The sequence below is a fragment of the Adiantum capillus-veneris genome, chromosome 17, assembly GCF_014529385.1.
Source record: "Adiantum capillus-veneris isolate H3 chromosome 17, ASM1452938v2, whole genome shotgun sequence".
In the NCBI taxonomy this organism is placed as follows: Eukaryota; Viridiplantae; Streptophyta; class Polypodiopsida; order Polypodiales; family Pteridaceae; genus Adiantum; species Adiantum capillus-veneris.
Window position 1 is genome coordinate 32346717 of NC_140947.1, and position 72089 is coordinate 32418805.

At 42.4% G+C, this 72089-nt stretch overlaps 1 protein-coding gene and 1 pseudogene across 1 annotated transcript; one reads left to right on the forward strand and one right to left on the reverse strand.

The window, feature by feature from the left end:
• The first annotated feature begins 37888 nt into the window (after window positions 1–37888).
• On the forward strand, window positions 37889–39414 carry LOC147437022 (uncharacterized; annotated as a pseudogene).
• Window positions 39415–46590: 7176 nt separating this feature from the next.
• On the reverse strand, window positions 46591–52774 carry FUG1 (Translation initiation factor 2, small GTP-binding protein). Its single transcript, XM_086486442.1, has 12 exons — window positions 51020–52774; window positions 50905–50937; window positions 50685–50798; window positions 50460–50609; window positions 49343–49441; window positions 49203–49265; window positions 48965–49120; window positions 48819–48884; window positions 48492–48728; window positions 47934–48209; window positions 47532–47720; window positions 46591–47440 (listed from the first exon to the last, which is right to left on the reverse strand). The coding sequence occupies exons 1-12, from the start codon at window positions 52583–52585 to the stop codon at window positions 47219–47221; spliced, it is 3171 nt and encodes a 1056-aa protein (XP_086342568.1). The 5' UTR covers window positions 52586–52774; the 3' UTR covers window positions 46591–47218.
• Window positions 52775–72089: the final 19315 nt, after the last annotated feature.

Here is a 72089-nt window from a genome sequence, read left to right on the forward strand (position 1 = left end):
ATATGCCTAGAGCTTGCTCAACAGGGTCGAGCCTTCGACTCTCATAGCCTATGGCGTGCCCTTCTTGGAGCAAAACAGCCCCAAGGCAATCACCACAAGCATCACATTGGACCTCAAATGGTTTTGAGAGATCCGGTAGTGTAAGCACAGGTTGAGAGATAAGCTTTTCTTTAAGCTTTTCGAAAGCATTGTTCTCCTTAGCAGACCATGTATACCTAACGCTTTTCTTTGTTAGGTCATGTAATGGTCCCGCAATTTGTGAGAACTTTTCTATGAAGCGTCTATAGTATGCACACATACCTATAAAGCTTCTTAGTTCATGAAGATTCCTTGGTTTAGGCCATCCTTTTATTACCTCTAACTTGGATGGATCCATTTGGATGCCATCTTGAGAGATAATGTGACCTAAATACTGAATCTCTTGCAAGAAAAATTCACTTTTCTTTCGATTAACATAAAGTTTATTCTCTCTTAAAACTTGAAATATTACCTGGAGGTGTTGCTTGTGTTCCTCCAATGAATTAGAGTAGATGATAATATCATCAAAGAACACTCCAGTGAAGGTTCGATGAGGCCTGAACAGCTTCTCCATCAAGCGGTTGAATGTGGCTGGTGCATTGGTCAAGCCAAAAGGCATGACAATGTATTCGTAAAGACCAAATGTAGTACGAAATGCGGTCTTTACAATGTCTTGATCAACTATCCTTATTTGATGATAGCCACTTTTTAGGTCAACCCTACTGAAGTAGGTCGATCCTTGTAGCTTATCAAATAGGTCTTCTACCCGTGGAACGGGAAACCTATTCTTGATAGTGATCCTATTTAGTGCTCTATAGTCGACACACATACGATATGTGCCGTCTTTCTTTTGCACTAATAGCACAGGTGAGCAAAATGGAGATGAGCTTGGCCGAACCATACCCTTCTCAACTAACGCATGCACTTGCCGCATAATCTCCTCTTGTTGAGCTTGAGAAACTCTATAAGGAGGTTTATTAGGCGGTGAACTTCCTGGAAGAAGTTCAATTGCATGGTCATCATTACCTCGTTTAGGAGGTAGTTCACAAGGGATGTCGTCAATAAAAACATCTTGAAACCCCTTGAGAAAATTGGATAACTCTAATTCCTTTTGGTTGCTTTTATTTTCTTTTGCTAAAGCATTAGGTTCATTTTGAGAATCTTTAACAAAAATCATGTACACGGAAATAGAGCTCTTTATTGACTTGTTGAAAGCTGGTGTATGTACAATGGGGATGGTGTTACCCATCTCCTTAGCATCTATATACATGTCTTTTTTCCTGAACTTAAAGGAGATTCTCCTTTCAGGAAATTTAACATCGGCAGCCAGGCGGTCAAACCATGGTGCCCCTAGGATTACATCCTCATGCTCGAGAGGAGAGATAAAGAAGTCCTCTTTGTCCACATAGCCTTGGACATGAAGCCTCAATTTCCCGATTAAGGGAGTGACTGAAGCTTCTTGGCCCTTGAAGGCACTGTCTGCGGGTAGGATATCTCCCATCTCGTAGGATTGTATGCCTAGCTTGGTGGCTAACTCCATAGATATGAAATTGTGAGTAGAACCAGGGTCAAAGAGAATAAAAGCATCATGTTCTCTTACCTTTCCCCAAGCATGGCATAGAGGAGATCCTTTGTGGTGAGTTTGGTGAATCTCCTCCTATTGGATTTCAACCAAAGAAGCTCTAGGAGGATCTTGGCGGTTGTTCTTTTGGGGACAAGCGCGGTACGCATGCCCTTGTTCGCCGCACTTGAAACACCGGTTATCCTTACGATAACGCTCAAGCTCTTCAGGAGAGAGTTTATTCTTTCCTTTGTAAACTCCCTTCTCTTTAGCTTTGTTGGAATTGCCCTTAGGAGACTTTTGGACATTGTCCTTCCCCTTAGGCTCATTGGAACCCTTGTTTTCTGGGGGCTTATTATTTCTTTTACCCCCCGTTTGGAAATTGATTCGAGAGGCCACCATAGTATGGTGTATTACCGCCGATATGGTACGTGGCCTTTGGGAGTTGACATACTCCGCCATTTCTTCGGTTAAGCCTGCACAAAATTGTTGCTTTTGCTCTCCAAAATCCAACTTTTTGAAGACAGTGGCTTTGAGTTGTAGGTCCCAAAACTTGTCTACATATTTGTGGATGGATTCATTGGGAGAGAGCTTTAAGCTTCGCCATTCGGTGAGTACTTTGTCTTTGGCATCGGTGGCCAAAAACTGCTTCATAATGGAAGCTCTTAAAGCCTTGCATGTTCGTGGAGCTTCACCGTTGGCTCGTAGGCTAGACCACCATTGTCTGGCGGACTTTTGAAAGTGCATAGCTACATGGCGTAGCTTAGAGGACTCCGTGAAGCCCTCATCTCCAAACGCCGCATCGAATTGCTGGATAAAGGCCAAGACTTTGTCCGTAGCACCGAAGGTGCCATCATAGGTAAGGAAAGAGATGCTCTTCCCTCCCTCTTTGAATTTCTTCAGCTTGGACGACCTCTTCCATGCGGCATAGGATTTCCTATGGCCTCTTCTTTTTGATGGTTCAAAAGTTGCACCATCACTTTCTTCAGAAGGTGAAGAATTTGAAGAAGGTGGAGAAGAGGGTGACCTCTTTCTCGCCTTTTTCTTGTCTTGATCTTTGTCGTATTCACCATAGCTTTCATAAGAGGAAGAGGATGAAGAAGATGGAGAAGAGGGTGTCCTCCTTCTTGCCTTTTTCTTCTCTTGCTTTTTATCATCCCTCTTTGAATTGTGGTGAGGAGAAGAATACGATGGTCTTCTCTGCTTTGGTGGTGATGGAGAGCGTTTAGCCCGCCGTCTTCGTGGAGCCATCTCCGCCGAGGTGGCGGGAGACTCGCTTCTTTCTCGTTCCTTCGGTGGAGGCTCTTGAGTTCTCCTTTGGGAAGGAGATGCATAATCAAGAAGTAAATTCTTGAGCCCTTCATATGGATTCTCTTCTTCTTCCCGAATCGGAGAGAGACCTCTTTTGGTAGTCTCACAAGGAGGCTTCCTAGGTGTTCTCTCGTCATGGTGATGAGCTTGGAGAATCCCGTGAGCACGGAGCTGCCGTTGCACTTCACTTTGGAGAGATGGATTGCCCATGGCTTGTTGAAGCCTAGAAACAAGATAGTTAACAAGCATTGAAGCATCATTAGTAGCTTGCTCATGAGCAAAATCAAAGTTATCAACATTAATTTCACTCTCTTTACTATTGTCAGCCATTCTAACAATTTTTAGGTGTAAACTTTTTAGGTATACTTTGGCACTTCAAGCCCTAGTTGCTACTCCTCTTTACCCCTTTAGAAATAGCACTCAAGCTACTGTACCCGTGGCTCGAATACCATTAATTGCAAGGAATAGAAGAGAGGGTCTTTCGACACCAAAACAACATCGGCTCCATTCAAACTTCTAATAGCTCAATAGTGGTTACGCCGTAGGCAAGCCCCGTAGGACTCCACTATTAAGACCATAGCTCTCGACGGTGATGCCCCGTTAACTGCACAAAGGCAGGCGCACTGCAAGGCTGAAAAATCCCTATTCTACTTACTCACAGGCAATTAATAATACCAACCATTTGTAGCTAGCTTGAGGACCTCGCTTCTTGAGCAAGAAAAGAGAAACCTTGAGCTCTGATACCAATGTAACATTTAATGGCCTAAGGACTTATGTGTAGCGGAAATTAGCATGAACATAGTGGGCATTTCATTAGAATAGATTCCTAATGAGAATTACATGAGTGCTTGGGTGGAGAGAGCAACAAAAAAACATAACACCTAGTTAGATAGCATCGACAATACTTTCAAAAGAGAGAGAAATTTAAGCTATTGACAACAGTTGAGGACCGGATTTGCATGGAGCCGGTCCCCCCTCCAAAAGGCTTTGTATTATGGTTTCTCCCATCAAGAGAGACATTGTACAATACAATTCTTTGTGTTCCTTCAAGACTAGCTAGTGCAATGAAGATGGAAGCTTCATACACCAAGCAAAACACTTAATCAAACACAACTTGAATTATCCCCGTTCTCAGACCCAAGACCTCACACACCTTCGAAGATGGTGAGAGCTAGCAGGGTATGAGAGTAGATTGAGAGGAAAAAGGAGTATCTTACGAGAAAGATGTACATCTCCTCACATAATCACTCATATTAGCATAGCTTATCCTAGTAATTAGCTTGGTAGAGGAGGTGAGCATGCATTGAAGCTTGGCTCTTGGTTGGATTTGCATCCACATGCCAAGAGAGTGTTGATGTAGGCTTCTATCTCACAAGCTTGGAGTAGGTGATGAGCTCTCCATTAAAGCTTGGGAGGAGATAGAGTATTCTTCCTTCACACATGGTCAAGTCTGAGTGTGTGTGTGTCAATGCCAAGCAAAAATCAGCCCCCTCTCTCTCTTGGGCGAGCCCTAGCTGCTAATTAGGTCTGGCTTTTGCCTCATTGGACCTCCCCAGGTCAAGCCAATAGGTATTAAGCAGCATAAGTGATAGCCTTCTGACATGTGTCCCCCTTTCCCCTTTTGTGAGAGCTTTAGGTAATTAAATAATTAAACTAAACTCTCATTGGACCCCTTTGTCTCCTGGCCAATAGAAATCAGGCAAGCCATGGGGCTTCTGAATGCTCATTGGACCCTTTGGGAGACTGCCCAATAGTCTTCTAGGAGACTTAATTCTCATTGGTTTCTTTTATTAAATGTTTTTAAATTAATTAAACTACATTTACTCTAGCTTAATTCTCATTGTTCCACTTCAAGGGTCTTCCAATAGGAATTGGGCACACCTTGTGGACATCTGGCCTAGGGAGCTGACATGTGTCCCTCATTCCCTTTGTGTAAAGGGAGCCTGTGTGTGTGTGTGTGTGTGTGGCTTTCTCTCTCATCCCATACCTTTGGGGCTCGCCCCCTCCCATGTAGGGATGTGCAAAGACTTTTAGGGCACACACAAAGCATCCAATTTTCCCTAGGGTTGACCTTTGGACACAACGTTTGAATTTTGGAACCTTAGCATTTTGGAAGTCTTAATGGCATGAACCTTAGGGTCTTTTTAGCCCATTGTTGCACATGGCTCTTTTGCAGATGGCCCTCCCCTTTGGATCCCTATTTTCCCTCCTTTGGATCCCTACTGTGCCCGGTTTGCTAGCTTAACCAATATTCTAGCTTTTTCTCCCTTGGCACTTCCCCACATTAAATGATCAGTTTAATATGAGAAAATCATTTAGGAGAATTAGATATTGATTATTATGACATTAGTCATACGACAAGTGGGAGCAAAAGTCTCTTCATAATCTATGCCTTTTTTCTGTCATAACCCTTTGCAACAAGTCCAGCCTTATGGCGATGGATCTCACCATCCGGCTTGCGTTTCAAATTGTAAACCCACTTCGTACCAATGAACTTTTTTCCAGGATTACATAAAGTCCATGTGTCGTTTTCTATAAGTGCATCATATTTTGATTGCATGGCAGCGATGCAATTTTCTGAATTCTGTGCTTCATCAAAAGACAGAGGCTCCTCAACATCATGTAAGCTAGACACAGCCAAAACATAACAATTTGATGCATAAGATGCATGGCGAGAGCCTGAACGAGTACGACTAGACAAAGGTGCATCCAATTTACTGTCACGCAAAGTGTGTACCAACCATTTTGGAATACCTCTAGCCTGCTCATTTTCAGCCCTTTCCTCATCAAGTACATCATGCACATCTGCATCAATAATAGGCTAATCTATATCATTTTCAGAAACCCCCTATAGGCTGTACATTTTCCTCATTGGAACTTACATTTTTATTTCCACCACTGAAAAGAGGCAACAAAGTGTCATAAATGTCTTGTGAGCTTACATTACTGTCTCTAGTACATGACAGCAAGGGCTGAAAGATGTGAGCTTACATTACTGTCTCTAGTACATGACAGCAAGGGTTGAACAGAATCTTCCACAAATACTACATCCTGGGAAACCAGAATACGTTTTGTTTGCGGATGATACAACCTGTAACCTTTGCTTTCAGCCCTATAACCAACAAAAATAGATTTGACACCATTATCATTTAATTTTATGCACTGTGTTTGTGGCACCAAAGCATATGCCAAACAACCAAAAACATGCATGTGCTCAATAGAAGGCTTTCTATCATGCCATGCTTCATATGGAGTAATAGACAACAAAGCTTTCGTAGGACACCTGTTTAGTACATAAGTGGCACACATGATGGCCTCAAGCCAAAAAGAATGCGGCAAAGCTTGACTTTTGACCATATATCGTGCCATTTCCGTAAGTGACGTGTTTTTCCTCTCAGCAACACCATTTTGCTGAGGTGTATAAGGCAATGTACATTGGTGTTTTATCCCACGACTAGCCAGAAATGCATTAAATTCATGAGACATATACTCCCCCGCTCGATCGGAATGGAGGGTGCCCATACTACATTTCGAGACATTTTCAACCATAGCCAGAAATTGTTTGAAGCACATCAAAACTTCGTACTTCGCTTTAAGCGGAAATACCCATGCATGCCTGGAGTAATCATCAATGAAAGTCACGAAGTACAGGTAATTGCCCAAGGACAGAGTTTGCATGGGCCCACAAACATCACTATGCACAAGCTGCAACCTGCATGTGGCCCGAACTGAACCATTCTTTGGAAACTTAGAACGTTGCATCTTACCCAAAATACAGCCTTCACAAACATGTTTGACAGGTGCTTCAAGAGGCGGCAAAGAAGCAACCATATGAGATTTCTGCAAACGCAGAAAACTGGCAAAATTCATATGACCAAAACGTGCATGCCAAAGTTTTGCATCTGAAATAGCCCTTGAATCTGCAACAGAATTTGCAAAATTTTGTCCACACTTGTCATACAAAGTGAGCTTATACAGCCCACGGCACAAAAGGCCAGATGCAACAATTTCATCTCCAAAACTGAGATCATAAACTGTACATCTGTCATCCACAAATTTGACTACAAGTCCAAGTCTAGCAAGTGCGGATACAGACAAGAGATTCTTCTTGACCCAGGTACATAAAGTGCATCAACAAGTGTGAAGGAACTGCCATTTTCAGCAGTAAGCACAAGTGACTGAATTCCCATGAGGGACAAACTCGAGAGAGGTGAACAATTCACGATGTGAGGTAATGTGCTTTGTAGCACCACTGTCAAAATACCACACATGTGAATCTGCAACAACTGACAAGCATGCATCATGGACAACAAGATTGTAAGTGCACTCTGCGCTAAAAGCCCATTCTGCATCAACATCAGCATTACATTCCCCTTTTACAGAAGACTCAACAATGGCTACATTTGTAGTTGAACCGGCATTTGCAGTGGAACCACCCTCTTTCTTCTTAGCCTCTTTGGCCTTCAACTTAGGACACGACTTGATCAAGTGATCATTAGCTTTACAATAATGGGCTCGAGTCCTGTTTTTTCTGGAAAGTGACTCTTGCAACAACAATGTGCATAATGCATCAAACTTGACAACTTTTGGATTTCCTTGGGTCATAAGTCTCCAAGTACTAGCAAAAGTCTGGTAAGAATCTGGTAAGGCATCAAGAACAGTCTACACAAGGGAACTCTTTGAAATGACTTCACCTGTAGAAATAAGTTGCTCATTAATATCCTTGACACTAGCAAGGAAAGTGTCCATATCATCTTCCTCATGCATAATCTTTGACTCCAGCTCTTTACGCAGCAAAGCAATTTTAGCCTCATTGCGACTTGCATAATGAACAACCAAAATATCCCAAGCTTGTTTTGCAGATTTTGCTGAACGGATGTGAGGAACAATAGTGGGATTCACAAACAATGCAATCAATGCATGATCTTGCGCATCCTTTACATCCCAACGAGGTTGTTCTGCTGTAGGCAAAACAACTCTAATTGCAGCAAGACCTGCAACATCCTCAACATCTCCTGCATCCTCAGAACTAGGACGTACATCAATGCCATGCACAATATTCCAGACGCCCTTTGACATAAGACATGTTGCATCATGTAAGCCCACATATGAGAATTTTCCCCATCCAACCCGTCCTCAACAGCAAACATCTTGAACACATCTGTGTTGTTGTCAGCCATGGTAAATGCTGCATGTGATGTGAAAACTACACAAAAATAGGAGAAATGGAGCGGGAACAACACGTGTTATATAGCACAAACTGTAGAAGATTGTAAGGCACATGTTATGTAGAAAACAACACTGACAAAGATTCTGCACAAAATGACAAAATAGCCTATGCAGTGCTACCTATAGTTAAAATGGAGGCCAAAATGAGCCCAAATCATTTGATCAGACTGAGCTATTTGAGCTCTCGCAAAATATTTGTCGACCTAGGAATGCTTGCCAAACCTCACTGTAATCGAAGAAAGTGAGCAAGCGTGTGCTGGAGCAGCTGGCGACTAGGCCCGGGAGGACGTAACCTACTTTGATACCAATTGTTTTAATTAGGGTTGCAGAGAAATGCACACAGCTTGGAGAAGATGAAGGAAGCTCAAGGCACACAATAGAGAGTGTGTTACTTAGTGTGCAATGGAAAGATAGATAGCCCTAGAGTGATGGGCGTATATACAATGCTTGGGGGAAAAATATGCGCAGACTAAGCTCTACGAGGTTTCCCAAAATTTTTTTCGACCTGTGAACACTCTCCAAAGCTCATTTAAATCAGAGAAAATGAGCAGTCATGTGCTAGAGCTGCTCACGAATAAGCTTGGGAGGATGCAACCTGCTCTGTGATACCAATTGTTGGAATTAGGGTTGCAAGGAAATGCGCACAGCTTGGAGAAGACGAAGGAAGCTCAAGGCACACAACTGAGAGTGTATTACTTAGTGTGCAATGGAAAGATCGATATCCCTAGAGTGATGGGCGAATATACAATGCACATGGGAAAAACCCTCCTAAACAGGGTGAAAATGCCCCGGTGGTCCTAGTGTGTTCGCACACATCTCTACCACATGTATATGGTAACAAACGGTTACAAAAAAGGGTTTTTATGGTTGATGTAAGATCTTATGCGGCTATGTATTGATGGAAATATGTAAAGCCTATTGTTGAGGGTCATGGTAAGGTTTTATTTAGCCGGGGGATTCTCAAAATATGGTGATCCTTTCAATGATATAGGTTTTGGAGCGAGCCCTTGATATCCCCATATTTTTGGCATTGACATAAGGTATATGTTTATGTGATTAGTACAGTATTGCTGTGCATCTGCTGACCTGCCATTGTTGGCATTGTTGTCATCTTTATGCGCATGCATTTGACAGTTTTCAATTGGTCAGAGACACTCTCCTAGAGTTGGAGACACTAATAGTAATAGTTTTTTGAGATTCTATCTTGCTAGTTAGCCACTTGGATCAATGTTTCAGTCTTTGCACACAGTTTGGGTTCAGAAGTCAGTTTTGCAAGGGGAGACTTTGCAAAAAAAAAAAATGTTTTCTATCATCTTGTTTAGTGCAGCGGATCTACCACTTTTGTTCCTTGTCAAGTGATGGTTTCATCATCGGAGAATTCTTTGCTCAACATTGAGTAGTTAGATGGCACTAACTTCCCATTTTGAAAGGAACAAATTTACAATGTCTTAGTACAGAAGAAGCAGATCTGGCCCGATAAAGATGAAGGGGATAAAGCCTGAGGATATGGATGAGTATGATTGGCAAGAGTTGAATGAGCTTGCCAGGTCCATCCATGCTGAATTTGTCAAAGAATATGTACTTCAATGTAAACATGGAAAAGACTAGCTATGAGCTGTAGAAGAGGTTATGTGACATGTACGAGAGGCAAAGTGTAGCGTCACAGGTTTATTGGTTGAAAAAGTTAGTTGATTTGAAGATGGATGAGGACACACCCATGTGCAACCATCTCAATGAGTTCAACATAATTTTCAGCGAGCTTTCTGTACAGGGAGTCAATTTTGACGATTCGGTCAAAGCAATGTTCTTACTAGTTACGTTGCCAAAAAGTTGGGATACTTTTTGCACATCCATAAGTAACTCAACACCTCCTGATGGTTTAGCATGTGCCGATGTTGAGGAAAGTTTCCTTACTGAAGAGGTTAGCAGGAAGAATCTAGATGCTTCTCCTGGTAGTAGCAATGCTCTCATTGTTTGTGGTCGATCACAAGAAAAAGAGCAAGCAGAATCATGAAGGAAAATCTCATTATTGCACATTTGGTGATAGCTCGTGGAAGATCACCAAAGGTTCTTTAGTGGTAGCACATGGTTCAAAGTCTGGGACTTTGTACATGCTACATGCATCCAATGTTAAAACCATGTAATTTGTGTAATCGAGCAGCCAAGAGTTTCTTTGTGGCATCTTCGGTTAGGACATATGTCTCAAAAGGGAATGAAAATCTTGTCTCTTTTTTGTTATGTTCCTGGCTTCAATTTCTCAGAATTTTCAGTTTGTGAGCATTGTCTTTATGGTAAACAAACACACAAAAGGGGAAGCACTCAAAAAAGTGAGCCGTTAGAGTTAGTGCATAGTGATGTGTGTGGTCCTATGCCTAACGTATCCATGGGAGTTTCATTGTACTTTGTTACATTCATCGATGACTTCTCAAGGAAAGTGTGGGTGTATCCTCTCAGGAAGAAGGATGAAGTTCTTTCAAAATTTTAGAATTTTGTGGCATTAGTGGAGAATCAGTTTGGCAAGAAAGTCAAGTGCTTAAGGTCAGACAATGGTGGTGAGTATGTCACTAAAGCCTTTCAAAAATTCTGTGATTCCAAAGGCATCAAAAGAGAGTTGATTGGTCCATATAATATTCCAAAAAATGGTGTTGTTGAGAGGATGAAACATACCATACAAGAGAAGTAGTGTAGCATGTTGTCTAATGCAATTGAAGTGCCTAATGTTAGACAACAAGGCCAAAATCCTCTTGTAGTACAAGATGATGTTGAGGGACAACATCCTCAACCAGTTATTAGAAGGTCTGCAAGAGTTTCAAGGCCTCCTGATCGATTTACTCCCTCATTGGACTACATTATGTTGACAGATTGTGGAGAGCCTTCCTGCTATAAGGAAGCCATGTCAATGGATGACAAGGCAAAGTGGGAGAAATCTATGCAATAAAAATGGACTCGCAACATAAGGATCAAACTTGGAAGATGGTAGTTGCCTTAAGGTAAAAAGGAATTACCATGCAAATGCGTGTATAAGCAAAAAGTTACACCTCATGATAATAAATCCAAGTACAAGGCACGACTTGTTGCTAAAGGATTTAAGCTATAGTAGGGTATTGACTTTGATGAGATCTTTTCTCCAGTTGTCAAGATGACTACTCTACGGTGTGTACTTGCTTTGGTTGCTAAAGAAGACATGGAACTTGACCAAATGGATGTCAAGACGACATTCTTGCATGATGATCTTCAAGAAGGAGTGTATATGCAGCAACTAGAAGGTTTTGTTGAGAAGGGCAATGAAGAGTTGGTGTACTATGGTCTAAATAGTCATCAAGGGAGTGGTATCATAAATTCTACTTGTTCATGCTATCTCAAGGCTACAAAGGTAGCATTATGGACCACTGCCTCTACAATAAGCAAGCTAAAGATGGTAGTTTGCTAATTTTGGTCCTTTATGTGGATGATATGTTAATTGCCAGGAAATGCAAGGATGAGATTTCAGCCTTGAAGTTAGAGTTTGTTACCATATACATGTGGTAGTGATGTGCGTGAACACACTAGGACCGCCGGGGCATTTTTTGTTGGAATTATGGTTGCAGAGAAACACACACAGCTTGGAGAATACGAAGGAATCTCAAGGCACACAATAGAGAGTATGTTACTTAGTGTGCTATGGAAAGATAGATAGCCCTAGAGTGATGGGCGTATGTACAATGCACGGGGGAAAAAACCTCCTAAAGAGGGAAAAAATGCCTCGGCGGTCCTAGTGTGTTCACACACATCACTACCACATGTATATGGTAACAAATCCCCCCTGGAGTGATGCGGTGAACAAGAGCTGGCACATGAGTAAAGGGAAGTGCCATGCCCTGAGGACAAGATCAGGCCACAAAGGGGAGTAAGCCCAAAGCTTTGCGGAAAGCTTCAAACTTCTCACGAGACAATGCCTTTGTGAAAAGATCTGCAAAGTTGTCCTGTGTTGGCACATAAGCCAAGCTGATCTCTCCTGCTGAGAGCCTCTCCCTGACATAGTGGTAATGCACCTCAATGTGCTTTGTGCGAGCATGAAAAACTGGGTTCCTCGCAACTGCCAATGTGCTCTGACTATCAGTGTAGATAGTCTTGGCAGTGTCCTGTCCAACACCCAAATCAGCGATAAGGCATCGGAGCCATACACACTCAACTGTAGCTGTGAAGACTGCCCTGTACTCAGCCTCACAACTCAAAGTGGCCACAGTAGATTGGTTCTTGCTCAACCATGATATACATGAACAGCCAAGCATGAAACAAAAACCCCTTGTGGACACTCGCGTGTCAAAACAACCAGCCCAATCTGAGTCCGAAAAAGCATGTAAGTCTGGCGGCAATGATCCCCCCTTGGGATAAAACAAGCCAAGATGTAAAGTGCCACTAAGGTCGCGGAAAATCCTCTTGACAGCCTGCCAATGCTTAGATCCTGGGCTATGCATAAATCTGCTGACGTGTGAGACTGCAAACTGAATATCCGGCCTCGTGTTGCATACATAAATGAGGCAGCCAATAGCAGTTTGGTAAAGAGTGACATCAGCAGGATCACCAACATCATGTAGACTCAACTTCAAATTGTTTCCATGGGAGTGGCAATAGGTTTGCAATCCTCAAGTCCAAACTTACATAGCAATGTCTCTATGTAACTTTTCTGACACAAGGCAATACCACCATCACACTACTTAAACTGTATACCCAAATAATGATGCAACAGCCCCAAACCTTTCATCTTGAATGTATCATTCAAATCAGACTTAAATTCAGCAATATGTCTCTCATTTGGTCCAGTGATCAGCAAATCATCAACATAAAGAACCACAATGAGAAGTACATCACCCTCACGCTTTACATACAATGTGCTTTCTGTTGGAATGTTACGAAAGCCTTGTTTGACCAAATGAGTGTCAGCTTTCTCATACCAAGCATGAGGAGATTGCTTCAATCCATACAAAGCCTTCTTACATCTGCACACTTTGTCCTCTTGTCCTTTTATGACAAAACAGCGAGGCTGCGTTACATAAACTTCCTCATATATGTCACCGTTCAAGAAAGCAGTAACAATGTCTGATTGATGTACATCCTACCCAAAATGAGCTGCCAATGCACATAGAAAACGCACAGTAGTCATACGACAAGTGGGAGAAAAAGTCTCTTCATAATCTATGCCTTTTTGCTGTGCATAACCCTTTGCAACAAGTCGAGCCTTATGGCGATCAATCTCACCATCCGGCTTGCGCTTCAACTTGTAAACCCACTTCATACCAATGGCCTTTTTGCCAGGAGGCAAATCACATAAAGTCCATGTGTCATTCTCTATAAGTGCATCATATTCTGATTGCATGGTAGCCATCCAATTTTCTGAATTCTGTGCTTCATCAAAAGATAGAGGCTCCTCAACATCATGTAAACAAGACACGGCCAAAGCATAACAATCTCATGCATAAGATGCATGGCGAGAGCCTGAACGAGTACGACTAGACAAAGGTACATGCATTTTATTTTCACGCATAGCTCTAGCCTGCTCATTTTCAGCCCTGTTTATGTACATAAGTGGCACACATAATGGCCTCAAGCCAAAAAGAATGCGGCAAAGCTTGACTTTTGACCATACATCGTGCCATTTCCGTCAGTGACCTGCTTTCCCTCTCACCAACACCATTTTGCTGAGGTGTATAAGGCACTGTACATTGGTGTTTTATCCCACGACTAGCCAGAAATGCATTAAATTCATGAGACATATACTCCCCCCCTCGATCGGAACGGAGGGTGCCCATAGTACATTTCGAGACATTTTCAGCCATAGCCAGAAATTGTTTGAAGCACATAAAAACTTCGGACTTCGCTTTAAGCGGAAATACCCATGCATGCCTGGAGTAATCATCAATGAATGTCATGAAGTACAGGTAATTGCCCAAGGATGGAGTTTTCATGGGCCCACAAACATCACTATGCACAAGCTGCAACCTGCATGTGGCCCGAACTGAACCATCCTTTGGAAATTTAGAATGTTGGATCTTACCCAAAATACAACCTTCACAAACATGTTTGACAGGTGCTTCAAGAGGCGGCAAAGAAGCAACCATACGAGATTTCTGCAAACGCAGCAAACTGGCAAAATTCAGATGACCAAAACGTGCATGCCAATGTTTTGCATCTGAAATAGCCCTTGAATTTGCAACAGAATTTGCAAAATTTTGTCCACACTTGTCATACAAAATGAGCTTATACAGCCCACGGCACAAAAGGCGAGATGCAACAATTTCATCACCAAAACTGAGATCATGAACTGTACATCTGTCATCCACAAATTTGACTACAAGTCCAAGTCTAGCAAGTGCGGATACAGACAAGAGATTCTTCTTGATCCCAGGTACATAAAGTGCATCAACAAGTGTGAAGGAACTGCCATTAGCAGCAGTGAGCACAATCTTTCCAACTCCTTGAACTGGTAAGAGGCGTTGTTGGCACAAGTGACTGAATTCCCATGAGGGACTGACTCGAGAGAGGTAAACAATTCACGATGTGAGGTAAGGTGCTTTGTAGCACCACTGTCAAAATACCACACATGTGAGGTAAGGTGCTTTGTAGCACCACTGTCAAAATACCACACATGTGAATCTGTAGCAACTGACAAGCATGCATCATGGACAATAGGATTGTAAGTGCACTCTGTGCTAAAAGCCCATTTTGCATCAACATCAGCATTACAGTCTCCTTTCACAGAAGACTCAACAATGGCTGCATTAGTAGTGGAACCAGCATTTGCAGTGGAACCACCCTCTTTCTTCTTAGCCTCTTTGGCCTTCAACTTAGGACACGACTTGATCAAGTGATCATTGGCTTTATAATAATGGCAACGCATCTTCTTTTTGCCCTTATCACCAGAATTTCCAAACAAAGTGTTGCCAGCAGAAGCATTAGGAACATAATTTTTGCCACTCGCAGCAGAACCATAAGAAGTGGCTGCATTACTGTTACCACCCTTTCTTTGAGAAGCAATAAAAGCCTGTTCAACTGCACGCTGCCTAGTCATGTTTTTTCTAGAAAGTGACTCTTGCAACAACAATGTGCATAATGCATCAAACTTGACAACTTCAGGATTTCCTTGGGTCATAAGTCTCCAAGTACTAGCAAAAGTCTAATAGGAATTTGGTATGGCATCAAGAACAGTCTGTAGAAGGGAACTGTCTGAAATGACTTCACCTGCAGAAATAAGCTGCTCATTGATATCCTTGACACTAGCAAGGAAAGTGTCCATATCATCTTCCTCATGCATAATCTTCGACTCCAGCTCTTTACGCAACAAAGAAATTTTAGCCTCATTGCGGCTTGCATAAAGACCTGCTAGAATATCCCAAGCCTATTTTGCAGATTTTGCTGAACAGATGTGAGGAACAATGGTGCACTTCACAGACAACGCAATCAATGCATGAGCCTACGCATCCTTAACATCCCAACGAGCTTGTTCTGCCGTAGGCAAAACAACTGTAACAGTTGCAATCCTTGCAACAAGACCTGCAACATCCTCAACATCGCCTACATCCTCAGAACCAGGACGTACATCAATGCCCTGCAGAATGTTCCGGACACCCATTGACACAAGAACATGTTGCATCATATAAGAGCACATAGGGTAGTTGTCCCCATCGAACCTGTCCTCAGCAGCAAACATCTTGAACACATCTGTGTTGTTGTTGTCAGCCATGGTAAATGTTGCACCTGATGTGAAAATTGCCCGAAAATAGGAGAAACGGAGCGGGAACAACCTGTGCTATATAGCACAAACCATAGAAGACTATAAGGCACCTGTTATGTAGAAAACGGTACTGACAGAAATTCTGCACAAAATGACAAAATAGCCTGTGCAGTACTGCCTGTAGTGGAGACGGAGGCCGAAATGAGCCCAAATCAAAATTCTGAGCAGACTGAGCTTTTCGAGCTCACCCAAAATTTTTGTCGACCTGCGAACGGCCGCCAAAGCTCATTGAAATCGAAGAAAGTGAGCAGGCGTGTGTTGGAGCAACTGGCGACTAAGCCCGGGAGGACGTGACCTGCTTTGATACCAATTGTTGGAATTAGGGTTGCAGAGAAACACACACAACTTGGAGAAGACGAAGGAAGCTCAAGGCACACAATAGAGAGTATGTTACTTAGTGTGCTATGGAAAGATAGATAGCCCTAGAGTGATGGGCGTATGTACAATGCATGGGGGGAAAAACCTCCTAAAGAGGGAAAAATGCCCCGACGGTCCTAGTGTGTTCACACACATCTGTATATGGTAACATTTTTTCCCTCTTTAGGAGGTTTTTCCCCCCGTGCATTGTATATACGGCCATCACTCTAGGGCTATCTATCTTTCCATTGCACACTAGGTAATACACTCTCCATTGTGTGCCTTGAGCTTCCTTCATCTTCTCCAAGCTGTGTGTGTTTCTCTCCAACCCTAATTCCAACAATTGGTATCAGAGCAGGTTGCATCCTCTCGGGCTTAGTCGCGAGCTCTGGCTCCAGTACACGCCAGCTCACTTTCTCCAATTTCAGTGAGCTTTGGCGAGCGTTCGCAGGTCGACAAATATTTCGGGTCGGCTCGAAGAGCTCGGTCTGCTGAGATTTTCTATTTGGGCTCATTTCGGCCTCCGTTTCCACTACAGGCAGTACTGCACAGGCTATTTCGTCATTTTGTGCAGAATTTTTGTCATTGCCATTTTCTGCATAACAGGTGTCTTATAGTCTTCTATGGTTTGTGCTATATAGCACGTGTTGTTCCCGCTCCGTTTCTCTTATTTTCGGGCAGTTTTCACATCAGGTGCAACATTTACCATGGCTGACAACAACAACACATCTTGTGTTCAAGATGTTTGCTGCTGGATAGGTTGGATGGGGACAACTACCCTATGTGGGATTATATGATGCAACATGTTCTTGTGTCAAAGGGCGTCTGGAACATTGTGCAGGGCATTGATGTACGTCCTGGTTCTGAGGACGTAGGCGATGTTGAGGATGTTGCAGGTCTTGCTGCAAGGATTGCTGCTGTTAGAGTTGTTTTGCCTATGGCAGAACAAGCTCGTTGGGATGTAAAGGATGCGCAGTCTCATGCATTGATTGCGTTGCATGTGAAGCGTACCATTGTTCCTCACATCCGTTCAACAAAATCTGCAAAACAGGCTTGGGATATTCTAGCAGGTCTTTATGCAAGCCGCAATGAGGCTAAAATTGCTTTGCTGCGTAAAGATTATGCATGAGAAAGATGATATGGACACTTTCCTTGCTAGTGTCAAGGATATCAATGAGAAACTTATTTCTGCAGGTGAAGTCATTTCAGACAGTTCCCTTGTGCAGACTGTTCTTGATGCCTTACCAGATTCCTACCAGACTTTTTCTAGTACTTGGAGACTGATTGTTGTGCACGTGTACGGAGTGTGTGCAAGAGAGGGGAAGGAGAGAATGGGGAAGGGAGTGAAGCACAGTACACAGCAGGTTTGGGGTTAGTGGAGAGGAAGGTGAGAGAGTGGTCAAATCTCTCCCTTTCTCTCCCTATATTCATTTAGGTGAAAGTGTAAATAGGGGTGGTTTCCCACGGCCACCTGGCGTACACCCCAACAACCTCCCACTTGACGGTCATGGTGGCCAATAGTGGCATTAGTATAGTTAGTCTATACAAAATTGATGAAGCATTGCCGAGGCTTCATCCTACACCCATAAGTTCTATACAATGTGTAAATCGCTCCGAGGCTAGGCTCTTTGTGAGAGCATCTGCGGGGTTGTCGTCAGTGTGAACCTTGACAAGCTCGATACGCTTGCCAGCCAATGCATCTCGTATGACATGGTATCTGACCTCTATGTGTTTCAACTTTGAGTGAAACACTGGATTCTTTGCCAAAGCAATGGCACTCTGACTATCACAATGTAGTACTGGAACCTCGTGAATGCCCAAATCTCCCACTAGACGAGCCAACCATATGGCTTCCTTGCTGGCGTTAGACGTAGCAACATATTCTGCCTCAATGGTAGATGAAGACGTGCAATCTTGGAGACACGATCTCCAAGAGATAGCTGCTCCAGCAAACATGAACACATAGCCAGATGTGGATCTTCTACAATCCACGCAACCCGCATAATCCGCATCCGTGTAACCTACAATAGATGCATCACTGTTTCTGAAGCGTAAACACTTGCTAGCTGTACCTTTCAAATATCTGAGGATTTTCTTCACTGCTTCCCAATGCTTCTTGCCACGGTTTTCCATGTACCTACTAACCACTCCCACTACATGTGCAATGTCTGGTCTTGTGGCTACCATAGCATACATCAAACTGCCAATTGCTGAAGAATATGGTACTTTTGCCATTTCCTCTTTCTCAGCCACTGTCTTGGGAGAGTCTTCTTCGCTAAGTTTGGAGTATGCTTGCATTGGGGTACTCAATGACTTCCCCCCCTACATACTAAAACGTTGCAAGACTTTGTGAATGTACTTTTCTTGAGATAATTCAAGAATTCCACGTTTCCTGTTTCTCTTGATGTGCATACCAAGAAAGTGATTGGCATCTCCCAAATCCTCCATGGAAAATTGAGTGCTTAGCATCTTTTTCAACTGATTGATTTCATCAATTGATTTGCCTGCGATAAGCATATCATCTACATACAAGATCAAGATGATTAAAGAACCATCGTTCAACCTTTTTGTGTATAAGCAGTGATCCTCTTGACTTCTAATGTAACCCTGAGACTGCATGAATTTGTCGATTTCTTGATACCATTGCCTTGAACCTTGCTTGAGGCCATAGAGTGCCTTTTTCAGTCTACAAACCAATTCTGTCCTCGTTGGATTTTGGGTTTCACATACTAATCCCTCTGGTTGTTTCATGTAGACATCTTCATCTAGATCCCCATGAAGAAATGTTGTATTCACATCCATTTGGACAAGTTTTATGTCCTGGATAGCAACCAACCCAAGCACGGTGCGAAGTGTAGTCATCTTGACTACTGGAGAGAAAATCTCATCAAAATCCACACCTCTTGGTTGCTTGAAACCCTTGGCAACTAGACGAGCCTTGTATTTAGGCTCGGGATCTTCCGCTGTATACTTCTTCTTGTATACCCACTTGCAAGGTAAAGCATTTTTGCCTTTTGGTAATTCAACCAAATCCCATGTCTCATTAGCCACAATCGAATTGTATTCTGATTGCATAGCCTGCTCCCACTTAACACTATCCTCCATTTGTATAGCTTCTTTGTAGCAGGTTGGCTCTCCACTGTCAGTGACCAAAATGTGGTGTATACCCGGCTCAAACCGCTCAGGCGCACGTGATACTCTCTCAGAGCGTCCAGTGCCTGATTGCTGGACTCCACTCTCTCCGGAGCAATAGTAGTATCTTGCACTTGAGGAGTGGGTGCAACACTACTGAACCGAGTTGGTTCGGAGGCTACATCCTCAAAACGAACACGTCTGTACTCAACATCTTTGATGGGCTTCTTGTGCATTTTTGATTCATTGAAAATCACATGTGAGCTACGAATGACTTTGTTTGATTCTGGGTGCCAGAGACGATATCCCATCTCTCCGTTTGCACCATAGCCAAGAAAGATGCATTTGTGTGATCTGGGATCTAACTTCCGACGAAGTTCTTTGGGCACATGTGCATATGTCTCGCATCGAAATACACGTAGATGCTCATATCTTGGCCTTTTGCCAGTCCATAATTCCTTTGGAATTTTGAAATTCAAAGGAGAACTAGGTGACCTGTTGATGATGTGTGTTAAGTATGGAGCCTGATTTACCCTTGTCATTTTCTGTGGTAAAAGCGCACATTTGTAAGGCCCCCATTATGAGGAGAAGCCATCGTGCGTGAAGGAAAATCACTCACCGGAAACCAAAATTTTCACGGACAAGAATCAGGGGCAACTTTAGAGGACAGCCCTTTTGGCCTATAAAAGGAGGCCATTTCTATACACATTTCATAGTGTGAAGTTAATGCAACAAGGTGAGTGTGAGGTGGTGAGAGTGAAGCAAGGCCGGAGCTCTATCAAGGGTTTAATCCCTTTGTAAACTACTTCTTCTTTTGAAGTTCTAAAGCCATTGAGTGGCTGCTTTCCTGTGGACGTAGCCCACATTGGGTGAACCACGTATATCGTGTGTACTCTCTCTCTCTCTCTTTCCCGTGGACGTAGCCCACATTGGGTGAACCACGTATATCGTGTGTACTCTCTCTCTCTCTCTTTCCCGTGGACGTAGCCCACATTGGGTGAACCACGTATAACATGTGTACTCTCTCTCTCTCTCTACTCTATAATCTCTTGTGTGTGAAATCTATCTCTCTCCATTAAGTAATCTACTCAAAAATCTATTTAGCTACGTCTTATTTCCTAACAACTGGTATCAGAGCAAGGTTTGCTCGTAGCTAAATTATCTCAAGGAAAGAATTCCTTCAATTGAGTGGGAGTTATGGCGGAGGAAGGGAAGCTCAAGATTGAGAAGTTCAACGGCAAAAACTACTAACATTGGAAGATGCAGATTGAAGACTATCTCTACCAGAAGGACCTCTATTTTCCACTAGGCGGTCTTGTGAAGAAGCCCGCAACAATGGCAGATGAAGCATGGATTGTCCTTGATCGAAAGGCACTGGGAACAATTCGATTAAGCTTGGCGTCAACGGTGGCCTTCAATGTTTCGGAGATGAAGACCACGGAGGACTTGATGAAGTCACTTGACAACTTCTACGAGAAACCATCGGCATCCAATAAGGTATTTCTTATGAAGCGCTTGTTCAATCTAAAGATGGTAGAGAATGGTTCAGTTGCAGAACACCTAAATGACTTTAACACAAACATAAGTCAACTTTGATCAGTGAAAATCAATTTCGATGACGAAGTGCGAGCTCTCCTTATACTATCATCTCTACCGAATAGTTGGGACAGCCTTGTGATGGCTGTAAGTAATTCTATCTCTGGCACAAATACTTTAAGTTTGATGATATTGTGGGTGTTCTCCTAAGCGAGGAAATGAGAAGGAGAAGCACAGGAGAATCATCAAGTGCTGCACTATCAGTGGAAACAAGAGGAAGGCCTAAGGAGAGGTTCAAAAACCAAAAGGGTCGTGATCGCTCAAGGCGGAGCAAGTCACGCACAAAGTCAGTTCTTGAATGTTGGAACTGCGGCAAGAATGGCCACGTCAAGAAGGATTGCTGGTCCAAGAAGAAGAAGGAGACAGAGTCTCAAGACAACAAGCCAACATCGGAGGCCAATGTGGCAGGTAAAGTAGAGCAAGATGCTCTAATTCTCTCATTAGACAATGTGTCTAATTCCTGGATAGTAGATTCCGGGGCTTCATTCCATGCGACACCACACAAGCAACATTTCCAAGACTACACCACAGGTAATTTTGGGTATGTATACTTGGGAGATGATGAAGCTTGTGAGATTGTCGGCAAAGGTACAGTTTCTGTCAAAACTGCTAACGGAAATGAATGGAAGCTTAAAGATGTTAGGCATGTTCCTTCTCTTCGCAAAAATTTGATCTCTACAGGACAATTGGACGATGAAGGTCACAACATTGCATTCGGAAACAAACGGTGGAAGATCTCAAAGGGATCTTTGGTGGTTGCCAAGGGAGAAAAAGTCGGTACACTTTACTTGTGTACTGTTAGCACGCAACCTTCAGCTTGTGCAGCAACTACAGAAGTTGACAGTGCGGTGTGGCACTACCGACTTGGGCATATGAGTGCCAAAGGAATGCAAATCCTTCAAACAAAGAAGCTTCTACCAGGTTTGAAAGAAGTGGACTTAGAGTTCTGTGAAGATTGTGTTTATGGTAAACAAAAGAGGGTAAAATTTCAAAAATCAGGAAATGAAAGAAAAAATAAAAAACTTGAGTTGGTTCATTCTGATGTTTGGGGTCCTGCAAGTACACCATCACTTGGTGGCTCATTGTACTATGTAACATTCATAGACGATGCGACTAGAAAAACATGGGTTTATGTCATGAAGAATAAATCCGATGTATTTTCCATATTTCAAAGGTGGAAAGCCTTTGTGGAGAATGAAACAGGTACCAAGGTTAAATGCCTCAGATCCGACAATGGAGGCGAATATTGCAGCCAAGCTTTTGAAAGCTTTTGTGCTAGCAATGGAATTCGGAGGAAAAGGACAACCCCAAGGACACCTCAACAAAATGGGATTTCGGAAAGGATGAACATGACAATCATGGAACGAGCACGCAGTATGCAGCTACATGCAGGCGTAGCACTTGAGCTTTGGGCGGAAGCTGTAAGTACGTCTGTGTACTTAGTCAATCGGTCACCCTCAACGGCATTGGATGGGGGAGTTCTAGAAGAGGCATGGACAGGTAAACCGGTGAATTATGCATTTCTCAAAGTGTTTGGGTGTGAGGCTTTCATGCACATAGATAGAAGCCTAAGATCAAAGCTAGATGCAAAGTCCAAAAAGTGTTTCTTCATTGGCTATGGAGAAGGAGACTTTGGGTATCGCCTATGGAATCGTGAAGATGGTAAAATCTTAAGGAGTAGGGATGTAATTTTTAACGAACAAAATATGTACAAAGATTATTTGGAAAGAAAACAAACAAAAGAAACAAGTGATGAGTACATGGAGCTTGAGGACGGTGAAGACTCAAGGACTGCTCACTGGAAACCAAAATTTTCACAGACAAGAATAAGGGGAAACTTTAGAGGCCTCGGCGGAGGCCCCCGACACTTTTTTTTTCCGCCGGAATATTCCTTTTCGTCGGAAAATCATGGCCGTACGGCGGCCGGAAAGTGGTCAGAAAACAACCGGTCGGTTGGCCGGTGGCCGGTAGTCAATGGCCGATGGCCGGTGGTCGTAAGTCAATGGCCGGTGGCCGAATTCAAAAGCGGACTTGTCTTTTCAAGGGCGGCCACACATGGGCGGATTGGAGGGTCCGATTTGTACTTATTCGCACAAGGGCGGCTACACATGGTTGTCTCTCATAAGAGAGGGCAGCCCTTTTGGCCTATAAAAGAAGGTGAGTGTGAGGTGGTGAGAGTGAGGTGGTGAGAGTGAAGCAAGGCGGGAGCTCTATCAAGGGTTTAATCCCTTTGTAAACTACTTCTTCTTTTGAAGTGCTAAAGCCATTGAGTGGCTACTTTCCCATGGACGTAGCCCACATTGGGTGAACCACGTATATCGTGTGTACTCTCTCTCTCTCTCTACTCTATAATCTCTTGTGTGTGAAATCTATCTCTCTCCATTAAGTAATCTACTCAAAAATCTATTTAGCTACGTCTTATTTCCTAACAATGTGCACTGCTGTAAGAACATCTTCCCCCCAAAACTCTGGAGTAAGCTTCGCCATAGACATCATAGAGACAACTCGCTCTTGAAACGTACGTTTCAGTCTTTCAGCTATCCCATTTTGTGTAGGTGTGTATGGAGCAGTAAACTGCCGTCGAATGCCTTTTCTATTGCAAAAATCCTTGAAATCTGTGGAGACGTATTCTCAACCATTGTTCGTGCGAAAAGTTTTGAGCTTTGTTCCTGATTGGTTCTCAACCATGGAAAAGAATTTTTGGAATGTCAAAAAAACTTCTTCCTTATGCTTAAGGAGGTACACCCACACCTTTCTGGTAGAATCATCTATGAACGTGAGAAAGTAGTTCGCCCCCCCTAGAGTTTTATGTGGCATTGGACCACACAAATCACTGTGCACTAAGTCTAGAGGGTCGCCTAGTTTTTTATTCAATGGCAAAGATGTCAACCTAGTCTGTTTGCCATATAGACAATGCTCACACATTGGAAAGTCCATGTAATCTAACACAGGTACGTAGCCAAAACGCTGAAGTGTTTTCATTTCCTTTTGGCTAATATGCCCTAGCCGACTATGCCACAACTCAGGAGATGGTAGCTCGGCAACATAGATAGAGTGTTCGTCGACACTCAAAACAAACAAAGAGTACAGGGATCCATTTTTATTACCTTTCATCATGATAAGGTTGTTCTTGCGGATCAGCCAAGAACGATTACCAAAAATTGTAGTGTAGCCAAGATCATCCAATTGCCCTATCGAAAGCAAGCTTTTCGTAAGCTTGGGCACATGTCTGACATTCTGCAACACAAAAGTAGTGCCATTATGCATTTGAAGTTTCACATCACCAATGCCAATAATATCAAGCTCATAGGAATCACCAAGCTTGACTATTCCATGCATGGATGCATAAGAGGAAAACCACTCTCTATGCGGTGTGACATGAAAACTTGCACCAAAATCAAGGATCCAATTCTGTGCATAACATTCATCCTGTGCAACCAAAGCATCTGGAGTGAGATCTGAAGTGAAAATGAGAACATCTGAGGCATCTGCGGTCACCTCGGCATGAATCTCTGTGGGCATAATGAGCATCACTGGAGGAGGAGCATCCTCTACTGCAATGGTAGGTATGGGAGACTCAACAATATGGAGCTCCTCAATTTTTACTGTACTTTTGCTTTTTCCAGAATTATCCTTTTGCATGTTTTTTTGATCTCTTAGGAAACTGCGACAATCCTTTTTGTAATGACCCTTCTTGTGGCAATAGTAACACTCGACATTTTTGGCATTGCGGTCTCTACTTTGGTTCCTGTGTCTGCTAGGACTACGAGAATTTTGCTCTCTACTTTTGCTTTTGTTTTGTTCCTGTCACGGCCTCTTGCCTTTGTTGAACTGCCAGCCATATATGCATCTCCATGACTAGCATTATCGAGAGATTTACGACGAATCTCTTCAATGAGAGCAACGCATCTGTGACAACATTGAACTCTAACTTGCCATTCGGAGCTGAATTGCTAATGGCTGTGCAAAAGATATCCCATGAACTGGGTAGAGAGCATAACAAGAAGATAGATTTGAGTTCATCGTCAAACTCCTTAAAGCCCTTAGATGTCAGCTGACTAAACAAGGAATTGAACTCATTTAAGTGACTAGAAACTGTGCTACCTTCTTTCATGTTGAGCTTCATAAGCTTTTTCATGAGAGAAACCTTGTTGGATGCACTTTTGCTCTCCCATGCTGAACATAAGCTATCCCAAAGTTCCTTGGTTGTTTTCTTCCCTATGATAGTGAAGAAGACTGATTCGGCTAGATGTAGACGTATCATAGCCATGGCTTTTGCATCCAAAAGCTCCCATTGAGCTTGTGTATAATCATCATCCTTTGCGTGCTCTTTCAACGGTTCTGAGAGGCCTTTGTTTATCAAAACATCTTTCATGCGCTCTTTCCACATGGTGAAGTTGGTGCCATCGAACTTTCGAATGAAATACTCCTCCTTTTCTGAAGAAGAAGCCATCGCTGATAAGAGGGTTTGAGAGGTGCCAAACTATGGCGAGACGCTGTAGAAATTTGGGCAGAGGAACCTTTGTATCGGGAATAAAATCTCAACCGAAATAGACTCAAAAGTGTTAACTATGGAAGTCACAACTCGCGGAAAGTAAATCCGGCAGAGTCTCCTTTGTATGAGGAGTCAAAACTCAACTCAAAATGCATATAATTGTGCCAACTGCACTAACTGGGCATCTGCTGCTAAAGTCTTTTTTGGTCTGTCAACTCTCCGGTGTAGGGTTCTTCACATCTATAATAGAGATCTTGCTCCCCATTATTATATTTGTATAGCCCCACATAGATGTTATCAGTGTTGATCCTTGTAGTTTCATTCTCTCTTCTTAACCTCGCATCAGGGAAGTTCATTATTGGTGCTTTCTCCTCAAGTTCTTCATCTACTTTGGCTTTGGTGCCCATCAATCCCCACTTGTCCACAATGTTAGGGTTTAGGACTACCAAGTACATGGTACCCTCGTCATCTAGATATCTATCTCCGCTATAGCTCACAGGTACTAAGTCCTTGAACTCACTAGGTCCATCTTCTATCTTCACACAATAGCGGTCCATTCCATCCTTGTAGATCTTGGCACCTTGCTCATTGTCGTACTGATATTTTATGAACAATAGCTTCATTGTGGCGGAAGGTCTTGATGATCCTGCTGCCATATTTTTTCTGTTGTTCAGGTTCAGGTGTTCCAAGTGTTCGGTGAAAATCTTGTAAGATCTCTCCGAAGAAGTATCAGAGACACTTCCTTCAAAGATCAGCTGTAATGGTTGCACCCAACTTTGGTTTACACTTCCCTCGGTTGATATGACACTTGATGGTTCCCCTTGTTTTGGTTGGTTATTCTGGAGGTTCCTGCCCGATCTCAAATTCATCAATTCCCCTAAAGGACTTTAACTTTTCCGTCTCGGCAATTTGTTTTCCCCAAGTTTTTGTGGTCAGAATTAATCCAAACTGATTGATACTTGGTCAATTGTTTAATCTTGTCAGTTGGACAACTTCTGTTTCAACAAGTGAGAATTTTGTTGCAGTTATGCTGAAAAAGACATTATACGCGTATGATGTCTTTTTTCACAGATTTAGACTATTTTGGTTATGCTCACTCTCAGTAGGCCCCTTATGCTCTTTCCACTCACAAAATTCAGTTTGAACTCTGTTTGAGCAAGTTATGGCTAATTTAGGCTTTTCTTGGCAATTTTCCGCTTTTGACTTGTTTTTTGGGTCAATTGTGATCCAAATGGGATGAAACTTGAAATATAACCTCTAGACAGCTATTACAATGGATCTGTGTTAGCAAAGTATCAAAATATGTCCAAAATTAGGTCAAAGACATCATACGCATATGATGTCTTTTTCATCAATTTGGGTCAAAACTTGATATTTATGCTTCCTACAGTGCTTGTAACAATCTTGTCAGGTCAGATATCAAAAATAAGCAGTGGATGTGCCAAAAGACATTATACGCGTATGATGTCTTTTGTCCAAAATTTTGACTATTTTTGGTTTTAAGCCTTCTCCAATGTTTATAATTGAGTTTCAAGTATTTTTGTCAGGTTTGAATGTAAAAACAAGATCTGAATCCAAAATTTCCTATTCTTTGCGTTTCTTGGACTCCGACTTGTCTTTTCGGGTTTCTTTGAGTGTTAATGCTCTTGTTTTAAGTTGAAATTAGGGTATAACCCCCCTTTTGAACACTCTGGTAAAGTCAAAATTTCTGTTTTGGTCTCTGTTTGGTCATTTAGACATCATACGCGTATGATGTCTAAAGTTGCAGATTTCCAATTTTTTGGCACAGAATCCTTCCTAAAGCTTTCTCAAGTGCTCAGCAACTCCCAGATACACAGAAAATTTCTCTGACTTTTGTTTATTGCAAGTTTCACTACTAACTTGACGGTTTAGTGATCTAACATGCAATCAACCATATCAAGCAAATACTCCAATGATTATAAGCTCTAGATCAGGATCAAATGAAGTCCTACCTAAGCTATTTCTAATCATAAAATGGGTTTGGTAATTGTGACTTTAAAGATATCCACTGTCACTCACGGACTAGCAAATTCTTCTTCTATCAACAACTACTCAACACCAACAAAACAACAAACAAATCTAAGCTAAACTAAAAATACTGTCAACACGGAAGACCCAGGAATACCCCACTTCCTAGTATCTCTCGAGATCTTCGGAGTCCACCACTCCTAGATTTTTTCTAACTAAAGTATACAAAGTAGTTTATACGACTCACCTCGTAGGATTAGTCTAAGGTCACCTACTTAGGGCTCTCGTCCCCGGCAACGACGCCAAATGTTAAGGCGGTTACGCCGCTAGCGGAAGCTAAATAGCGAGAACTCAACCAACAACAGAATTTGTCAGACGAGGACGAAGCTTGACCCGCAGGCGCATGGAAACAACTAGGTGGGTGTCAAATCACCTACTCGACCTTCTAATGACAATCACTACTAAGGAAATCAAATCTAAGTTCTAAAATACGCAAGTGACTGAAATCCGTACTACGAACGAATGCTATACGAAACAGGATCTAGAATCATTGAATCGATCTCAAACTCAAGGGGAAGTCTATGCACTAGGTAAGAACAACACCCTAAAGACTTGAACTGCAAAATCAACCTATAATCACTCCGTGCGGTAAACGCGTATGAAGACATGCCGAAAAATACAGGTGACCGAAACTTGACCCCGATGGTACTAATGCGTAGCTCTACTCGTTGTGGTTCTATAGATATGCTGCATGCTCTATTCCGACACACGAGTTGGAAGAGAACTCACACCGAAGCTCGTAGGAACTTACCACACATAGAAGCCTATAGCGCGCACTCTTGGTATCAGTGCGTAGCTCTCGCCGTTGCTAACACAATGGCGGTGTCGCTTCTCCAATGGCGGCTCCGTAGCTCCTGTAGCAAGTAGATAAGACTCTCTCTCTCTCTCTCACTCTCTCTCAGACACAGTCACGGTGCTCAAAAACTCCCTTTGATTAATAATCTGAATCCCCCTTAGGTTACAAAAACTTTGGCTTATATACCTCAGCCTTGGAGTTGAGAACATCTCTAACTAATTACATCAGCAAGTGAAATTACTTCGGGATTACAAGCTGGAAACTCAATTGAGTCCCGTTATTTAATGAATGGCTCAATTCAAAATCAATGTCGGAAAGACATTTATTACAATCAATGGTTACAAAAATGATGAGTGTGAGCAAAAATGTGGGTGTGATCCTCTGCTGGCTCGCTCAACAGAGAGAGATTAGAGAGAGAGAGAGTACAATATACATGGTTCATCCAATGTGGACTACATCCACGGGAAAGCAGCCACTCATTGGCTTTAGTACTTTAAACAAGAAGTAGGTTACAAAGGGATTATACCCTTAATAGAGCTCCCGCTTTGCTTCACTCTCACCACCTCACACTCACCTTGTTGCATCAACTTCACACTCTGAAATGTGTGTAGAAATGGCCTCCTTTTATAGGCCAAAAGTGCTACCCTCTCTCATGAGAGGCAGCCGTGTGTAGCCACCCTGGAGAAGACAAGCGTGCCTTTGAAATCGGCCATTGGCCATTGAAATTAGCCACCGGCCACCAGCCATTGACTACCGACCACCGGCTAAACGATCGGCCGTTTTTTTACCACTTTTCGGCCGCCATCCGGCCATAATGTTCCAGCGAAGGCCGTGAAAATTTTGGTTTCCGGCGAGTAATTTTTCTCACACACGATGGCTTCTCCTCATAATGGGGGCCTTACAAATGTGCCTTTTTAATACAAAAAATTACAAGGGGTAAATCAGGCTCCATACTTAGCGAGAGAGAGAGAGAGAGAGAGAGAGAGAGAGAGAGAGAGAGAGGGAGAGATCTTAGCTTCAATATGAGGGCCCACAGAATCTCTGAGAGCTTGAATAAGATGGCTCAAGAGAGCTATGGAAAAATTGGCATAAGGGCAAGCTACGAGCTTGGGCTCAAGGGAGAGATATCTTAGGAGTTATGGATATGAAATCTTCTTAATGATGGCAAGACGAGAGCAGATATGGTGGTTTTGGCTATCCCATTGATAACCCCCCCCCAAAGAGTTTTTTTAAAAATATCACCTTGGTTTTATATCCTTCCCTTGCATGGTAACTTTCCTTTCTAAATATGGTCAACCACTAGCGTTGCCGCTAGTGGGACCCACCGTGATGAAATGGCAATCGAAATTTGGGACAACACATAATTTGATGCCAACGATGCCAAAATGGGGCGCCTTGCCAATATCGTCATTTCTCCCTTTAGCGTCAAAGTCAACCGCGTGCCGAGTCACCCTGGGGGAGCTTAAAATGGCCTCCTCTCTCCTTTCGTTTGCTAACTGCATGCTAGGGCACCATTTTTTTCTTGTTTAATTCACATTGTTTCCTCTTTACATGACCCTAGTGGGCGGCCATTGAATTTTTTGCGCGGCCTTGAGTTACATATCGACTGGAGCATTTCTTAGCTCAACGTCTTAAATTGCCTTACCACTGGCATGTTGGGAATACCTTGCAATCAAATTTGATTCCTCTAGCATTTTAATACTTTTCAAATTTCAACCGTTAGGCAGGAACTGATAACCGCATCTTTCTCCGAGCCCCTTCCCTCATTTGGCATAAGTGATTGCATTGAAGAAAGATCTCTCCTTCATGTCCGGTTGAAGGATACAAAGTCTTCCCATGCTTATCCTTACTCAATGCATTCCAAGTGACAACATTCCCAAGAGATATCTCGCCAAGAACTTTATGTGATTTGGTAAAAGCATCACATATGGCATACATATCAAATAAAGCATTGCTAAGAAGAGTCTCTACTTCAACAAATGCACCGCATTTGTCATACTGATAGTCAAGGCAATTCCAAGAGTAGCTTGTTTTTCCCAAATATCAACTTAAACAATGCCAAGCACAACCTTAACTACTTCAACACAAATTTCCCCTACTCATGGATGTTTGTGCATAAAAATTTGATCTAGCCATAAGTTGAGCACGGAATGCCCGATTTGAGCCCTGTAAAGCATATGTCGTAGCCGTGCCAAGCACTAGCAACCAAATCTCTATTACGCCTAATTCAACTTTCCCAACACACATCCCGAGAACAACAGAAATAGCCCCTAGAAAATACCAAACTGCCCATAACTTTTCCATTTGGACTCTAATCAGTGAGCCTTAAAGACAAGCTTGTAGACCATTCCAAATACTACCATTTTGGCCTATAAAACCGCATTTTAAAAGAATCACTATAGCTTGACCTACAGTCACCAAACTTTGTTTCGTGGCCCCAAAATCCACGGCTAGCATACATTTCAATCAACCTAATGTCATAAGAAAATATGACATAGATCATAAGGTTGTTAAAAGTTTAAAAATGCATGCAGATCCTTGTCTTTCATCTCATGCCTGCAAAGAGGCACAACAGTGCAGTGGCCAACCAGGTTGCAAATCCAGATAGAATCTATCGTGGTGGCAACATGGCAGATGTAGATTGGGAGTGGGCAATGCAAGAAAAGAGTGAGCAAGATACAATGGGCTCATCCCACAGTCAACAGCCCAAAGCTCGTGCCAGGCAAACTCCCACGCACTATGGTTCGGGAGGCAAAGCGGCTTGGAAAGATAAATATGTAAGTTATTTTTAATTGTGCAAGTTTGGATAAGAAGGTGTTTTATCTTATTTATTTTTTTGGTTATTGTTAGGAAAATATCACTCTGAGCCATCCTACTAGAGAGATGGTAAAGCATCAAGAGAGACACATCGTTTGATACTTGGTGATGGTTGTTGGAAAACCGTCATATCTCTTGCGAACAATTCAACTCAGCATTCAAACATTGCAAGTGGTAAGTCATGTAGATATTAAAAGTTAATTTGGGTTATTGATTTATCTAAATTTTTTTTGGTTGGTGTAGTGTCAAAGCGATCCAACGTATGTAGCTCACGACGAGGATGAGGAGGACAACAAAGAGGATTAGAATAGATATATATTCTTATGTACTCCTCTTCTTCAAGTGAGGATGTGGCACAAAAAACCTCATATTTTGTATATAAAACTTATTTGAAAATTTGGCTTTATTTGTAATATTTCTATAGTATTCTTCTTTTTTGCCTCAATTTATAAAGTAAGGTATGAGTTGTAATTTTAAAGTTTACTATTATATTTTATACATTATTCAAAATGCAATTGATATTTCATATGTTTTATGAAGGTCAAAAGTAAAGTGCTCATTCGGGCCACCTAATTTTGGGTGGCCAAAATGAACATCTTTATTTTTGAAAAGCTGTATAGCGGTATATATATAGTAGCAAAATATTATCGTAGCTATTATTGTGTATATTACCGATAAACCATTATTGCATACATTCCCGCCTCTATCACCGCACACGCAAAACTTTATCTTTCAAATTTCTTTTGTTAAATAGCGAAAATGCTGGCGGTTTTGGAGTTAGATCTTTAGTGTAAGAAGCCATGAACTCAAAAATCCAATTCTTAGCAATGGTGCAAACTACAAAGCGGCGAGTTGAAGGGGAAGTTGAAGCGTGAAAAGTAGTGCTCTCCTAGCAATTCCGCAGTGACGCAAATTTTCCCCCACCCTAGTGCGTATCCAACAAGCTCCTCTGTGTGCACTTTAGTGCAGGCCGCATTCAATCCTCCTCCGTGCAGGCGAGCATTCCCACAGTCTCTTCATCGCGACTCAGCTTTGTAGGCGCAATTTTCCATGACCTGACCGAGAGAGAAAGAGAAAGAGAGCGAGAGCATGCATGCACCATGCCAAGCCTTCCACACCCTGTTACCCTTCTCCCCTTTGAGCTCTTATACCAGTGTGAGAGACTAGGGACTAGCACATACACATCTCCACCCAACCATGCCTAATATAGGCCCTTGGCGTGCTAAATATAGGCCCCTTGTATCACATGTGTGTCCTAGCCCTTGGCCCCGGTCCACTTACCCTAGGATGACACAAAAGGAAAATCCACTAGCCTTTGCCTTGTAAGCCAACCCAATTTTTCTTTATCAAAAACCCATATGTTCTAGGTGTTTCCATAAACCAAATTACAAAAGATAATCAGTATCATCACCAACCACATGGGGTTTTCCAAAGCAGATGAGGGATTATTTTTAAAAGACAAACTACGTCAATCAAAGGTGTCAAGAAATCCAAAGCTAGGCACACCATGTCAGATCTCATAACCTATTTTGAGCAAAGGCCAAAGTATCAAGCTAGGTTCCAAGTATTGCCCTAATTCAAAGTAGAAATTGAAAAATAGCTCCAAATAAGTAGAATAGTCAAAAAGGGAATTTTTCCAGCCTTTCCCTTGTAAGCCAAGCCCCTTTTCATTTATCAAAAACCCATATTTTCTTGGTGCTATCATAGACCAGATTACAATAGATAACTAGAATCACCACCAGCACCAAGGGGATTATTTTTTACAAAGCAAACTAGTTCAAGCAAAGGTGTCAAGAAAACCAAAAGCTAGGAAGAAATGTGAGAGCTTATAGCTATGTTCTACTAGAGCAAGAATCCAACATAATAAGGAATTCTAAGAGCCAGTATCTACAAAGGTCGTCAAAGCACTACATAGTCACTATACCTATACCTTCATAAATAATGAATTTTAAGAGCCAGTATCTACAAAGGTCATCAGAGTAGTACATAATCACTATACCTTCATACTTTCTCAAGTATCCAGATTCCAAAACCAGACAAACAAGTATTAGCAAGCCATCAAAATCAGATGCTTAGCATTCATAAAGTAATACAAACTATTCCAAACTAGGAGGCAGCACCATAGGTCAGTCTTAGAGTCAACACCTATGCTAGAGGGGTAGAATCATTAAAAGAAAAAACCACGTCAATTGTAAACCCATAATTGCATACACATCAAAGTTCAAACAGATTCACCAAGTTAAATTGCAAAAAAACCACCTGCTTTGCTTGCCCTACCAAAACCAAAGCAAGAAGAACCAAGCAAGAAGTAAGAATTTCATTTCAAAGGTAGTCATTACAACAGTTTTTCAATGTTGCATCTTCTATAATTTCCAAGTGGATGAGAAGAGAGTTCAGTAAGACCTTCCACCCATTGTGAGGTAACCAGCGAGAAATTACCCAGCACCCCCGATAATAAAGCATTGTTTTATCTATTTTTTAACAACATACCATAGCCATAGAGAATTGCAAGAGTAAAAATAAATCACTACATGAGTATCTGAAGTAAACGTCTGGAGAGGAAGCCCCTTCCATAAATTCCATGAGTATTCCATGTATCTTCAAATTTCAGTGAGCCAATCACATCCATACCATGCTCTCTCTCTCTCTCTCTCTCTCTCTCTCTCTCTCTCTCTCTCTCTCTCAAAGCATGCTGATTACATTCTTGCAAACATACTATATGCGGATGCATGCTAATTATGTATATCCAAAAGAACCTAAGAGAGGCATTTTATTGGAGCATTAAACATGAGGTATGTACATAATGTTTATACCAGCTCTACACAAGGGGTGCTAAGTATCCAGGGGAACAAGAAGTTAGGATAGGCTAAATCATTAGCAGAAAGTAGTCCAAAAGGGAAGTTAGTACAAAAAGCACAAAACAATAGCCAAAACCCAAATTTCTGACTAACATGTGTTATTTTTGTCCAAAATTGCATTGAACCTCACCATCAGACTTAGGACAATCTCTAAAAGCAGGTATATGTGTCTCATCCCTTGATCCAAAAATGATAGATCGGGATCCATGTTCCTCCTCAAAAGTAGAATTTGCCTATATAACCATGACCCTATGATCTTTCCAAGTTTGGAACTCAAAACCTCAACCAAAAGCCAAATCTTGGCTTAAGACTCTTAAAATTACTAAATCTTGCTTAAAGTCCAAAAGCTAGTGGTCCAAATAGCAAAAAAATGTACTCGCATGACCTCCAAAAGTGGGTCTTGCCAAAAATGATGGATAACGATCCATGTACCCCAACTCAGAATTGCTTGCGAGGCTCTACACTTGTAAATAGAGACAGTTTATGTCTAAGTGTAAAGTTTGGCCAAGTTGGGATGAATATTGCATTGTTTAATTTTGTATTATGGCCAAGAAGGCCTCCCCAATCTCAAAAAAATGAAAACTATTTCAAAACATTTCAAATGCATAATTGAAGGGTGGGTTTAGCAAATGAAGAGTCCAATGGAAATGGAAAGTCAAAAGATTTTTCTTGTCCAAATAAAGAGGTGGGCAAACGTCACCTTTCTTCTAGCTTTATATTCTTTAGATTTTTCTTGTCCACATAAAGAGGTGGGCAAACGTCACCTTTGTATTCTTTAGATTTTCTTTGTAGTTAGGTCTCCCCAATCTTAGAAAAATAAAAATTCTCTCAATACATATTAAGTGCATAAGTGAAGGGTGAGTTTAGGAAATAAAAAGATAGATGAAAGTGGAAATTCAACAGACATATGAAGGTGGAAAGTCAAAAGACGTATGAAGATAGAAAGTCAAAGGCTTTCTGTGTCCATATAAGTAAGTGTTTCTCTTCTCCTTTATTTTTCCTTTAGTGTTTTCTTCTCTTCAAAGTGTCCTCTCTCTGTCTCTCTCTCTCTCTATCTCTCTCTCTCTCTCAATGTTGCATCCGTCTTTTATAGCAAACAAAGTTGTAGATCTACATGCTTTGTCATTGCTCGTGGCTACGGACTGTAAACTAACACATGACTCTTGTTGTTGTTGAGGGAATCTTTGAATTAGGAATACCTTTTATTTTTTTTGAAGTAATTAGTAATACCTTTTAATTTTTATGGGTATAAGGGGTGAATTTATTTGTTTTGGAGCCATTAGGATTAGGAAATGCATATAAAACCAAGTTATGGTCATCAAAGAAAAAAGCGGATTTAAGTCATCTCCTTTTAGTGGTTTTTTTTCTTTAGATTTTATGGGTATGGCGGTGAATTTATTTGTTTTGGAGCCATTAGGAAATGCATATAAAACCAAGTTATGATCATCAAAGAAAAAAGTGAATTTAAGTCATCTGCTTTCCGATAAATTTTGACAAGCTTCTAATCACTTGAAAATCTTAAATTTTATGGTATGCATTGTGAAAGAATGAAAGCTCAAAGGGAGTGGGAAGGCTCCAGAGATACTCAAGAAAATCAACTACCTTAATATAGACCAGACAACAATGTCTGATCAGTGATTCATAATCCTTGGTCAGGGACCATGGAAGTACATGTACCAATTGTGGACCAAACATCAACGGGGAGGCTTCAAGCATAATTTTTTATTTTTTTTGAGCCCTAGATAGTAATACATTGTAAATCCCTAGAGATGAAAAATGTACTTCATCCCCAAAAGAGCTACCCACAATAGATTGAATCCATTGGGCTACATTCTGAGCTGACGGGATACGACTGAGAAAAAAGATTATGATGTCCTTTTGGAGGACTTTTTAAGTGGGTACACAATAGATGGAAGCTTTATTTCAAAATTAAAGGTAGGGGGACTATTTGATCATATCTTCTTGCTTTCCACAAAATCATCATACAATAATAAAAAACGAACTAAAATTTCAAAGACTCTTGATGTAAAATGTGCATCTCGTCTACAGAAATATGTTGCCTTTTGTTCCCATCAAGAACCGTGTCACACCAATTGTAACCAAGCTGATGTGCTCCCATTAGAAGGAATCACTTTGTCTCTCTCCCCCCCCCCCCCCCTCTCTCTCTCTCTCTCTCTCTCTCTCTCACACACACACACACACACACATGTCACTTTCATGTGTGGCTTAATGTTCTGAGAATGGATACTTATTGATATTTAGCACTACATGGATGGTAAAAATTAGTTAAAAAGGCTTTACATAGGACATGGATAACAACTAATAGGTTCGTTGACACCTATAATACATGTTCAAAGCTAACAAATCTTTTGTCTTGTTTATATGGATGCACGTGAGGATTCTATTTTTACTTAGGATCTTTTTGGCTTTGTTGTCTTTCACTGTCGAGTCGAGCCTGACCTCTTTCACTTCTAAATAAGTTGTTTTTCACTATCTTATATACAAAACACTAAAATGATACCTCATTCTCACTATGATGTACAAAAATGAATCAAAGATTGAGTTGTTTTTGTGTTAATTATTGTCCTTTGTTTAAAGCCATCTATCTTTTGAGTTGTTATGTTCTTTTGTGTATAAGTCTAAAAACAGTAACAAACACACACACACACACACTTTTGTGATTATAACATTGATGGTGAGTACTCTACCTAGCCACACTTAAATATTTGCTAGATTAGGCACTATTTTTGGTTTTTACACTTGTACATTGAGCCTAAAACCTTGAAAATCCTCCATACTGTGTAAGCACCCTCTTGAGATAAAGATGCATTTAAACTTTCTCGTTTTAACTAGTGGAAAGACAATGTCTCCCTCTAACAAACTCATAAGTCCTTGCATCATTTGAGTCTTTATTGTGCCTAAATTCTGGGACTTTATCTAAGTTGCCTAGCTCCTCCAGACTGGATAGTTAATCTCTTTGACCCTTACTATGTAGCTTGTTAATGCCATGTTTCCCCCTTGGGAACCTCTTTTCCCTCATCAAATTTACATGGCTTGAACTAGGCGGGACACTCCCCTACTATCATTTTTAGGAGGTTGCTTGGGGGCTTGGGTAAACTTTAACTTCCCCTTGACTCTCTCTCTCTCCTCATTTTTTCCCATGCATGATTTGTGCCGACTCTAGTGAAAACTCTACAACTTGCGGACTTGTCTCCCCTGTTGGTATACTTGCAATGCCCACCTCTCTAAGTTTTGCCACCACAATATATGCTGCACAGTTTGTAAGGCCCCCATATGATGAGAAGCCAATGGTGCACATATATTTGGTGGATTCTAGCTATGCACGCTGATGAGATCTCTATTTGTGATCGTGGGTGGTACGGAGCAAATTCAGGGGCAACTTTGGGGGCCTCGGTGGCGGAAGCCTCCGAGGCTTTTTTTTCCCTTCGCCGGAATATGTTGGCCGGATGACGGCCGGAAGACAATCAGAAAATGGCCGTCCGGTGGCTGGTGGTCCATGGACTTTGGTCGGTGGTCGGCGGCCGGTGGCGGATTTCCTTGGCCGGTGGCTGATTTCTAGGAGGACTTGTCTACCCAAAAGCGGCTACACATGGGCACATGGGAGAGTCCTACTTGGACTTGGCTATCTAAGGGCGGTTGCACATGGGCGTTTAGAGGCTCCCTTACAACTATATAAGGAGGCCTTTTCATGAGTATTTTGGTAGAATGGTGTGCACACTTGACGCACACAGCACATCCTTGTGTAAGGATTATTAGTCCCTTGTATTCACTTGCTCTAGTTGTCTAAATCGCCATCTAAGCTCTACCTTGACATCAATTTGTATAGTGTGCTAATCTAAAGTTTTTGATTTGCCACTAATCTACTTTGCATCGTGTCTCTCTCTACTCTCCTTGCTACTAGATCCTTATTGTATTCCGCATTTCTTACATGGTATCAGAGCTATAGGTGCTCGTAGCTAAGAAAGTACGAGAAGTACTTGTATTACTTTGCAAAATCAATCATGTCGGCGTCTTCAAGTGCCGTTGTCGGTGCTACTCCGCTTCTCATTCGTAACCAGCATTCACCGAAGGAAATCTTGACGGCACCAACTACACATTGTGGAAATTCAAAATTTCTGCAATTCTAGATTCATATGAATTGTTGGATACGGTGTTGGGGTCAAATGGTGCAGACCCGGAGCCCACTGCAACAAATGATCCAGCAAATCCAAGCGTTGTAATTCCCCCGGATGCTACTCTTCTACGTGCTTGGAAAAGAAGGAATGCAGATGCATTATGCACCATTGTCATGTGTGTAAGTGATTCTGTCCTCACTTTGATTCAGCATACCACTAAAGCACATGAAGCTTGGAACATATTGGCTTGCCAATATGAGGCGCACAATAACACCATAATTCAAAATCTAGAAAATAAACTTGCTACTGAGAAACTTGTTGATGGAGAGAAAGTGGAGGCCTTCATCAAGCAGATTAAGGACCTCCAAGATCAATTAGCTGCCGTTGGTGTGGCTATTTCTCCAGAAGATTTAGCTCGGCGCTGCATTCGCATACTTCCAGCGAGATATGATGGTCTCGTTACGGCACTCAACACTCAGGTTCGTCCAACCCCTCTTATGTTTGAAGAACTAAGTGCAATGTTGCTTGAAGAGGAGCTACGACTCAGAACCAGGGATGGTGGAGGTGATGCTGCCTTCACAGCCAATGCAAAAGGCAAGGGGACTACGTCAAATGCTTCTAAGAAGAATCCCAAGAAGAGGAAATTTTCAGGTAGTTGTTTTTACTGTGACAAGAAGGGTCATGCTGTTAAAGACAGTAGAAAGAAGAAAGCAGATGAGAAGAACGGCACCATGAAAGCTTCTTGGAAGGAAAGAGAATCGCCAACAATGCTGAAACAGACCTTGAACTATGGGCTGTCATAGAAGAGGTATGCTCATCAGCACAAACTCCGCTTGTTGATGGTTCTTGGATTCTAGATAGTGGTGCATCCCGACATATGACTAGTAAGAAAGACTAGTATAGTTCCTGGAAGCCTCTACAGGAACCCATAAGTGTAATTGTTGGGAATAATTCCAAATGTCCAGCCGAAGGGTCTGGGACAATTTCTTTTTTAGCAGCTACAGGTGAAACTAAAGAGCTCTCTAATGTGTTGTACGTGCCTCAAATCAAGAAGAATTTGTTGTCCATTGCTGCAATCACTGATCGTGATCTTGAAGTTCGTTTCAAGAAAAATGGAGCAGAAATCTTGGATTCTAAAGGCAACACAGTGGGAAAGGGTGTAAGGACAACAACCTCTACGAACTTTCTGCACCTACGGTCACTACAGAAAAAGGTACAACTCAATTATGGCATGAGAGATTTGGTCACTTAAGCATTGTTGTGCTAAAAGAGATGCAAAAATCTGGGATGGTAGCACATTTGCCTCAAATCTCAGAGATGAATGAAGTTTGTGAAGCTTGCATGATGGGCAAGCAACAAAGAAAGGCATTTCCACAAGAGAGTAGTAATCGAGCTCAGTCTCCTCTAGAGTTGGTACACGCAGATCTCTGTGGAAAAATGTCTACATCCGCTTTAGGTGGATCTTTCTACTTTCTGGTGTTAGTCGTCGACTTTAGTAGAAAGATGTGGGTGTATTTCATTTGTGAGAAGTCTGAAGCTTTTGGAAAGTTTAAAATGTGTCAAAAGCTTGTAGAAAATGAAACAGGAAAGAAGGTAAAGAAGCTTCGCACAGATCGAGGAGGAGAATTCATCTCAAATGAATTCAACAATTACTGCAACGAGCATGGCATAAGACGATACCTTACTACATCTTACACACCACAACAAAATGGTGTTGTGGAGCGTCGCAATCGGACGGTGGTAGAAATGGCAAGGTGTATGCTCAAAGCCAAGGGTATGCCAGATTCCTTTTGGGCTGAAGCAGTAAGTACAGCAGTGTACATTCTCAATCGAAGCTACACAAAGGCTTTGAAAGGGAAAATGCCTCAAGAAGCCTATTCTGGTAAGAAACCTTCAGTCTTGCATTTCAAAACATTTGGGTGTTTTTGTTATGCTCATATTCCTGATTCTCAAAGAACAAAGTTAGAAGCCAAAAGCAAGAAGTGCGTATTTCTTGGATATAGTGAAGAGTCTAAGGCTTATAGACTCTATGATCCAGAGGCAAAGAAAATACTCACAAGTCGGGATGTGGTATTTGAAGAAGGGCCACATACGGTGGAGAAACCAGGTTCATCCACTTTCTCATCAAATGAAGAAATAACTCACCATGTGCCAGACCAAAGTCAGGTAGAAAATCAAGAGGAGGAGTTGTCTGATGATGACTCAAATAAATCTAACCAACCTGTTGCAGCATCACAGGAAAAGCCACTACCAAAGTGGGCTCAACAGCTTTTTGACGCTCGAAACCCTCCTCAAGTTCACAATCCTCGTGAAGAGGAGGGGGGTTTGCAACGGTCAAAGAGAATAGAGGAGAAAAGGAGAGCCTCCCAACACATCGTGAACATGGCTCTCATGACAGAAATTGTGGGCTCTGTGAAGGAGCCAGCCTCCGTCGATGAGGCCATGGCTGATCCAAAATGGAAGGAAGCGATGCAGTTTGAATACGACAGCATCATAAAGAATGACACTTGGGAAGTAGTGGATCGGCCTTCAAAGAAGAAAGTCATTGGCACAAAATGGGTGTACAAGCTCAAACATAAATCTGATGGCTCTTTGCAAAAGTACAAAGCCAGGTTAGTAGCATAAGGATTCTCTCAAGTCGAAGGGTTTGATGTTAGTGACACCTTCGCTCCCACAGCTTGAATGACAACTATTCGTCTTGTGCTTGCTCTTGCTGCTATCTATTTATGGGTTGTTTACCAAATGGATGTCGTGTATGCATTTTTGAATGGAATTCTCAAGGAGGAGGTGTATATTGAGCAACCACCAAGGTTTGAGACACCCCATACAAAACAGAAGGTTTGCAGATTGAAGAAGGCTTTATATGGCCTGAAACAGTCTCCAAGAGCATGGTATGTCAGAATTGATAAGTTTTTAAAAAAACTTGGCTTTAGAAGAAGTGCTTCTGAAGCGAATTTATATGTACTTAGAGAGAATGGAAAACAAGTCATTATTATCTTGTATGTTGATGACTTGATAATCACAGGTGATCACAAAGAGCTCATCCAACAAACTCGTGAGAGTTTGAGTTCTGAATTCGAAATGACAGACTTAGGTTTGTTGCATTATTGTTTGGTGATTGAGGTTTGGCAATCCTCAAAAGGCATCTTCATCTCTCAACAAAAGTATGCAACAGAGATCCTAAAAGCTTTTGGCATGATAGATTGCAAACCTGTGAGCACTCCAATGGAGGTAAATGCAAAACTCTCCATGGAAGATTCTTCTCCCTTAGTCAACATTAAAAAATACAGAAAACTTGTGGGAAGCTTAATTTTCTTGTGCAGCACTAGGCCGGATACTTCTTTTGCAGTAGATGTTTTAAGCAGGTTTTCCAACCAACCAAGAGAATCTCATTGGAAGGCACGTATGCGAGTTCTTAAGTACATCAAAGGTACTTTAAGCCATGGCATTTCCTATGGCATTGGCACAAATACTCTTAGTGGGTATTGTGACTCTGATTGGGCAGGAGATTGTGACTCTAGAAAGTCAGTTTCTGGATTTTGTTTCTCACTTGGTTCTGGAGTGTTTTCTTGGATCAGCAAGAAGCAGCCAACCATCGCTCTTTCTTCAACGGAAGTAGAGTATAAAGCTGCTTGTTGTGCAGCTTGTGAAGCAGTTTGGCTAAGGCGAGTCCTCATGGACTTAGGTGTTTCTCTTCATTCAGCAACAACACTTCAATGCGACAACCAGAGTTGCATGGCGATTGCCAAGAACCCTGTCTTCCATGCACGCACAAAGCATATTGAGGTTCAGTATCATTATGTTCAAGAGCTAATTGAGGATGAAATTGTGGAGCTAGAGTATTGTCCTACTGAAGATAATTGTGCAGATATCTTCACCAAAGCTCTAGGGAAAGACCAGCTACTTCGACATCTTCATCAACTTGGAGTTGGCACATGGCCAACATAGAGCATCTTCGGGTGTTTGAGGGGGGGTGTTGGTATACTTGTAATGCCCACACCTCTAAGTTTTGCCACCACAATATATGCTGCACAGTTTGTAAGGCCCCCATATGATGAGAAGCCAATGGTGCACATATATTTGGTGGATTCCAGCTATGCACGCTGATAAGATCTCTATTTGTGATCGTGGGTGGTACGGAGCAAATTCAGGGGCAACTTTGGGCGGATACCCCCGAGACTTTTTTTTTTCCCTTCGCCGGAATATATTGGCCGGACAACGGCCAGAAGACAATCGGAAAATGGCAGTCTAGTGGCCGGTGGCCGGTGGTCCATGGTCTTTGGTCGGTGGTCGGTGGCCGGTGGTCTTTGGCCAGTGGACGGATTTCCTTGGCCGGTGGCCGATTTCTAGGAGGACTTGTCTACCCAAAAGCGGCTACACATGGGCGCATGGAAGAGTCCTACTTGGACTTGGCTATCTAAGGGTGGCTGCACATGGGCGTTTAGAGGCTCCCTTACAACTATATGAGGAGGCCTTTTCATGAGTATTTTGGTAGAATGGTGTGCACACTTGACGCACACAGCACATTCTTGTGTAAGGATTATTAGTCCCTTGTATTCACTTGCTCTAGTTGTCTAAATCGCCATCTAAGCTCTACCTTGAGAGCGCATGGGTGGATGACGCCATCAATTTGTATAATGTGCTAATCTAAAGTTTTTGATTTGCCACTAATCTACTTTGCATCGTGTCTCTCTCTACTCTCCTTGCTACTAGATCCTTATTGTATTCCGCATTTCTTACATCCCCCTCTCCTCTTGTCAAATTTTGATTTTGCGACAGTTTATGCTCCCCAACAATTGTTGCATAGTGCTCTAGTATGGAAGGAGTTTCTTTCTTATCTTAGGCTACATAACTCTTTCCTACGTAGTGATTTCATTAATGTCCTATATCTAAAGTACAAAGATCTACATGTCACATTCATACCTTGGGGCTTGGGATGATCAGGTACCTGATTTGGGTTTGTTGAATTTATGGTGTTGTGTTTGCCTGCATGATTTAAACTTCACTTTTGTTCATAATGCATTTAAAACTGGTCAAATTGTATTTGCTTCATGCTAATCAATGTGATGATTATGTCTAAATTGTGGATAGATCGGACACACCTACTATTGAATCATGCCCTTTTATGGATGGGCTTGTATTTTGATATGCCTTGTGATTCTATATTGGCGTCTATGTCTTGATTGCTCATATTGAAAAACAAATGCTATTAAAAAGAAGGTTCTTCATGCATTACCGCTTTATCGTCAAGTTTATGAGGGCATTGATATTGCATGATTCCAGTTTGTTCAACTTAAGCAAGCAATTAAAACTGATATAGGAGGTTTGTATGCATGAGATTTGGGAAGCAGTCTAGCATGCAAAACAAGCTTGTGAATCTTTCACTATTAATGCTCAACAAAAGCCTCACCCAAAGAGTGAGCAAGATCTATTATTATAAGCAAAGAACGTTACTATGTTCAATGAGCAATTAAACTATGAAAATGAATGACGGCTTTACTAGATAAAGGGTGCTCCTCTAAACAAATTGTCAAGGGTTTGCAAGAGTCTAGACAAAAATAAAATATTCATAGGGTCAAAAATTTGGATGCCCGATGGTCTAATTATATGCAAGGATTGGTTGATTGCGCTCAACTCTACCTTTCTTCTCTTTTTGCCACTACTTCGAATGTCTCTTCAAATGTTTTGGATGGTCGTCGTGAATTTTTTCAGTTTGTGCAACCCATTATCTCTCTTGGTGATGCCATGGCTTTTCCCCAAGAAGCATCCATGTGAATCATTTTCAAATTGGTGCCCTATCACTCTCATGCCAATTATTTATAAGTCGGTTACCAAGGTGTTAATTTATAGAATTAAGGGTTTTTACATGATGGATTGCTTCCTTCTGAATATGGTTTCATCCCTCGCAAGCAGATTAATGATAATTTGGCTAATGCATATATTGGCATGAAATATGCCAAATATACTAAACAAGACGTGCTAGTGCTTTACGTTGATATTGAGAAAGCCTTTGACACTACTAGTTGGGATTATCCTGGGATTATGTTTTTGTGACTATGACACAATTAGGTTTCGGAATGACATCGCAATGTGTAGTGTACTAGCTTTATAGTGATAGTGATGCTTCTTTGATACATGGCTCCCAGCTTATTGATGGTTGGAATTTACAAATATCTATTAGACAAGGCTACCCCTTGAGTGCCATATTTTATGGTGTGGCTACCCATCCTTTGCTTTTGCTTGCATGTTTGGATCATTTGGTGACTTCTAGTGCATTACATGGTTTGCATTGCCAGATGGTAAATCATTTTTAGCACAAACTTATGCTAGTGATTCTTTTTTTATGCCTCGCAACATGCAATCAGATGTACATAGGTTAATGGAAGCACTGGAGTTATTTGAGTAGTTTGGTGACCTTTATGTTGATTTTCAAAATTTCAAACTTTTAGTCATTGATGTGCAACCCTATATAGTTTGATTTAGCCAATTGAAATTCCTTCATGGGCACATGTGGTCCAGCATTCGGGACACCCTTTAGGTTGATATGTCTCTTGTCAGTAAATGATTCAATGGGTGATGCAAAGGTTCAATTAAAAAGTTGTTGTCATCTTTTGAGCCTTTCCTTCCTTTGGATAAGTCAAAAAGATTGGCAGATTGGAGCCCTATATCGGGCCACCCCTACTCATGGTCCTTCGTCTCTGCCTCAGATTTCCATGCATTCAATCAACGCTTTCCTCCTTCCTAGACTATGGGTTTATGATTACGCAAACAACACTTTGACAATGCACAAGCCTTTGTTTTGGTGGAGAAAAAACAACTCAAGCTGATATGGAGCAATAAGATGCCTTTTGAATGTCGGTTTTTTTTGTGGCACTGCTTGTTTGTAGTTCTTCCAATTGGGTCTTTTTGGCAAGGTGCCATGTGACATCCTTTTTGTTACATTTGTGGTGCATCTACCAAAACAGTTCCTCATTTATTATGGAGTTGTACTGCCTGTTGCAATTTGTTGGATCGTACAACAAGGCTTCTTCGAGATCGTTTCCCTTCTATGTTTTTTGGGAGACATTTTTGGCTGTTTCATTTTCTTGCTTCTGCTCTCAAGTCACCTGCTTTTATTGGCATGACTCCAATATTAGGCCATGTGGATGAAGGCAGCCGAGAAATTGGTCTGCATTTGGTGAGTCACCAATTCAGACATTGTCTTATGTTGCAGCAGTCTCTTTATATCGTCTATCTCTACAGGAGATTAAACCATTACTAAATGCCCTTTTTTCTGACTTGTTTTGACAATGCCTTTGTTCACTATGAAGTTCAGAATCTTGCATACAATATACTCTAGAGTTTTCCTCCTGAGGTTTTGCACTAGTAATTTAAAGCGATTTATAAAAAAAAAGTCCGTCAATTACACTTGAATATGTTCGACATCTGAATACGGAGTACCCTTACTTTCATGTATCAGCACAAATTAAAGATGTCCTTCACTTTTCAATACACATGGACAACATCAGTTCTCATCCATTCTTCTCTCCCCTTCTTCCATACACAGTCTGGCAGTAACAATGGAATGTACTGGTACATACAGGAGGCTCTTCTATACTTGACGTTGAAGCTCCATACAAATTCAGCATAAACAAGAACAATGGTATGAGTAGCTAGACTCCTTGCCTAATTGAAAAGTGTCCCAAACGAATAGAACAGCAACATTTTTCAGCACATCATTCTGAAAGCCTACAAGATGGGCACTCTGATACTTCAATGCTTACTCAACAAAGAGCTTCACACTTTCCTGAGAAAAAGGCCATAAATCAGCTCAAGAAAATAACTAGCCCGATTAAGCCTAAAGGCAAAAGAGCCACATATCACCCATCCCTTGTGCGACCATCAGCTCCCTTCATAGTGGCAACATCCTTACTTAGCACTAAGTATAGTCCATACGGTGCTGCTGCTTTGAGGCACTACTCTCCGACGACGGGGTGAGGGAGAAGTACGTACCCTTGCCAAGCAAAAAAGCCACATATCACGCATCCCTATGTTTGAAGCTGACCAAACGGTCATATGGATCCCTTAACCCACTGTAAAATCACCTGGTCTGACCTCCCTTCATAGTGGCAACATTCTTACTTAGAACTAAGCATAGTCCATAACGGCACTGCTTTGAGGCACTGTTTTCCGACGACAAGGTGAGGGAGAAGTGCCCTTGCCTAGCAAAAGAGCCACAAGCGAAAGGGCAATAAATCAGGACAATTGCCTCCTATTCTCCCTACAAGATCCCTCACAAAAACCAGGATAACTAAGAGAGCCTCCCCCTTATTCTCTAGAAGCAGAAATATTAATCACCAAGTGCCTCACATCAAAGAACAAATTTTTTGGTTTTGTCATCTGGCCTCCTGCAGCCAATCAGAGTTCTCTTCGCAAGCTCTTAAAAATAGTGAAGGTTTACTTGAGAAAGACATAAAACAAAGAGTCCTTGAAGAGGTGATGGAATTCTTACAGTTAATGAAAATTTACATTGCAAACCTCAACTTCCAGAATGACAGCATTCTCATTCTTTGCTGAGGTCCGTATAAAGAATAGGTTTCCGTGCACCACTTCAGAAGAAACATCCAGTCATATAAATGATTGTCGGGCAGTGCTGTATACATGCTGGGAATTCATCTTGAACTGATTTGCCAAAAACAGCGTAGCGAGTCACCAATCTACCCCCAGCGAAAAAATTTCATGGCACTCGCCCTGTAGAGATGTTTTCAGCCTTGACCTAGCAGCAGCATCCAACCTCAAATAGGAGTACAACATCCTTGTGATAATCCAGCTTGCTACAAATGCTTGGATACTTTGGCTTGTTGGCATGAACTACTGATCTCTCTGGAAAACGCAGCGGACCTCTGTAAGCTGATCATGCTGAGTTATGGCCCAAAATTTGCTGAACACCTGGAGCTCATGATGGTCATGGAAATAAGAGCCTGGCTGACCACCTTGTTAGCAGATCAGGCCGGCCAAGACGATAGATTCAGAATTTCAAGCTTTGTAACTTCAGTTACAAACGTAGACTCTCTTCGACAGACCATGTGTTGACCCTGACGTCGACCTCCAAATCAAGAGGCCGTAGGACTGCTGACAGAGGAAGAAGTAGAAACAGGTTTAGTAACGATGGCTGAGGCAGTTGCCGCAACTGCAGCAAGTGAAGATGCCGTGGTAACCGAGGCCTCTTCTAAAGTCCTTTTCTTTGCAACCAGATTAAAAGCTTCAATAATATCACCCTCCTGCCACTCATTGTAATCATCCAGACCAACACCGCACTCCAGACCGGCAACAACCTGAGAAAGCAGAAATATTCAGAAATATCCTTCGCACTAGTTTTCTTATCGTTGCCTGGAGTTTTATACACATTTCTAAATGGTAGCATACCTCCTTTGCCAATTCTTTCACTCTCCGTAATGATACCAAGTTGCCAGTATAAACAACAGCACTGCCTCGCCGAATCTTGCAGCCACAACCTTTAACAAGCTTTCCCTCCGTCACCATGCAACCAGCAACTTTGCCGCTGCCACTAACAAATATAGCTCTCACTTCAGCCTTGCCTATGGGCACTTCCTCCTGTTGACAACAACACAACACAACAAAGCAAGTATCACCCAGCTCAGCATCATCAGAAAGCACCTCATGTCTAGAAGCACAAACTTAAGGTCTCATGTGTCATGGCACTCGCAACCCTTTAGCTAACAAATCTCTAAGATTTCTGAGTCTTTGCCCTAGCCATGAGAACTTCAAAGAGATTAAACTTGGCAACAACATCAACAGAACCATTACCTGAACAACATCAAGTAAGCCCTCCATAGCATCTCTGATGTCATCAATAAGCTCATAAATTACTTTGTAATGCCGTATCTCAACACCTTTGTTTTCAGCATACGTCTGAACTGCCGATGGCGAATCTACATTGAAGCCAATGATGACACCCTCACTAGCAATAGCCAAATCAACATCACTAACAGTGACATCTCCAGCCGCTTGCAGGAGCATTCGCAGGTTCACTGTATCTTGTGGCAAAGTCTTCAAAGCTTCTCGAATCGCCTCCAATGTACCCTGTTATTGGCATTTAACATCAGCCAGAGCCTACATTTTGACCAACTTATCGACAAAGCAAATGTGTACATGCTATGTAGCGCACTGACTAGACCAATATGTAATACATTTAAAATAATTTTTCACAAAAAAATGCTAGTTTGGACTTTAATAACATGCACACTATTTTGTTTCTAGCATTACAGATTATTACTAGTGGGAAGCACCAGGAAAATTGACAACGTTTAATAAATAAAAATATGTGTGCCTAGTCCCAACGAGAATTACATAGAAGCAAATTACCTGTACATCTGCCTTTAGAATTACATTCAGTTGATGCCTTTCCACTCCTCCCTCTTTGCCTTCAGCAACAGATGTAGCAAGTGATGCTAAAGTCACCTTCCCTTCAGCTGCCTGAGCTGCAAGCCGAGTAAGTCGAGTAGCCTCTCCACATTTCTCAGCCCGTTCACGAGCAGCCTCTAGAGAATCAAGAACCTCAAACTCCTCCCCAGCAACAGGGACACTGCTTAATCCGAAAACCTGCAAAACGATTGCTAGTTGACATGCTAAAGTAGAAGTACTACGGCAGTCAATGCAAACTCTGCGGTAAGCAATTCACTATTAACCAACCTGCACAGCCGTGGAAGGTCCAGCTGTCTCCACCCGATCTCCAGAGTGATCGAGCAAAGCACGCATCTAAATGATTAACATGTCCTTGTGAGTAAAGCTATTTCACCATAAATAAACGACATATGAAAGCTGAAAAAGGCACTCACCTTACCATATGCCTCACCACAGAGAACCACATCACCCTTTTTCAGCGTGCCATTTTGAACAAGAAGAGTTGCAAGAACTCCCTTTGTTTTGTCAAGTCGCGATTCTATAACGGTTCCTTTGGCACGTCTATTTGGATTAGCCTTCAGCTCTTGAAACTGGTGCAATACAAGAGGCGCTTATGAACAGTCTATGACTTCGAGCAATGCATTGAGGCAGGGAAGGGATATGCATTCTTACCTCTGCCACTAGCATAACAGTCTCTAAAAGGGAGTCCACATTTTGACCTTTGAGAGCACTAACCTGAGTCATTATAAAAAATACATGAGTCCTAAAGCAAGAAGATTTTGAAAACCTGTTCCCCATGAGACACAAATTACCTGAACCATAGGAATATCACCACCCCAATCTTCTGGCATCAGACCAATTCCAGAAAGCTCCTGCATGACCCTTGCTGGCTCTGCCCCATCCTTGTCAATCTGTGGTTTGCGCAGACACAAACACGCTGTACATATTAGCAATCAGACCACACATATATCTACTTTAAGAATTAAAAGATAGGATGAATATCTCAAGACATGCCTACAGTCAAAGACCTTAGAGCAGTTAAAGAACACACATAAAGAACACACATGCACACGCGCACACATGTCCCATACAGCATAGTTTCTTCCATTCATATCCATATGGCAAACGCATGTGGGTATGGAAGTATGGTTTCAAACCGTGGAACTCGAAACCTATGTGACCCTAATTATATTCGGAGGATTACAAACAACTCCATGGTCAGCACTCATAGCACCATAGAAATTAACTTGAATTTTTCTATCCAATTTGGGACAAATAAGACAAAAAAAAATTCATAGGGGTATGAAAATAATTTTTCATACCATATGTTTCAGCTAACTATACAAGTGTGATTGCAACTATCACACACACACACACAAACAAGAACACACAGAGACCCCTACAGGTTAAGCAGCTAGGAAATTATGGACATAACAAATTGAGGCTGGAGGGCACTTTAAGACTGATTAAAACTGCAATTATGAACCAGGTCACAATGGTCTAAATTAAATCCACAGCATTCTTTTTCAAACAGCTTCTTGAGACAAGCAAGCACTAATGCAGTCGAGCCCCCAAGGTAATGTCAACCTCAACAAATTTCTCTTAAAAACAAAGTGTTCCAAAACTGTACACAAGCAAGGCCTTGAATCAGTTATCAGATTCAGAGGCTACCATAAGGCATGATTCGATGGCCATTTTGACTGCAGCACTGCAACCAAGTATATGGTGGCAGCTTGCAACACAGAAGCTATAGTGTATAGTGAACCATGGTGCACATCATCAGAATCAATTAATTCACAGTGACAAGGATAAACAAAGAACTAAGCAAGACAAGCCAGAAAACTTTCTTTTAAGCCTTCCTCTTTGCAGCATAGCTCATGAGTCTACTAGCCATCTGAAACAGAAAAAAGAAACATGCAGCCAACCAACCTTGTTGATAGCTACAATGATTGGGACATTGGCAGCCCTCGCATGTGCAATGGCTTCCTCTGTCTGTGGCTTGACCCCATCATCCGCAGCAACAACAATAACAGCAACATCTGTGACTCGTGCACCACGAGCTCGCATAGCAGTAAATGCCTGGACATCAAGATACAGCATCAGAAACTCGATGTGAGACAGAGACTGCTTCAATCCACAGATCAACAAATTTACCTGATGCCCAGGAGTATCAAGGAAAACACAAGATTGCTCCTCTCCATCAACAATGACAGGCACTCTGTATGCACCTATACCTTGAGTGATGCCTCCTGCTTCACCAGCCGCCACCTGCCAAACAACAAACCAATGGACTTTGCTATAGAAAATTGTCCGCAACCCAGTCCTGACTATAACTGACATATTGAAGAAGAAGATAATGAGAAAAACCTTTTACCTTGGTCTTTCTGATATAATCCAGTAGAGATGTCTGAAACAGGTGTAAGAAAGTCAAACTATGATCCACCAAGCCACATTAAACCACTTGTGAAACTTGAATTAAAATCACCCACCTTTCCATGATCCACATGACCCATGATGGTTACCACTGGTGGTCGCATTTGCAGATTGTCAAGATCATCTTCATCCAGGAACTCAGTTTTTTTGGCCATATCTTCTAGCTTCAAAGAGCCAGCCTCTACAACTTCCACACCGAACTCCTCGCAAACCAACTTGATAGTTTCCTCATCCAGTGTTTGATTCACGGTTGTCGCAATGCCTTTTAGGAAAAGGGTCTTGATAATCTGCGAATCGTTCACGGCCAGCTTTTGAGCCAAATCTGGAACAGACATCCCTTGGGCCCCAATCTCTAATATATCTACTTTCACAGGTGCAGCAGCAAGTGCCGCTTGCTCTCGGGCAGCTTTCCGGGTTGCTTTGGTCATCTTCCTTCCACCCCTACGAGTTCCGACAGCAGTACCTGGTATATCTACATCCGCCGCATCATCAGGCTTACTTGCCTTTGTACCCACTCTCCTTTTCAAGCCATCTGTGGAAGAAGATTTCTTTCGCCAATCTTCCTTACTGTCCTTCCCCTTCGAAGCACCTGCTTTTCCTGCCTTCACAGGTCCAGGAAAAGGATCAGCAGGTGCTGAAGCTGCAGGCTTACTGCCAGCCTTTCCTGCTGTGGCTGACCTTCCTGCCCCAGCACCCTGATCCTTTGCTCCTATATCCTTTAAAATGACCTGTTTCTTTTGAGGCTGCTCTTGGTTGGGAAGTGGCTTTAGGGGTGGTTTCAATGGTGGTCCTCGTAGCTCTGGTCTTTTTACTTCAACTTGAACCGGTGATGTTACACTAGGAGCATTTGCCATTGTAGCACTACCACTACCTTTTTCCATCTCAACAGACCCGGATGCAGTCGCGTCAGCTGGTGGTGGCGTTTCCAATCCTACACCTTTCCGCCATGTAGACTTAACAAACCGTGTACTCTCTTTCTGAGCCGCAAACATCTTTTGCTCTTTGAATGATGTCTTCTGCTCTTTCAATTTCTCTGCTTTCTCAAGAATTTTCCCAAGGGAATCAACAGAGCTCTTTGCAGTTGCTGAGGTGGTATCAGACTTACCAGGGCTATCTCCTGGGCGGAAAACCTGTCGATACGAGGATTCACCAACCATGGGTTTTGCTCCATTGGGCCGGGTTGGGCGCGTGTTATTTTCGACTGGTTTTCTCGAATCAACAATAACCGGACTGGGCCTAGGGGATGGCGGAGGTCGAGGACCTGCAACAGGCCTTGGAGAAGGTTTCAAAACAGGAGAATCTGGTGTTGATGATGTCTCTGGAGAATCCAAACTGAGAGCAGGAGAGCTGGATGTGGGTTTTACTTCAATGTCTTGCTCAACCACAGCCGTAGTGACTACACATGCAGTAATGAATCTCTTTTTGCGTGTAGAGGCGTGCGCTTTGTGGGTAACACCCTCCCCCACGAACTCCTTTGAGCTAAGCAAAGAGTAGTTGGAAGCGAATTTTCTTGGGTGAGTATGGGGGGAAGCTTGAGACGGAATGCTTACCTGTTGTCCAATGCCTTTCTGAAAGTTCACCACGTGCTGGGCGGCAGCGGCAGCTGTGCAGAGGGCAGCCATGGCGGCCTTATCTTCGTTATCGAAGTCTGCGAAAAAAGCCGAGTGGAAACCTGTAAAAGAGAAAATGGAGCTCCCAGGTCCCTTAAACTGATCGAGAGAAATAAAATTTCTGATACGCAGAAGCACTTCTCCTCGTCTGTGGATGCAATGGCACCCAAGTGAAGGAGGCCAAAAGGGTGGGGGAGAGGCAGTCCACGTGGCTATGAGTTTTCTGTAGAGGATCAATGATTTATCGAATGATCTGTAAGCTTACACTGGTGTATTTGGTCCAAATGCAAAATGGTAATTGTAATAACCTAATTATGCTTAGTGGTCTAGCTTCATTAACTCTTCTCTTTATCCCCACACATCTACATGGCCCACACCTTACAAATTTTATTGGATATAGAGATGGCTTTTACATTGGGGCAAATTCTTAAGGCCTTGGTCACCCATGTTTCCTGGCACACCCCACCCCACCACACGCTATAGAAACCAAACAAATAGGCGAAGAAGAAAAACAAAAAGACAAACAAAAAATAAAGTAAGACTTATAATATAAAATAATAGAAAAAGTTAGATCTTATAGTAAATGAAAGTAAAGAAACAACTCAAATAAAACAAATGGAGAGAATCAAAAATTTTGATTGCCAACTTGATACAATGTGATGGCATTGTCCACCCATGCACTCTCAAGGTAGAGCTTAAATGGTGATTTAAACACCTCGAGTTGATAATAGATACAAATGGCGAGGGTTGGAAACTCATAACATGGGATGCTTTTGGTGGTAGAAGCATGAGTGGTTTGAGCGACATTGATTGCACACCATCCACGACCACTGGCCATGACGACCATCAATCGGTAGACCATCGGCCATTTGCAAGGTAGGAACTCTTCAAGGTATCTAGCCCGAAATACTTAAATGCACAAGCAAGGAAACACATTGTTGGATACATGATATGTTCAATTTTTCACTTCTACAAGGTATGCCTCGTGATTGGAGTACAACTTGGATCAAACCTTTACATAAAGGGGGAGATGTAAACAACTACCGAACTATACTGGTTGGTTCTCTTATAGCAAAGTCGTTTGGACGTGTCATGGAAATGAAGAAGTGAACATGCTCAAAAGAATGGCAAACGTGCATATGGACATCCAAAGAGGGAATTGCACTCACCATTACACGCTCGAGCCCATCCCATTGTCACTTTGAGTATTGCCTCCATCTAGCTCATCTCTCATTCTCTATGATGTGAGATAGGGCGTTGGAGCATCGACAAGGAGTCTCATCCACTATGCACTTTATGCCTCCAAAAAGCTTGCGAGTCTGAGTATCTTACTAGCCTACTGTTGGGCCACCTTTTAAATAAAATACAATATATGAGAATATTTCCCTATCCGAAAAAAAAATTGCCCCCACCTTTGCTCATCTCCTCTGTCGGCCCCGCCCTCGCTTGTGCAGCAACCCTCTGTTGTGCTCCACCATGCCCATAGTGATGCATGAGTGCAAGCTAGACTGCAGGAAAAAAATAAAACCTTCCCTTTACCCCCTCCCCCCCCCCCCCCCCCCCCCCCCCCCCCCCCCCCCCCCCTCCCCTTCTTCAAAACACACACACACGGTATACATATCGGCCACAGTATCGCCGAGCACGACACTTTCTCTAGGAGCCCCTGACTACCAAATCAACTCCCTCCATTTGCCTCCTGTAGTGAGCTCCTTCCTCCTCCTCCAGTTCTTTCCGTAGATTGCTACTTCCTCCTTCTTCTCCAACTTCCTCAACATGCAAGTGGATATATATATATATATATATATATATATATATATATATATATATATATATATATATATATATATATATAGAGAGAGAGAGAGAGAGAGAGAGAGATAGAGAGAGAGAGAGAGAGAGAGAGAGAGAGAGAGATGCAAACTCAAGACAGAGGCTCCTTTTACTACTTTATGCGATTTGGGGGGGCGGGGGGGGGGGAGAGGATTCTGTTGCAAATGATAGCATCTTCGTAGATTTCCATTGCTTTTTTATTGTTTTTATGATGTGAGATAGGGCGTTGGGGCACCTACAAGGAGTTTCATCCACTATGCACTTTATGCCTCCAAAAAGCTTGCAAGTCTGAGTATCTTACTAGCCTACTATTGGGCCACCTTTAAATAAAATACAATGTTTGAGAATATTTCCCCATCCAAAAAAAATTTGCCCCCACCTTTTCTCATCTCCTTTGTCTGGCACACCCTCCCTCATGCGACAGCCCTCCGCTGTGCTCCACCATGCCCATTCTAATGCACGAGCGCAAGCTGGAATGCATGAACCCCCTCCCCCCCCCCCCCCCCCCTCAAACACACATGGTTTACATATCAACCACAGTACTGCCAAACACAATGCTTTCTCTAGGAGCCCCTGACTAGCAAATCAGCTCCCTCCAATTTGCTCCAGTAGTGAGCTCCTTCCTCCTCCTCCAGTTCTTTCCTTACATTGCTACTTCCTCCTTCTTCTCCAACTTCCTCAACATGCAGGTGGAGATATGCAAACTCGATACAAAGGCCCCTTTTACTACTCCATGTGGTTGGGGGGGGGGGGGGAGACGATTCTGTTGCAAATGATAGCACCTTCGTACATTCCCATTGTTTTTTTTTTCTTCTATCAGCTGGTACCCCCTACTTGAGCACTTTGATGTCACTCCAAGAAGCCTTCATCCACCTTGATCATATGCTTTTTTGCTTTACTTCTTGTTGCTATCTGTTCATCTACTCTATCTTATAAGTACTTATTGGAAAGAGAAAGACGAGGAGAGAATTTTAGCTCTTGCAAGCACACATGCACACAATCAAGAGAGCACACAATGGAGATGGATGCGTAAAGGTGCTTTTTATTTACTACTCAAAATCATGATAAGGTCTACCAAACATAAGTGGGAAATACAACATAATAAGAACTATGTACAACGGTCAATGTGAAACGGCTAGTGAGTCAGTGAGCAAGATAAGTGGACATTGCTCTCAGTAGATAGAACAAGGTGGAGAAGTCTAGTTGTACTATTAAAGGTGATGATCCTCGTGGCCACTACCTTGTGTTAGTAATGAATGTAGGCGAGAATTCGTTGAGGTGTACCATGTGCTCATCTTAATATCTCAATGCCCCCCTCAACCTCAATGACAGCTCTTGTCATAATAACTAATATCTAATTCTCCTAAATGATTTTCTCATGTTAAACTTATCATTTAATATGGGGAATTGCCAGGGGAGAAAAAGCTAGAATATTGGTTAAGCTGGCAGACCAGACATAGTAGGGATCCAAAGGAGGGAAACTAGGGATCCAAAGGGGGGGCCATCTGCAAAAGAGCAATGTGCAACAATGGGCTTTGAAGACCCTAAGGTTCAACCCATTAAGACTTCCAAAATGCTAAGGTTTCAAAATTCAAAGGTTGTGTCCAATGGCCAACCTTAGAAAGATTGGATGCTTAGTGAGTGTGCCAAAAAGTCTTCCAAAACTCCTACATAGAAGGGGGCGAGCCCTATAAGTAGGGGATGAGAGAGAAACACACACACACACACACACACACACACTCACAGGCTCCCTTTACACAAAGGGAATAAGGGACACATGTCAACTCCCTAGGCCAATTGCCCACAAGGTGCACTCAAATCCAAGTGGATGGCCATAGAGGTGGACCAATGAGAATTAGGCTAGAGTAAATCTAGTTTAATTCATTTAAAAACACTTAATAAAAGAACCAATAAGAATTAAGCTCTCTAGAAGAATATTGGACAGTCTCCCAAGGGGTCCAATGAGCATTCAGTAGGCCAATGGCTTGCCTGCTTCCTATTGGCCAAAAGACAAAGGGGTCCAATGAGAGTTTAGTTGCATTATTTAATTACCTAAAGCTCTCACAAAAGGGGGAAGGGGAACACATGTCACAAGGCTATCACCGATGCTTCCTAAATCCTATTGGCTAAGCTTGGAGAGGTCCAATGGGAAGCTAGGAAGAGGATTTAGCAAGAGGGGTTGACCAAGAGAGAGAGGGGGCTGAATTTTCAAAGGCATTATCACACACACACTCACACACTCTCATGTGTGAAGCAAGAAGACTCTCTCTCTCTCTTTCCTTCTCAAGCTTTAATGGAAAGCTCATCACCTACTCCAAGCTTGTGAGAAGGGAGGCCTACACCAACAACTCTTGGCTTTGTGATGCAAATCCAACCAAGAGCCAAGCTTCAATGCATGCTCATCTCCTCTACCATGCTAATTACTAAGCTATGCTAGGCTATTATGAATGATTAAGTGAGGAGATATACTTCTTTCTCATAAAACTACTCCTTCTTCCTCTCAATCTACTCTCATACCCCACTAGCTCTCACCATCTTCGAAGGTGTATGAGGTCTTGGGTCTGAGACCGTGAGGGAATTGATGTTGTGTTTTATAAGTGTTTGCTTAGTGCTTGAAGCTTCCATCTATTATAGAATTGACATTTTATTATTTATTGCAGTTGACAGGTGGAAAAGACTAGACCCAGCTTGGCCTATGCAAATGTATTTGTATATCATGTAGATTTTATTATTCAAGTGCTCTTTTATGAGCTTTGGCCATTTATGACCGGCCGGCCAGTTTGTAACCAATTTGACCATTCAAGAAATCTATAAAACACATACGTGCAAGAGGGAAACGGTACTCTTGCACGGGGGGAGATTGCACACAGTGCTTGTGTATCTCTTCTCTCTTCTCCCCTCTTCTCTCTTGTCGTGGCGGTTTCAAACAAAAAAAAAGGGCGGCCGACCTGCAGTTTCATCTGCATGCCACCCACCATGCAGCTTTGCATCCACAACCAGCGATTTTCAGTGGTTCCCAACTGCACCAGCTAAAGAGCGGCCCATATATCATCGCTATTATCAGCCACCAGAGAAAACGGCGCTCTCACTCTCTCTTCAGATGGCTGCCCGAAATTGGTTGCGCACTACTCAACCGCCATGCAAGCCCTTGTCAGATAGCCAGGCATCCACTCTCTCTCTCTCTCTCTCCACAGTAACTGCCTCGAGCTCTCTCTCCACCACTCATCCCCCACGAGTTGTTTTCCCTCTACCGCCGTTGACGTCCACTCATCTTGGTGCCACTCCACTGCATGGCGGCCCCTGCCTACAAGGCATGCCAATTGCCAACTCAATAACCTGCATTCAAGAAACCCAATTTCTTTTTGTTGGCCCTCGTGGGTTGGACTGTTGGGGGGCATGGCTGTAACCATCCATCACAAGCCCCTTCTGCAACAGCAGTAACGCAAGGCCAAGAATCTCCTTTGCGCTTCAGCCCCACAACAGCGCAGCACAGCTCCCTTCATCCCCGCTTTCGAGCATCCTCGAGAATTGACGCGTCTTACACTGGTTACTTATTGGCAAGATTTACCGGCACCATCGACCACCTCTTCAACGTTCCAAGAATTCTCCATCTTCCACCAACAACCATGGCTTTGTCTTCGCCCAACGACACAACTGATGCCCTTGACACCCTTCGCTCCTTGCAAGATGAGCTCACACAACTTCGACAAGACTATGACCGCCTGGAAAACCGCTTCCGAAGGCTGGTAATTTTGTGTTAGTAATTTGCAATGAAAGAAAAGAATCTCCAGTCTATCTAGAATTCAATTTAATATTAGTGTGTGATTATACTTTTTAAGATGTACAGTGCTAGCACAATGACTTGATAATTGGAATTTGAAAAGAAAGTAAACAAGATTAAAATAGAAAGTTATCCATAACCTTGCTGAAATTGAAATAAAAAAATAAAAAAATCTTGCTAAATGACTCGCATATTTTTCTACTTCTTAGTATAAAAAAAAAATTGCTCAACATGCCTATCTTTATTACATTCACCACACATTTTGGGAAATATGACTATGTGTCCCGCCAACATGCACCCACATGAGATTATTTTCACTACTTATCTCATGTCCAATCATTCAGATAGAGCCATGCAGACAAGAATGGACACTATTTTCTTTTGAGTTTACTATAAGCATATCATTAACCACAAATCGGTGCTTATTCGACTGCATATACTAACCCTTTTATACAAGATAGGGCTACCCCATCTTCTTACATAATCTAAGCAGAATAATCCCATTTTCTCATCAATCAAAGACAAATCATGGTAGGCCTTGGTAAGTAGTCAACATACTTTTATCCCTCATATCGAGTTGTAATGATTCCACCACAATTTTATTCTTACTTCTCTTATCTTGGCCCATTGAAACAACTTAGACTAGTTTGAGTCTTGCATTGTTTTTTATGTTCGTTTGTGGCATTAGTGGATCTATGCGAGAACTGCAAAGTATTTCTTCTTGCCAAGTTGTCTCTCATTTCAATTTCAGCAAGGTTATGGATAACTTTCTATTTTAATCTTGTTTACTTTCTTTTCAAATTCCAATTATCAAGTCATTGTGCCAGCACTGTACATCTTAAAAAGTATAATCACACACTAATATTAAATTGAATTCTAGATAGACTGGATATTCTTTTCTTTCATTGCAAATTACTAACACAAAATTACCAGTTGCAGTACTCGTACCTCTCCCCATATGCTACTAATGGAATAAATACAGGATACCCTCATGGAAATTTTATAGAGATGCTTTGTCAATAAGCTATGTAGCTACTCCAGTGAGCTAAGGTGCTTTGGGATATTGCACAACAATTTGTAAGTGCTTTGATATACTGCATTGTGTTGTCAACAACATAGTAAATATTTTTTCCTTTATGTCTTGCCTAGTAGTCCATTGGTCACGCACACACAGATTCGCCGATCTAGGCAGTGTGTAGATACTCATCTTGGTGCAGATCCACCGATTTAGGCAGCACATTGAAAATTACAGATTCATGATTTTTAAACAATACCAAATGTAGATTTGCCGATTTAGGCAGCATTAGTGCAGATTCGCCGATTTAGGCAGCACATCATATTGGTGTAGATTCGTCGATTTAGGCAACACCAATCACAAAATCTTGCTGCAGTGGCTGGCCATCACTGTAACTGGTATGATTTTGTTACCCGGGTACATAATGAAAGTGATTTGGATTTGGACTTATATTGTGCAATTGAAATTGGAATTGGATTGGGATTTGGTATCTGGTGATTATTACGGCAGTGTTTATGTGATGAGACTTGACATTATGAGATTGATGATGAGTGTGACCAATGATATCCTGATTAATTGGGGTATGACATATACTGCTTATTCTAGTGGTATGGGACACTAGAATAGGTAGTATGCGGATTACGGCAGGCATAAGCAATGTTGTCTAATTTTATGAATTTTTTACTATTTGATACAGATTTCTAATCATTGTTTTTTGACAAGTATACTGAGGACAGTTGCTTTCCAACGGAGAGGTATGTTATAGAATTGACATTTTATTATTTATTGCAGCTGACAGGTGGAAAAGACTAGACCCAGCTTGGCCTATACAAATGTATTTGTATATCATGTAGATTTTATTATTCAAGTGCTCTTTTATGAGCTTTGGCCATTTATGACCGACCGGCCAGTTTTTAACCAATTTGACCATTCAAGAAATCTATAAAACAAATACGTGCAAGAGGGAAATGGTCACTCTTGCAGGGGGGGAGATTGCACCCAGTGTTTGTGTATCTCTTCTCTCTTCTCCCCTCTTCTCTCTCGTCGTGTCGGCGTAGCACTCCGCTCTAGGAGGTACGCCTGCACGTTCTCCCCCGTTCTATCTCGCTCTCTATCTCTCTCTGTTCGTGTTGTGTTGGACTATGGATTTGTGCGAGTCAACAGGTACATAAATTTATTCGTTTATGTCTTGCTATGCCCTATTTTGAGTATTTTGCAGGGCTCTCTACGCTCCCGTCTGTAGCACCATCTTCATTGCACTAGCTAGTTATTGAAGGAACACAAAGAATTGTATTGTAAAATGTCTCCCTTGATGGGGGAAACCTATAATACAAAGCCTTTTGGAGGGTGTGTGCGTTTGTCACACGTGTCAATGCAAGGGACTTGCCGATACACTAAGTGCGAGCCACAAATGGCTCCAAGCACACAACTAGACTAATCTAGTAAGCTCAAGAGAGCAAGGGTGTGTCACTCACCGCCCTACGCTTGCCTTCATGGAGGATTCCTCGCCACGAAGAAGAAGGAGTCGCCGCTACGCCGTGCTCAACCGCTTCACCGTCGCAATGCTCTCTCTCTCTCTCTCTCTCTCTCTCTCTCTCTCTCTCTCTCTCTCTCTCTCGCATACGCACACACACACAAGGAGACGAAGAAGAAGAAGATGGAGATGGAGCAAGAACACTCTTCAATTGCACAAATGAGAGAATGAGAGATTTTTAGGTTTAGGTAACTTTTATATGAACTCGCCCCATTCACACTTTGGCGCCCATACTTAGCCAACTAACCCTTGAATGTTCCTGTTAGAGTGCGCCTCTCATCGGCGATCACTCTTATGATTTTCCTATTGGACCGACAAGCCCGGTACTTGAGTCTACCAAATAAATAATATAGCGTCTAGCATAGGTGATAGGAATGTGCGTGAGGGTTAACATGTTACCCCTTCCTGATGTAGATTCCATCCTCGGAAGCTATTGAGTTGAAGCTCGTTCGTCGAGGTGGAAGAGCCTTTGAGATGAATGTCCTTAGCCTTCTTCAGTCATTGCAAAATCAAACAACATTGGCACAGCAATTGCATTCTCATATACAATTAAAAAGCATATGCAGTTGTAGACAGACAATTTGATTGGTAACAGGATTTTAAACCATTGTCAGCAATAAACATTAAATTGTAATATAATCCAATGCATAAACAGTTGTAAAGGTCAAAAACTAAACAAGTCTGGGGTCGCTAATTTAACGATCAAAAGACACTATTGATCAACTATTAATACCATGGGTAAGCTTCTCAATTTTCTCTGGTCAATTAAGTTGTTTAATCATGAGAGCCAAGTATTTCATGTTCGAAGGCTAACTAGAGGCTATACCTAGAAGACCTCGTAGTTAAGCTACGAAAAAAAGAATTGCTCATGAAATCATCGCCTGACTTATTTCCTTTTCTTTGACCCCCCAAAGTCTTTTCACAGTGATTCCATTTTGATGTGTGTGCTTATTTTGTATGCCTTGGGTTTTTTGCTTTTCAAGGAAAAGCGCCCACACTGGGAACCTCTAGGACTCTAGTACCATAGGCGATACATGTGAGTGGAGTACCAAATCGAGCTGAGATTTCTCTTCCAGCTTAAGATTTTACATTGTGGCACTTTGATTTTTTTGTTTGTTTGTTTTTGTAACTTTGGGGGGTCATATAACATTGTTACCCTCCCCAGGCTCATCACACTAGTAAACTCTCTTTATAATACTTAAGCTAAAGGTCAATAGGGACTAAACCCTAGTACATCGCACATAATGCTGCCTAAATCTGATTATGAACCTAAGTAACCATTAATTATTAGGAAGGCATTCCCCATATTATTAAGAGAAGATCTCTAACGCCTAGCTTGGTTAAACCAGCTTAGTTGAAGTGCTTGATTTTTAAACCTAGACAAGTGATTATGACAAAAAATTAAATCGAATTTGATGTTTGATACTAAGCAAAGGCATTGAATATTTGCTACCAATCACATTTAAAGCAGACAAACATGGATGTAAAAAAGATAAAAGGCCATGCTAATGGACAAGAAACACCTGTTTGTGTTGATGATCGCGCTTGATTTGAAAAGTGGACGAGAGAAAGATTCTATGAAGGTCCAAATCCTAACAACAACAACACGTTCTTGTACACACTAGGAAACACAAAGAATACCTCTAGGAGGCACATCAGTGGGAAAAAAGATCTTTGCTAATCACTAAACTCTAAAACAGAAACACTCATATCGTACTAATCCTACCTACCCTCCATCACTCGAGTGATGAGGATCAAAGGTGTTTGATGACAGGTTTCTGTTTCAGTGTACCGGATGTGAATGTGTAGGTCTGGTTCAATGTTTTGCCTTTTATTGTGCATACTCATTTGCTAATTGCTCTTGCTCTTTACTATTTTTATTTTTTATGAGTATAAGGCTTTATATATACATTCCCTAAGATTGGTGATTGAGAGGTCAGGGAAAGAAGGGTAAGAGGGAAATAATTCAATAGGCTGACATGAATGAAGACTTCCTCCCTTCCTTGGGTAGGTCATACTGTTTGAAATGTGCTCGTCACCCTTTGAAACCAATTGTTCCATTTGGTAATAGGTGAGGGTTTTGGCCAATAGTTTTCTATTACCTTAGGTGCCTCATTGAGTTGTAAGGGTGGTAAGGTACTCTCCCAGGATTGAACTTGAAGTGGTTCATCAGGTGATCCTTGAACACTGGGAGGTGTGGATTCCTTTGTAGCTTTATGGAGGTCCACTATTGTAGGTGGAGGCTGTGGAGAAGCTTTTACCTCTATGGATGCATTACATGAGGAACTAGAAGCTTCATGGGACTCCCCCCTTCCTGAGCTAGGTGGAACAAATCGTTCTTTCTTCGGTACCCAAACTATCTCTGGAGCGGGTGTGTAGCATTCCGTGATTTTTTTCTTTTCGCGGTCGTTGATTCGTTTTGGAGCTACGGGATTGGGCTCACATGGGTTAGGTGACAAGTAAGAACACAATCTACGTTTTGGCACCCAGATTTGATCATTTCCTTGATAGTAGCCTTGGGCTTCCAAAAGTCGTTTAGGAATCCATTGCCACGTTTCCTTACATTTCTTGGAGCGACTGGGACGTTTCTTACAAGGCTTCTGTTTTTTAGCACTAGCTATGGTCGCTAAAGAAGCTTTAGGGACCCACTTGTATGTTTTCTTCGTTATATTAGGATGAGTCTTGTCAGAAGCTATATGCATTGATTCTAGCATATTTAAGGGTACGAGTGGTGGCATTTCATCCCCCTCAGGTCGTCCCCCTGTTTCCCCAAGTGTCTATGGTTGCTACTAGGTGGACCCAATCCACATTGTCCGACTCAGTCATCCCAGGTAGTACATCCATATAAGGAGAATCTTCCCCAACATCAGTGTCCACTTTACACGTGTAACAATACTTACAATGGGGCCGACTGAACTGTGGTGTCAGATCTATGATCAATTATAAACTTATTTCCTAGGGGATGTGCTCGACCAGTTACAAGATCCACTTGAATGACAAAATCTTGGAACTGTAGGTAGACATGGTTTTTAGACCAGTCATGCACCATTTTTGCTTCGGTCATGAAAGGACGTCCTAAGATCATCTCAGATGCCATAGTGTGCTTAGAGAAATCCATAACAATGAAGGTACTCTTATTTTATGTCCAAAGACCTTGATCTTGAGGTCTTCTAGCATCCCAATAGGTTTAACAATAGACCCATTGGCCATCTTTACTACTATGGTTGTGGTCCCAAGGTGTGGTCTCCCCATAGTTTCCTAGCAATTTTTAGTCACAATGCTAGCCCCAGTGCCACCATCAAGGATTCCCTTCACAGTTAATCCCTTAGTAGTGATTGGTATGGTCGCATTGGATTCATCACCCTCAAAGTATTGTCCCAACTTGTTAACAGGTATTTCTACCACAAGGTTCTCATCTAGGTTGCGTTGTGGATCTAAGTGTTCCTCCTCTATTGGTATCTCCCCAGCTCTATCCATCTGTGCAAATTGTGGTAGCCCAAACTTTAATTCTCCATTGAGGAAAGCTCAAAGAGCTGAGACTAGCTCAAGGTCTTTATATAGTTTGGACATGATGGTGGTTCTAACTTCTGAAGACATGAAATCCATCAATTTGGCAATGTTTAACAACACTTTTTGGGCTTCAGTCCCTTGATGTGGGGAAGATGGGATCTCCATTTCTTCGATAGAATCAGGTAGACCCTCTGTAAACATTCTCTCCATCAAGAAGTGAGTACACCCACTTTTTCATGACTTTAAGTCACTTTGTTCTTGGATGACACTAGGTATGGCTAAGGGTCTATGGACTTGGTGAGGTTGTTGTTGCGTAGGGAACATGGTGTCTGTAATCTGGATCTACCTACGTGCTGGTTTTAGATCCTTTTGGGTATCTTCTACCAAACTCCTTAATTGCTTGACTCGCTCGATCTCCTCTGTAGGGTTTGGATAAGTTCCTATCTTCTTCTTGGATCCTGGCCATTGTAGCTCATGAAGTTCTTCCTTGTTGGTTTCTATCTTAGTGATCGTTTTGGTCTCCATGGTTTCACCTGAATCAGAATCTTCTTCAGCGTCGTTCATATATACGGGGTCGTCCCCAATCTCTATGTTGGTCTTCGAACTAGGGTCTGACTTCGATGCTTTTTTGTGATCTCTTCCTTCGTGTTTTCTTCTTTTCTGAGATTGGGCAATTGATGCCATGTCTCTTGGAGCATCGATCGTGTGAGTACGTTTACTCGTACCACAGGTGTACTTTGTGATGGCTCCTCGGTAACCTCAATCAAGTTCAATGGTGTGATCTTCGGCGCATTTGGATTATTTGGACATTGGGCAATCAAATGATCTATGCCACATCAATTACACATGAGTATCGGCATTGTAGACGTGCTCGCTTGATTGGTTTGCATTAGTGTGGCATTCTTTTGTAGCCTAATAGAACACTCGGCCACACGATGTGGACCTCCACACTCATAGCATTGAAGAGGTGGTCTCTTAGCAGTGTAATTGATATTTTGGCCTCTTGCAGCAAGAGCAGCTACTTGATAGACAGCTTTGACTTGTCCCCAATAGTCCTCCACGTAGTATTGTGGACTTTCTTCAAGCGCATCCATCCCATAGGCAATATTAGGGTCTATATCTTCCTCACAGCCTTCCAAACAAGCAATGGATGACTCACAATCCACTTGATTCACAGAAGTGATTCTTGAATGTGGTGGTTATGGTCCTAGCACTAGAGGTGGTAAGGGTATGTTTGAACAACATTTTGGGCTCTAGGGACCATGTGTTGTGACGTTTGTTCAAGAGGTGGGGCCGACGTCAATGCAGGCACTCGAGGCGCGTCTGCCCATGCTAAGGTTGGTAGCCTATTGACCATCGTGCACTTAAATACTATGCAATCCTTAGCTTGATGACCATACCTCTCATAGGCATTGCCGTTCCCATTGAGTTTTACTCTAAAAGTAGGGCATTCACTGGTACTATGCGGTCCATAGCATACTGAGCACCATTGTCGCTCCCTTCTTGGATACGTATGATTGTTTTGCGGAGCATGATTGTCTCTAAGACTCTCTTGGATGGCCTTGGTGAGATCTACTAAAGTCATCTCAGATATCTTTGGCTCCTTAGCAATAGGCTTTAGGGTCATTGGTTGATGCCCCGATGCTTGCGAGCTAATAGATTTAGGCTCAATAGACACTCTTTCTCCTTGAATCATTAAATTATCCTCCAATTGAATCACATTGGTGGTGAATGCTTCCCAAGTGGTGATACCTCTTATGACTAGGCCATTGTAGATATCCTCATATCGTAATCCCCTAATGAATCTATCAAGCAATTGATTATTATTGAAGTGCTCATTTGGATTACAACGAGAATTCAAATGCTTCAAGCGACTAATAAAGTCTCTCACCGACTCTCCTTCCTCTCGTCGGGCTTTTTGGAGCTGAGAGGCTACACCCCAAAGTACTCCCTCTCGTATGTATTCAAGAACAATCTCCTAAGAGTAGGGTAAATCGTTTTTTCTTCCACCCTTAGGGTTCTATACCAATCCCCTGCCTTCCCACTTAAGGTTAGGCTTAAAGAATCACTCTTATGCAGGTCCTTGTGTTCTCCTAGAGAATCGCATATTTGTTCAAACACTTCGATATGATTTCTCACATCCCCATCTCCACTAAATTTTTGTGTGAGCTTGGCTATTTGTATTGCCTTACTTCTAGGTTCTCTATCAGGCGTGTTACACATATTCTCAGCAATAGATCGACCGATAGCTTAAGCAAACGTTGCCAAGTCACCTAAGTGAGAAGGAACCATGGGTGGAGGTGCTCCAGAGACTACATGTGGAGTAGGTATTGGCATTGGGCTTGGCGCATAGGAAGCCCTTGGATTCCACGTTTGGTACGGTGTTATGCCATGTGGCGGTCCAAAGTTCATATGTGTGGCCCTAGGCATAGCAGACGTCGGATGTGACATGCTAATGCTAGCCGGTATGGTCCCATGGAAATAAGAGCTTGGGTGTTGCGGTTGTGGAGCATAGGTAGTTGAAACAATGGGAGGGGTAGGGACTACATGAGTACGAGGACCTATAGGTATATATGATTGGTACACACTTGTAGGTACTGTTGCAGGCATTGAGCTACCATGTAGTGGTGCTTTACTAACAAATGAGGTCCATGGCGTGTTTCGTGGCATGCCCATCATTGGGGTAGGCATGGTAGCCGCGTCATCAAGGAAAAGATGAGCTAGACTTGGAAAAGTAAAGCTATCACTGGTGGCTCAGATTGCATTAAGACCCCTGGCGAAACAACATACGGGGGATCCATCGGACTTACCAAGGGAGTCTCCATTTGTGATAAGGTTGGTTCTTTAGCCTTCCCTGTATCCAAGAATCTCATGAGACCCGTTGAAGGCATATGGATCCCCTTGTTCTGTCTCTCTAGCTCAATAACCCTATGGATGACCTCACAAACTCTTTGTTGTTGATCCTCCACGCTAGTAGCACCCATTGTGGATTGTAGGACATCTAACCAACCCACGTGATAGGTGTGACCTGTGTATAGGACGGTTAGAGTTTCCGTTTGTAGTTTGTACTCCCAATTCTCATTTAGGAACGCTCCATCTAGGCTTGAGATGCTAGGGGTGTCCTTTGAACTAGATGCAATGTGGCTCTCTATGGGTTGACCCTTAGTGGTTGCTAAGTCAGGAGCACTCGATTGCTCTCCTAGCAAGGATATTGACATAGGAGCTTTCGCTTTTAACTCTCTTCATTGCTCCGCCTTGCGTAAGCTCTCAATTTCCTTTTCCCTAGATGCAATGATATACCGCCAACTTCTTGTACTTCGGCAAGGCTTCTACCATCAGGTAATATAACCTCGGAGGGGAATAGCTGTAAAGAGTCAGGGGGTGCGGTGAATGGAGTATTCACGTGCACATTCTCTAAGGGCATAGGGTCCACGTTGGTCATGAATGGAGAATTTACTTCCCCACCCTCCTCATTTACATCGTTAGCTCCATGTTCGGAGCAAGTGGCTCTACTAAAGGTTTCCTTCAAGCGGCTAAGCACGCTCGGCCCGGACCATGGGCCCATGGCATGCATGTCTTGGCTTGAGCTATAAGGATTAGGCATTGGGTAACCCTCCACGACGTCGTAGTCAGAGGAAGAGTCACTAGCCGCTATGTTTGGGTCTTGGTTTGTACTACCTTGGGTCCCAGCCGATGGCCCAAAACCTAAGGTAGGTGGATATTGAGAACTCGCGTAAGTCGAAATGCTCTCTAGTTGCTCGGCCTCTAGCACACGACCAGAGCGCAGATGCATGTGCCTTTGGCACCCTACAAGCATCGGGGAATAACCTCCAAGATTAACCGCTTACTTTTTTAGGCGTCCATTTTCACTCGTTTTTTTATGTTTTTTATGTTTTTTAATGATCAATTTTTGGATTAGAGCATGTGATAGCTCGAAACAAGCATATCGCTTAGGGGGTTGTGGTGTGCTTTACAGCACAACATTCGGTTACCTGAAGCTTCGTTGGTCCTCAAAAAGGTCAATTTTTACCTATGTGTGAGGCTAAAATACGTAATTTTAAAGGGGCCTGAGCCTGAGCGTGGGCTTGAGCCTGGGCTTGGGCTTGCGTCTGGGCTTGGGTTTGGGGATATTCTCGATCCCGGTCCTATCTTTTTTTTTTTTTTTTTTTTTTTGGGATAAGGTCGCCGCGGCGCGCTGTGTGCGCGAGCACACACACACACCTAACCTACCTACTTACAACTAATACAACTACTGTTACATACTAACACACTACTACAACAACTCATTAGCTAACATAACTACTTATTGTACTTTACACAGAACTAACATTATGGATCTACTACCTTAATCCTAACACATTATCATAGAGAAACCACCTTATGAAAAGAAAAAATACAGTACCTTTCAATACCTTATCAACAAAACAATACACAGCAGCAAAACAAACTTCTTCTCAATACACACACCTTCCTTCTCTACCTTTCCTACAATTGAAATTGCACCACAAAGTAGCATAGAGTGTTACTCAAGCTTAATGCAAAGCATTCCCCGACAACGGCGCCAAAAATGTGCGCATCAGTCGCACGTGTCAATGCAAGGGACTTGCCGATACACTATGCGAGCCACAAATGGCTCCAAGCACACAACTAGACTAATCTAGCAAGTTCAAGAGAGCAAGGGTGTGTCACTTATGCTCGCCTTCGTGGAGGATTCCTTGCCGCAAAGAAGAAGGAGCCGCCGCTGCGCCGCGCTCAACCGCTTCATCGCCGCTGTGCCGTCGTCGCAATGCTCGATCGCACACACACTCTCTCTCTCTCTCTCTCATGCATACACACACACGCAAGGAGATGAAGAAGAAGAAGATGGAGATGGAGCAAGAGCACTCTTCAATTGCACAAATGAGAGAATGAGAGATTTTTAGGTTTAGGTGACTTTTATATGAACTCACCCCATTCACACTTGGATGCCCATACTTAGCCAACTAACCCTTGAATGTTCCTGTTGGAGTGAGCCTCTCATCAGCGATCACTCTTACCCTTTTCCTATTGGACGTACAAGCCCGGTACCTGACTCTACCAAATAAATAATACGGTGTCTATCGTAGGTGATAGGAATGTGCGTGAAGGTTAACAGAGGGGGAACCGACTCCATGTAAATCCGGTCCTCAACTGTTTTGTCAATAGCTTAATTTCTCTCTCTTTTGAAGTATTGTTCATGCCTATCTAACTAGGTGTTATGCTTTTTGTTGCTCTCTCCACCCAAGCACTCTTGTTATGCTCATTAGTAATCTATTCTAATGAAATGCTCACTATGTTTATGCTATTTTCTTCTACACACAAGTTACTAGGCCATTAAATGTTACGTTGGTATCAGAGCACAAGGTTTCTCTTTTCTTGTCAAGAAGGGAGGTCCTCAAGCTAGCTATAAATGGTTGGTATTATTAATTGCAATTGAGTAAGTAGAATAGGGATTTTTCAGCCTTGCAGTGTGCCTGCCTTCGTGCAGATAATGGGGCATCACCGTCGAGAGCTATGGTCTTAATAGTGGAGTCCTACGGGGCTTGCCTACGGCATAACCACTATTGAGCTATTAGAAGCTTGCCAGGAGCCGGTGCCGTTTTGGTGTTGAAAGACCCTCTCTCTATTCCTTGCAATTAATGATATTCGACCCATGGGTACAGTAGCTTGAGTGCTTTTCTAAAGGGATAAAGAGGAGTAGCAACTAGGGCTTGAAGTGCCAAAGTACACCTAAAAAAGTTTACACCTAAAAGTTCTTAGAATGGCTGACAATAGTAAAGACAGTGAAATTAATGTTGATAGCTTTGATTTTGCTAATGAGCAGGCTACTAATGATGCCCCTATTCTTGTTAACTACGTTGTTTCTAGGCTTTAACAAGCCATGGGAAATCCATCCCTCCAAAGTGAAGTACAATGGCAGCTTCGTACTCATGGGATTCTCCAAAATCCCCACCATGATGAGAGAGTACCTAGGAAGCCTCCTTGTGAGACTCCCAAAAGAGGCCTCTCTCCGATTTGGGAAGAAGAAGAGGATCCATACGAAGGGCTCAAAAATTTGCTTCTTGATGACGCATCTCCTTCTCAAAGAAGAACTCAAGAGTCCCCACCAAAGGAACGAGAAAGAAGTGAGTCTCCTGCCACTTCAGCGTAGATGGCTCCACGAAGACAGCAGAAAAAACGCTCTCCATCACCTCCTAAACGGAGAAGACCATCACACACTTCTCCACACCATAATTCAAAGAGGGATGACATAAAACAAGAGAAGAAAAAGGCGAGAAAGAGGTCACCCTCTTCTCCATCTCCTTCATCTTCTTCATCTTATGAAAGTGAGGTGCAGACAAGGAGGACCAAGGAAAGAAAGAGGTCCCCCTCTTCTCCATCTTCTTAATCTTCTTCATCTTATGAAAGTGATGGTGCAGACAAGGAGGATCAAGGCAAGAAAAAGGCGAGAAAGAGGTCACCCTCTTCTCCATCTTCCTCAAATTCTTCATCTTCTGAAGAAAGCGATGGTGCAACTTTTGAACCATCAAAAAGAAGAGGCCATAGGAAATCCTATGCCGCGTGGAAGAGGTTGTCCAAGCTCAAGAAGTTCAAAGAGGGAGGAAAGAGCATCTCTTTCCTTACCTACAATGGCACCTTTGGTGCTACGGACAAAGTCTTGGATTTTATCCAACAATTCGATGCGGTGTTTGGAGATGAGGGCTTCACGGAGTCCTCTAAGCTACGTCATGTAGCTATGCACTTTCAAAAGTCCTCCAGGCAATGGTGGTCTAGCCTATGGGCAAACGGTGAAGCTCCACGAACATGGAAAGCTTTAAGAGCTTCCATTATGAAGCAGTTTTTGGACACCGATGCCAAAGACAAAGTACTCACCAAATGGCGAAGCTCTCTCCCTACGAATCCATTCATAAATATCTAGACAAGTTTTGGGGCTTACATGTCACAGCCACTGTCTTCAAATAGATGGATTTTGGAGAGCAAAAACAACAATTTTGTGTGGGCTTAACTGAAGAAATGACGGCATAAGTCAACTCCCAAAAGCCACGCACTATATGTGCGGTTATACACCATACTATGGTGGCTTCTTGAATCAATTTCCAAACAGGGGCTACGAGAAATCCTAAGCCCACGGAAAACAAGGGTTCCAATGAGCCTAAGGGGAAGGACAATGTCCAAAAGTCTCCTAAGGGAAATTCCAATAACAACAAAGCTAAGGAGAAGGGAGTTTACAAAGGCAAAAATAAACTCTCTCTTGAAGAGCTTGAGTGTTATCTCAAGGATAACCGTTGTTTCAAGTGCGGCGAGCAAGGGCATGCGTACCGCGCTTGTCCCCAAAACAACACCCGCCATGAGCCTCCTAGAGCTACCTTGGTCGAAATCCAAGAAGAGGAAGCTCACCACAAAGGATCTCCTCTATGCCATGCTTGGGGAAAGGTAAGAGAACATGATGCTTTTATTCTCTTTGACCCTGGTTCTACTCACAATTTCATATCCACAGAGTTGGCCACCAAGCTAGGCATCCAAGCTTATCAGATGGGAGATGTCCTACCCGCAGAGAAGCTTCAGTCACTCCCTTAATCGAGAAAATGAGGCTCCATGTCCAAAGCTATGTGGACAAAGAGGAATTCTTTATCTCTCCTCCCAAGCACAAGGATGTAATCCTAGGGGCACCATGGTTTGATCGCATGGCTGCCAATGTTAAATTCCCTGAAAGGAAAATCTACTTTAAGTACAAGAAAAAAGATATGTACATAGATGCCAAAGAGATGGGTAACACCATACCCATTGTACATACACAAGCTTTCAATAAGTCAATAAAGAGCTCTAT

Bases quoted from the DNA above. Each gene is read 5' to 3' on its own strand.
- FUG1 (XM_086486442.1), bottom strand. From the start codon at position 52,585: ATGGCTGCCCTCTGCACAGCTGCCGCTGCCGCCCAGCACGTGGTGAAC. The intron at 50,938-51,019 runs GTGGGTGATTTT...CACCTGTTTCAG, and splicing joins GTCATGTGGATCATGGAAAG to ACATCTCTACTGGATTATAT. The intron at 50,799-50,904 runs GTAAAAGGTTTT...GTTGTTTGGCAG, and splicing joins ATTATATCAGAAAGACCAAG to GTGGCGGCTGGTGAAGCAGG.